Source organism: Phragmites australis, chromosome 11 (assembly GCF_958298935.1).
Source record: "Phragmites australis chromosome 11, lpPhrAust1.1, whole genome shotgun sequence".
NCBI lineage: Eukaryota > Viridiplantae > Streptophyta > Magnoliopsida > Poales > Poaceae > Phragmites > Phragmites australis.
Genome location: NC_084931.1, coordinates 32,220,629 through 32,281,591, shown reverse-complemented (window position 1 = coordinate 32,281,591; position 60,963 = coordinate 32,220,629). Strand labels below are relative to the sequence as shown.

The following is a 60,963-nucleotide window of genomic DNA, read 5'->3' as shown; positions in this document are numbered from 1 at the left end:
CAAGAAGTACGGGATAAAGCTACGAAGAAATCAGCAATTACCATCTCCGTCCAACGTGTGTGAAGAATGGTGAAGCCAGTCACAACGACTCGTAAAGAAGGGTTGTCTCCCTCTTACTAGGTACGGACTCGGCTATCGTCCCTTCGCCTCGTGTGAGTGCGATGAAGAGGATGAAGATGATTCCGAATTTGTTACATGTAATACTATTTGTGCAAATGAAGACTGAGGGCACGACAATGATGAGGAATGTCATCCGATGAAGAAGACTTAGTCGAGATATATGAAGTCCCTCATCAGCTCCAATCGTTATGCGCTGCTGTGAACGCGCGACACGACTTGAGACACGAGCAATACCTCTTGGCCAAAATACACGAAGCGACACCAGTTCATCATGGAGAAGTCTTCAATGCTGCTCCAACTCCCTACCAGTTGGAGGATGGCGGACAACTAACTGTAGACGAGCTTGTAGAGATTAATCTCGGGAGTGAAGATCATCCTCGCCCCACTTTTGTAAGTGCAACACTCTCTCCCGAAGAGCGTGAAGACTATAAACAATTTTTAATGAAATATCGAGATTGTTTCGCATGGTTGTATAAAGAAATGCCAGATCTTGATCCACGTGTCGCTACTCACAAGTTAGCGATATATCCACAATTTTGTCCCATTAATCAGCATATGCGTCGTTTCCGCCTAGAGTTACAAGATGACATTATTGTGGAAGTCGACAAGTTAATTAAAGCAGGGTTCATCAAAGAGGTGCAATATCCTTGATGGCTCGCTAACATTGTTCCGGTAATGAAAAAGAGCGGGCAAGTCCGAGTCTGTGTAGACTTTCGCGACCTGAATCGTACTTGCCTGAAAGACGACTTCCCTATTTCGATTATCAAGTTAGTGATCGATTCTACTACAGGTTTTGGAGCCCTCTCTTTCATGGACAAGTTCTCCGGCTATAATCAAATCAAGATGGATCCACACGACACCATTGACACAGCCTTCAGGACCTCGAAAGGTAATTTTTATTATATAGTAATGCCTTTTGGTCTGAAAAATGCATGTGCTACGTACCAGCGAGCCATGATAGTCATCTTTGATGACCTCATCCACCAATCCATAGAATGTTACATCGACGACTTTGTGGTCAAGACCTAGGAGCGTGAGCATCATCAGGAGGATTTGCGCGTCATATTCGAGAGACTGCACAAGTACCAACTCAAGATGAACCCGCTCAAGTGTGCCTTCGTCGTGCAATCCGGCGTTTTTCTAGGCTTCATCATGCACTACTGAGGCATTGAGATCGAGTCCAAGAAGATAAAGGCGATCCTCAAGATGTCTCCACCGGAGAATTTAAAAGAGCTCAAGTCTTTGTAAGGAAAGCTAGCGTACATCGGACGCTTTATTTCCAATTTGCCCGGGCGAAGTCATCCTTTCTCCAAGCTTATGAAGAAGGGTGCATCGTTCATTTGGGACGAGCAGTATCAAAACGCCTTCGACGACATCAAGCAATATTTGCTTCATCCACCTGTGCTGATTGCCCCTATCAAAGGGTGGCCTCTCATTTTTTACATTGCAGCACAACACGCTTCCGTCGGTGCCCTTCTTAGACAGATTAACGATGAAGGAAAAGAAAACGCATGCTACTACTTAAGCAGAACCATGGTGGGAGCTGAATGCAATTACTCCCCTATTGAGAAACTTTGCTTTGCGCTAATCTTTGTGCTCAAGAAGCTATGATACTATTTACTAGCTCATGAGGTCCACCTTATTGCAAGAGCTGACCCTGTAAAGTACGTCCTTAGTCAACCCACCCTTGTAGGTATGATTGGAAAATGGGCATTATTAATGATGGAGTATGACATCATGTATGTTCCCCAGAAAGTCTTCAAAGGGCAAGCTTTAGCTGACTTCCTAGCGGCACATCCCATTCCGGATGATTCGTCCTTAGTCATGGAACTGCCCGATGAAGAAGTATTCACAGTTAACATGGAGGCTCCATGGGAACTCTATTTCGATGGCGCTTCACGCACGGAGTCCGACCCCGACAGGACTCCTCGTAGGAGAGCCGATGCAGGAATAGTGTTCAAAAGCCCCAAAGGAGAAACTTTATACCATTCATTTTCCTTGCTTAAGGAGGAATGTTCTAATAATGAAGCCGAGTATGAGGCCCTCATCTTTGGGCTTCTTCTCGCACTTACCATGGAGATACGTATTCTTTACGCATATAGAGACTCTCAACTCATCGTGAGACAGGTTAATAGAGTCTACGAAGTGCGCAAGCCCAAGTTGGTCCCATATTGGAAAGCCACTCACAAGCTCATGGAGAAATTCGAACTCATACAAATCAGACACGTCCCTCGAAGCAATAACGTTTCAACAAACGCTCTTGCAAAGTTAGCTGCAACCCTCGTGTTACCCGATGGGCAAGCAGAAGTGAATATCGAAGAGAGATGGCTTCTACCAGCCGTATTCGAGCTCATCCCCGAAGACCATGAAGTGAACACCATGGTGACTACTGAAGTTGATGAACAAGATTGGCGCAAGCTATTATTAGATTATTTGAAGCACGACAGTCTGCCAAATGACCTCGTCGCAAGACACCAATTGCAAATGTGACTCCCCTCATACATATACAAAGCAGGAGTCTTATATCAACGATCTTAGGGGTATGAGATGTTGCTTCAATGTCTATCCCAAAACGAGGTCGACAAAGCCCTTAAAGAAGTACATGTAGGAGTTTGTGAAAAAGCTTGAGATGTCGCTTTGATGTCTATCCTGCTTCGACTCCCCGCATTTTTATAATTGCATATAAATGGAGCATTATAAAGAAACTTATTTTTTTTCATCGTATAACCTAGGGCTACAAATAATTTTAGAAATTAGCCTATCACATAAGAAGAATATTAGTGAATTTTCTCAGATTTTGTGATTTTATTTAAGGTCCTAACAATTATTAAAAGTTATAAAATAGCTTTTTGGAGAATTTCAATTTAAATTCTATATAGCCTTTTTGGATGAATCTAATTAAAATAGGTTGCATTTAAAATAGGTTGCATATAGATTATGGAACGCATACAAAAAATTTTAGAATTTTTTTAGAAACAGAAGACCACTGATTTTTCAGAGAAATAGAAATCCGCTGCGCACTAGGAACATTACCCGTGAACAGTAACCATGTACAAGACGGGAATTCTGCCCGCAGCCGAATGGAATGACATGGAAGGAAGAAAAGATAAAACGGATGGCAGACAAGGAAGATGAAATTTTTCAGTGGTATAGAAGGAACATGAACTTTTTTCAATGACATACAGGGAATTCTCTCTTATTTATTTCGTTTTCTGTTTACACTGACTTATCACCTGTCACGACGCATTGGAACTTCTCAATACCTCGTGCCCATTGTGATATACTTGTTGATTGGTGACTATGATACTGAAACAGGTGCTTCTGGAGAACACAAAACTGCTGAGTGTCAGCGTGGTTAGTTAAATTAGGAGGTGAATCCCGTTTATCCAGCCTGTCTAACGTTTGAAGCCTTGACTGGTCTGTGTAACACTAATGGTTTATCTGCTTACTCGGCAGAGTATCAAGATTAATGGTCTGAACCTGTTGAAGATCGCTGACCCATCAATGAACATCACACATCGTGTAAAAGGCTTGCTAGTTGAGGATGAATGGCCTCGGTGTGGTGCAGTGCACAGGAAATATCTGAGCCTGCCTGTACCAATCTTCCAGCAGAGTATGTGAAACTTCAAACGTTGCTCAAGGCAGCTTGCCAGCTTGCCAGCTATTTGCTTCCAGATTTAAAATCACGAGGAACTGGGAAATTGCATCCTTGGTTTGCAACTATTGGAATTATTCTCGTTGGCAATTTTCTGTAAACTGATACAAATTGAACGTGACATCCTATGCTGATTATTTGTAGTCGTATTGATTATCACAGTTCTTGTCGGTTTATGAAGCATCCGTTTGCTCCAAGATGATAGTGCTTCCAGAGCTACAGGTGTTTTGCTGAAAAAATTTATCGTTCCATAACATGCTTCAAAATACTGCCTGGTTCCTGGACGATTGAAGTCCGCGAACCAAAGTTGGCAACCTATCAGTTGGATCTTGGAATCTGGCGACCTGACTCCAGATGGAGGAAAACACAATCATATGGAATACATAGTTGGAACCGAATAAATTTTACTCGTTCCTTGAAAACTAAAAATTAAATAAACATTGAAATCAATTACGGAGTCCAAATAATATGCTGTATGTCCTGCTTTACCACCGATTGGCAAAGCTTCTCAATGCTCCAGATGGCTTGAAGGAAAGTATAGGAGCTCCGAACTAGTTAAATATTGCTTGAAGATTCAAACACAGCTAAAAATACACAATCTTTGTCCTCAAACAACACCCAAAATACACACTTCTAAACTTACATGACAATTATCAATATGAGATGAACAGAGAGTAATGCAAGGAATGGATGATATAGACTAAACTTGGGGCAACAATTATTAGTCAAGCATTCTCTCAGAATCCAGCGAACTAGTTTTCAGCAGACGCTGCTTGGTTACCAACAGGGAATGCCAGTAAAGTTGCACCATTTTCTTGGCCTGGAGCATCTGCACTTGCATGTCGTACGAACTCCTCCGGTGTCATGTGTATGCCATGGCAGGAACATACTATCTTCACCTCATTTCTGCCAAACTTGTACGTTACACCTGATATGGTTCTGCCATTTGCTCCAGTCCCAGTGGTAGAAACCCAGGGAAGGTCAGGATATGATCCAGACCCTTCGAATTTTACATTTGGTGCAATGCCTGGCCTTATGGCAGAACCCATGTGAGGGACTCCCCTATCAGCCTTATCCTCTTCTTCCGCTTGAGCACACGAGGAAGCACCAGCCTCTAAAGTTCATAAAACAAACAAACAAATCAGTACTCGAACAGCTGGTGAAATATTCAAACATGCGCATATAATTTCAGTAGCAAAAATAGCAATGCACACAACAAGCTTAGTATGGAATTAACTTCCACTAAGTTTTATTTTGCATCATCAGATTATTGGCAACCAATGCCTATCGCACAGGCAGCAATGCTTCCTCCCAAATAGAGTCATCGAAAATGAGCTTAATGGCATGCCACTAGTTTGCATCAATCATACTGAACACAACGAGCATCAACCAACAAGAACCCTAGGTACGGAACCATAGCCAAAATCCTCTCTAAATGTATTACTACTAAACAGACAGATTATATACAAATCAAGTGTTTTTAACTCTAGTTTTTGTTTCACAAATCTCTATTCTTTAGAGACAGAAATATCAATAGGAGTGTTTTTTTTAACCATAACAGCATCACAAATACAAGGATTTTGTTCTTTTTTCTGGGAAGGGTGCACATTGACTAAACTAACCTTGAGGTTTCTTGCCATCATCAGCTTGTTTGGTTCCTGTTTGTTCAGCTTTATCTTTTGCAGTAAAAGAAGACACGGCCTGAGGCGGAGCACCAAAAGCCCATGAAGAGCTTGTTTCAAGTGTTGGTAGCTGGACTGTCGGGTAACCAAAAGCAACCTGAGAGGCACCACTGGTTGTGTGAACAGCTAGTCCACCGTTTGTGGGTGGCCTCAACTGAACTGTAGATACTGGGTGAAAATTCTGTGCGTTAGTTATGGTAGGAGGACCAGAAACCTGAGCTGGAACTTGATATGGCCCAGCCACTACATTTGATGCTTGCATTGATAAGGGATTTCCATGTGGCAACTTCCCTGAGCTGGACTCACTTGCCAAGAAACTTGGTTGCCACTTTCCTTGAAAACCAACTGCAGCATCATCAGCGGATCTTTTTCTATCAGATCCTTTGTTAACTACAGAGCCCTTAGCACTGTCTTCACGCTGTGCAACCAACCAAGAATTTGAGCCTTCTGCTTCTGACTCTGCAACATCCTCATTTTCACCTGTTGAACCATCATCCGTGCTAATTGAGATAGGTGCATTTTTCGCACATCCATCAGAGCTCTTACTGAATGCATCAGGCTGGTCAGCAGCGATGTGATGTTTCTTCTGAAAATTTATCTCTTCAGAAAGCAACTTGCGGTTACTCGACACTGGCTTCTGTTCCTCAGAAATATTTCCACTGTTGTTCGATATCCTCCCATCTTGATACCTAGGAAGCTGAGACTGATGGCTCACTGGATCAATGGATCCATCTACAACTGGAGCAGAGGAACCCCCTGGTTGTACCCAGAAGTTCCCAAATGGTGGTGCAGCAGGACTGTGCCTCTGCTTACTACTGTGTTCTTGGTTCTCAGCATTTATTTGATAGTATTTCCCTAACTGAGCATCAGGTGTTTGTGATCCCCCTTTGCTACTACTTTCTTCCACTTGAGGCTCTGCTTTTGGTTCTAGAGGAGCATCTCTAGCCTTAGACTTGCCTGCTGAGCCGCCCAAAAAGAGGCCCAGACTAAGCTCAAGGCCATTATCATCCTCCATTTTTTTATTTTTGGTAACTCTGATTATATGTACGCACAGTCACAGACCATTTCTTCTGAATACCGATGACAAAATAGACCGCATCATGGTATTGGAATCACATTCAAACCGTCATCTCTGCAATATAACACCTTACGTAAGCAGACAGGAAACATGTTCATGGTAAGTAGGTAGCATGCCATACATCGGCACATAAGTTCACTAAAACCATCAAACAAAGCAACTCATCACATGCATAGACGCTAATAACTACATTTAGTAAGTGTTCTGACAGGTTGTGTGATTTTCACAGTAAATCATAGCAGGGAATCCTAATCCAAAAATATTTTTTCAGGAAACATTCCATCAGAACGCTCTTTGGAACCAGGGGCGGACTTAAACTGGGGCCGAACCCTCAAAATATTTGGAAAATAAACTGCATTGCATCCCATGGGTAGATTGATCTTGCACGCTCTACAAGAATAATCAGATCGGGCCATGGATGGCTTGGGTTGGATCGGACTTTTCATGGTACCACGCGGAAAACAAATCCGCAACTACCCGAATGCAAAAACTTGTATTTGATCGCTCACAACCACAGGTTCACAGCAAAGGAACCCCCGAACAAAACTAAATCCTAGAACAATCCGTTGAGCTAGGGTTACTCACCTACCGAAAAAAGGAGAAATTGATGCGAGCCCAGATGGATCTCCGCCCATGCCAGTCAAGTGCCAGCAGTACAGGAAGGGGAAACGGAGGAGGGCGACGCCTCTTGACGAGTCAGGGTTTTGGTGGGAGGAGGTTAGGGTTATTATACCCTGGGGTGCCGACGGTTAGGTCGTCGATGTCTAGGCTGCGACGCAGGTGGGGGCAGAGCAAGCATGAGGGGAATTGGGGAAACCCTCAGCCTCAGGTCCCCTAGATTTACAACTTTCCAGTTTGACTCCGTGTGGGTCCTAGGATTGGATCCGGAATTGTGAATTGAACTGGAATTCTAATTTTGTCTGCCATTTGGATGTTCTTCAGAATTGCAATTTATTGTCAAATTTGCTAGCTTCGCTCAGATCTGACGAAACTAATTTGTGAAGTAATAGAAATTTTCCAGCACAAGTATACTTTCTAATTTGTGCAGTACAAAATTCATCAAGACAAATCGATGTTCAATTAGTGCACTACTAGAATTTCCAGCACATACAACTGCATCCATCTTATCATCGGAAACAAAACGGAGATTGCATTTAGTTAACTGCATCCATCTTTCCGATGATAAGATGCATACAATTGTATGTGCTGGAAATTCTAGTAGTGCACAAATTGAACATCGATTTGTCTTGATGAATTTTTGTACTACACAAAATAGAAGGCTATGCTTTGTGCTGGAAAATTTCTAGTATTTCACAAACTAGTTTCGTCATATCTGAGCGGAACTAGCAAATTTGATAGTTAACTGCAATTCCGAAGAACATCCAGATGGTAGACAAAATTAGAATTCCAGTTCAATTCACAATTTCGGGCCCAATCCTAAGACTCACACGAAATCAACGGGTAAAACTGGAAAGCTGTAAAACTAGGCGACCTGAGGCTAAGGTTTCCCCAATCCCCCTCGTGCTCACTCTCCCCCCCCCCCCTCCCGCCGTAGCCCCGACATCGGCGACCTAAAGCACCCCAGGGCATAATAACCCAGACCTCCTCCCACTGAAGCCCTACCTCGTCGACATCGGCGCTCTTATTTAAAAATGCAGATTCAAATCTACATTTTTTAGGGCAAGTGCATCCTGCAAGTTTAGTGCACAGTGCCTGTTTAGATCATCTTATCATTTGTCTTTATGATACTTGTTAATATTTCTTTAGCGGACTGATAAGTTGTCATGCCGTCCCACAATCCTTGTTAATTTGGTCAACATGTTTTTTACCAATACCAAGACAAAGTTTCATTTGGTAAAATTGGCTACTGTATTTACCTTCATATACCATATGAACACTCTCCTACTGGACATGCTACTAGCATGCTTAATCTTCCTCTTTCTTTATTGCAGTGTCAAGCGTTTGTTGTGCTATTCCCGGAGATCTGACTTTATCCTAGGAAGCCATTGTTCTTATTACTGATCGAAATCCTAACATTCTTTGCAAATGAGTGCTGGTAAGGAGGTGCACTGGTCATTAATTGACCTCCTTGAATGGCTTCCTATTTAGTATTTTTTTTATTATTGGTGTTTGCATTAGACATCTGTTACAATTGTGAAGAGCCTAAAGTTGCATTCATATGCTACCGATTTTTTTAATCCCATGCCTAAGGGCTTGTTTGTTTTTTATTGTGATTCTGAAAATCCGATTCTGGATTGTGGATTTTAAAAAGCTGTATTGCGAAAAGCTGGATTATAAAAAGCTGAGTGCTGTTTGGCAACCCTGGATTCTGGATATCTTGAATGGTTGCTTTTTGTGTGTTATGTCTATAATACCCTTAGCTGTTGGATTAAGTTTTAGAACATAGTTGGGCCTCCAAACCTAGTATTAGCCCATATATGATGTATGACACAAAATGACGTGATTGTTGACTGTTGTAACTCAACCCCGGTATGGAACGTGTAGTACACGATGGACACGCGTGCCACGCCGATGGCGTGGTGCACTGCCTGGAAGAGTGGGAGCACCACGAGGTGGGCGCCATCGGCGTGGACCGGATCAACGTCGTGTCGAATGACTCCGGCAATGATGACTCTTCCACACGATTTTGCAACGACCTCGCATGGATGCACAATGGCCATTCATGAGTGTTGCGTCTGTAGTAGTAGCACCTGGGCGATTCCTCTGGGCGGCGCATTGTCCTACTGCCGCCCTCGCCTTGGCATGCCGCGCCACCTGCCCTCTGCTACTTTGCAAGCATCACTGAAATTTGTCCTTGGCCAGCTTGAATAACACTGCTTAGCTTTGTTCGCATATACTACTATTGTACGTACGGATACCGCAATATGGCACGAGGCATGGGTTTCCGAACAACCAAGCTAAGGCTTAGGCCTGTTTGTTTCGGATTCTGGATTCTGGATTGTGCTCCACAATCGGATTATGTAAACAAATGAACGGATTCTAAAAGCAGATTGCAGCAATCCAAACCTGGATTGTGGCACAATCCACAATCCACCTCAGAGTAGCTTCTACAATCCACAATCCAGATTCTCACAATCCGCAGGGGAAACAAACAGGCCCTTAAAAGGGAAGATACTCACACACCAAATGAAGATAACACCATTGATACGATTGTACTTTTGTCTCTAAAACATATCCTCTAATGGACATCAAGGATAGTAACAATCTACTCTCTCATAGAAAATAAAGCATTAGCAAGATTATCACGAAAGGTATTCATGCCTCTATTTTCGTCTCCTAATCCATTGCCACCACCTCGTTGAGATGAAGATGATTGACCCTCACTTGGGATATAGTTTACGTCTTGATCACACCTCTCAAAGTCTTCATCTATCAAAGCGCTTTCTCGAATGAAGTTGTGAAGAGCCATGCATGCAATAATTATTTTTGTTTGCTTAACCATAGGATAACTAGGCAAGTCCAATAATATTCTCCGCTTCAAAACTCCAAATGACCGTTAGATCACACATGTTAGTGGTAGTTGGGGGATTAGGCAGAAGCAATGCTCGTATACTACTGATGATATGGAGCAGTAGGAACAGCTCATAACAAAAGACATTTTTTTAAGATTAGTTCAGCATGTAATGACTTCCTTTATTTTGTGATGGTCTGAAATTCTGGATAACCCAGGAACCAAACTATAACATAATGCTCAAAGAGAAGAACGACAAATAGCAATGTCAAAGGAAGCACACCATGTTTTCAAGCAACTAGAATGCAAGTTATGCAACTGTACATCCTGAATGGAGCCTAATGGACATTCTTTACACATGCTCAGCTGAACAAAACATTGTGCTTATGCATGTGTCCACAGTCTGCACTTACATTACAATTTCAAGTCACCCTCCCAGGTTGACACTATCAAGTTCAAACATATCATGCAAGCTATTTACAGAAACTAATATGACCGCCGCCATTGTATCTTAGCATAATTAAATTCCAAAGAACAGATGTGTATGCATGTGTTACCTACTGGTCATCAGTCTACAACATGAGCTGATCCAGAAAGAAGTTTAAAAAGGAAAGAGAAACCCACAACATCAGTTACTGTTAGTATCCTATTTCATAATGTTAGTTCTTGGATTGGCCATAGTTATATAGCAATAATTTCAAGAGAGTTTCTGTTATCATCCTTTTTCATAACGTTAGCTCTTGAATTGGCCATAGTTATGTAGCGAAAATGTCAATGCATCTTTACAATTTTTCAGGAAAAAAAATCCTCATCTAGAAGACCATTGTATTTAGGTTTCAAAAACTAGCAAGCAGTACAGGTAAATTGACCAAAGCAATAATAATGAGAAATGGATAATAAATTAAAATAATGAGCAGGGTTGCAATGTTACACTATGATGTACAGAACCCAAACAATTGTGAAAGCCTTACAAGAAAAAGGTTATAAAAAAAAGGCTAGGTCGGCTGGACGGCGAGGACAGCGGCGCCAATGTGCAGGTCGTCGACCTCTGAACAAGCATGAACGCAGTGGTGACCAGATCGGCATCCGATGCGTGTCGTCTCCTCGTACAGCGCCCAATCGCCGTTGGTCTACTAGCTTGCGCGGTCAAGGAAACAAGGACTTCGGATGGGAGATGGATATTGTACCTCACACGACGGCTAGGAGGCTTGAAGGACGTCGGTGCAGAGCATGGACGGTGCGAGGACGCTTTGCCGGCGGCGGGGACAATCTTCTTCTTCGGGCCGTGCCGGCGGGGAGGCGGCGGGGACGAATTGGTAGCGGAGACGGCTAGCCGGCGGCGACGGCCTGCTGGCGGGGGAGGCTTAACGGCGGAGACGTCCTGCTGTGGGGGACGGATTGCCGGCGGCGACGGATCGCGCGGGGACGACCGGGGAAGACGAGCCGGCGGTGAGGCTTGGCGGGCCGTACGGATGGACCGCGGCGAGACGCCTGGCCGGCGGCGGCGAACCCTAGATCGCCCGGCCGCCTCCGACGGGAATCGCCCGAGAGCGAGGTGGGACCGTGGGGCGTGGGGGTTCGGGGGGTTAATTACTTTTTTTTTCCACTCTTCCGGACGGCACATTCCAAAGGCCCACCCTACCGAACTTTCTCTCCTAAATGCCATCCGGCCCCACGTTTCGGGCTATGAAAAGTACTTGAGAGAAAAAAAAAACCACCAAAATGTATTAGGTTTCGTACATGCTTATAATTTATAAACAACATATTTTAACTGAATTCATCTAAAAATATTTATAATTTATAAACAACCTATTTTAACTAGATTTATCTAAAAATATTGTGTAAAATTCAAAAAAATTCTGCAAAAGTGTTACTTTTGTAGCTCCTAGCCAATTTTAAGGCTTCAAAAAAAATTCCAAAAAAATTGGTAAAATTCACTGATATTCCTCTAATTTGATATACTAATTTCTAAAATTATCTCACATGCTAGGTTATAAGGTGAAAAAATGAGTTCCTTTGTAATACGTATTTGCGGTAATATTGCTACAATTGTATGCCCACTCTCGTATCTCTAGCCCCCACAACCAAAAAATATATATATTCTCTTGATTATGGATTTTAATCGCTGCTATGGCGGTGATCTCCCTAACGGGTTCGAGTTCGATCTACTTCGTGGACTTGTCGACTGCCACGCGTAAGAATTTAAAACCACTTGGAGCTTTAGTGAATGAAAGACCGAAAAAGTGGTGTAGTTTGCAGTGTTTGGGCTGGTAGTTTGGTATTTCGATCGTGGTACTGGTACGACTCGCATCGTTTCACTGCTCGCAAGCATCCTGGAGGGCAGTGTGAGGTTCAGCCTCCACGTATGCCTCCAAGGATGTTAGGGAACGCTGTGCTCTCTCCATCCTGAGTAATGTATTTCAGTAAAGAGTTGTTGTTCCCTTTATGGTAAAGACGTCCCTCTACCAAGGAGGATTCTCGCGGTCTACCTGCGTAACTCTTTCTGCTGACACATCATCATCAGGGACTGTATGATTCTGAAGGTAGTCTAAAATCTGATCCATCCAGACTGTACCAAAATCGAGCAGGGCGACCACATGATAGCCACCCGAGGGAGGCGTTGGCTCCAAAGGTGTTGCCTCTGGTGTTCCGTTTCCCAACGGAGCATCCTTTCCATGTTGATCCGAGACCACAGTAGGTGGTCGTGTGAATCTTTTTTCCCAAAGATTCTGACCGGGGCGGGTTCGTAAGAAGAGGCCAGACGAACCAGCCCATCAGCTAAGGAAATAGTCCTTACGAAGTATGTGCATGACTTCCTAGTCGATGTCACGTCACTCTAGCTTTCTTACTTTAGAGTGATATGTCGCCATAGTTTGGTCCGAGCACTGAAAAACCCTTTGACACTAGAGTCACACCCAATAGTGAGTCCCTCATCGCTAGTAGGTGTTACTCCCTCCGTGCGGGTGCTGCTCGCGTTCTAGAGAAGATGCCCTCGTACTCTGCAATGCTATTACTAATTGAAAAAACATAATTGAACCATGTATCTAAGGATGCAGGGTCTTGTGCTCCTTCATTCTTGGTCGGTGGAAGCGTGTCTCGCTTAGGGACCAGTACTGCGCTTGTGACGCCTTAAAATCCTTCAAGGTAGGACAAAGATTCTCCCTTTCTATCGATGGGTGGTTAGTGCTGGGGGAGAAAAGGGTTACCTTTCTGAGGTCATGATACCCAACGGGAAGTGATTGTTACTCATTTCGGAAGTGCAAAGTGTGGACCCCTCTGTTCGTCCTCGGGTTGAATCGGAACTCGAAAGCGCGCCTCCTACCTGGCGCGCCAAATGTCAAGGGTAAATCACTGACAATGATTTTGAGGCATACTGGACAGTGGATGCGTGATCGATGTTCCGGGTGTGCCTGTGGAATATGTGTGTGTTTGTTGCTCAAGAACACCAGAGTTATCCAGGTTCAGGTCCCATGTGGGGTAATAGCCCTACATTATGTGTATTCTTCTTTCTCCTCCAGAGCTCTCCCCCGTTTAAAGACATCCCTTTATATTCTAGAGGGGTAGGAGTTTTACATGTGAACCCAACAAACAGACTCATGTCTGCCTAGATGATCTGGATAGACTATCAGTACAAGATATGCTTGCGCTGTGCCTCCCCCTAGAGCACTGAGATGCGTGTCCCATCGATGGTTTCCCACACGCTCCTGCCATGCCCTTTGTCGCGTCTGCGAACCCGTCCTGTAACAATTAATGTTGCAGGACGGGACACGGTAACTTGCACCGGCCATGCCGCCTCTGCTGGAGTGAAACAACTAGGGAAGGAAAATGGTATGAGTAGAGATATTAAATGAGATTTGACAGGTTAGACGAGTACCTACCCTGCGACCAGCAATGGCTGGTCGCGGGAAGTTTCCAAAGGTCAGGGTCGCGGTCAGGCTGGCGCCGACTGGTTACGCGGTGGGCCTGGTCCAGAGAGAGAAAGCTGATACTGCCAAAACCGATCGTTGCGGGCCATCTCGATGGGGATCCTTATATTTTTTTACATTGACAATGAATAAGTGAAACATCACACGAGAACCACCGCAACATTCAAATCAAATAAGTGCAATATGACACAAGAATCCGCTGCAACTCTCAAACCGATTGATTCCAACATCGAAAAAGAATCGCTACAACAAAATAAATACATGAGTACAACATTAAAAAAAGAACCAGTACAACATGACCTTAAGACGTCGCCTCATCGAGCTCACCCATCCGCACTCGGCCCACGCTGCATCCACGACCAAGCTCGCTATTTGCATGCTGTCACCACTTCCCCATCACTCGGTGCTGAGCTCGCCCATCACCGTGTGCCCGTATGACTCCTCGCTCGTAAAAAAAGACATTACAACATTACACACAATAATTAAAATGAGTCAATCCGAAGAGGAAGAGGATGAGACGAAAGTAGGGAACTGGATTTGAGCCGTGGCGAGCTCGATCTGGGAGGGGAGCAGCAGCTATGGGGCGGCGTGGTAGGGGATCAAATTAAATGGGGAAGTGACAGAGAAGGCGAGGCGAGACGAGGTAACCAGAGCAAAGTGACGAGTGAAGGGCGACTCGACCGGTGTTGACGATCAAGGATGGACTGAGTTATTAATCGATGATGGGCTATAGGATAACCGAGCCGTCCGATACGTCTTACGTCCGAGTTGCTACTTGCTAGTACTATGTCGGAAAACGTCTTGGCAAATGCTGGCAGGTAGGTGAAGCCGTATAAAATGTACCCGGCCTGGCTCAACTCAATCCCACCCCCGCACATCAAACCCTAAACCCCTCTCTCCTCTCGGGCCGCCGCCATGTCGCCGCCGCCGCCGCAGCTGCCACACCCGGTGCCCCGAGCGACGGTTGCCGGCGCCGTGGCCTCCCTGACCAAGTGGATGAAGAAGCGCGCCGCAGCCGCGCCACCGAACCTCCTCGCCGACGAGCGCGACGACCTCGTCCTCCTCCAGCTCTCTCTCCGCCGCGTCCCCGCCTCGCCCGTCACCAGGCCGCGCCTGCTCCCACTCCCGCACCCCATCATCGCGCACGCCGGCGCATCCGTCTGCGTCATCGCCGACGACCGCCCCAAGTCGCGGTCCCCGCCCGCCTCCGACCTCCTCGAGGCGTCCAAGTCGCTCCACCTCCCCGTCTCCGAAGTCATCCCACTCTCCACGCTCCGCACCGACTACCGCCCGTACGAGTCGCGGCGCCGTCTCGCCGCATCCCACGACCTCTTCATCGCCGACCGCGCCATCCTCCCGCTGCTTCCGCGCGTCCTCGGGAAGGCATTCTACTCCACCAAGAAGGCTCCGATCGGAGTAGACTTCACCCGCGTCGGGTGGCCGGAGCAGGTCCGTAAGGTGCTGGGCTCGACTTTTCTGTACCTGCGGTCGGGGACCTGCTCTGGGATTAAGGTGGGGAGGCTGGACATGGAGGAAGAGGAGATCGTGGAGAATGTGATGGCGGCGGTGGAGACGGCTGTCGAAAAGGTGCCAAAGAAGTGGGCTAATGTAAGGGCGCTGCATTTGAAGGCGGTGGATTCGGTCGCGCTGCCAATTTACCAGGTTGTGCCAGAGTTGGGTATGAAGATTGAGGTGCCGGTTGTGAGATTGGAGGGAGAAGTTGGTGCCGGGGAGGCCATTGATGCTGCAGAAGTGGAGACTGCGGGGAAGGTGACGAACAAGAAGAAGAAGGCATTAAGATATGCAGATGCCAATGGTGGCGAGAGGGTTGCAAATGAGGAGAGTGGCAAGAGGAAGAGGAATAAAAAGGAGCAGAATGAGGATGTTGTGATGAAGGAACAAGTCCAGGCAGAGATGGAGAAGAAGAAGAGGAGGAAGAGTATCGTGGTTCCTGTTGATGAGGGGCAGAAGGTTGGCAAGAAGGGTAAGGAGAAGGTCAAGCGTGCATTGGAAAATGAGGTGGAGGCCAGTATGGACAATAAAAAAGGTAAGAAGGGGAAGATCGAGGAGGGGAAGATCGAGGAGGGGAAGAAGAAGAAGAAGAGCATGAAGGGTGGAGGAGATGATTGTGAAGTCTCGGCGGAGGTAAGCAAGAGTAAGGGGAAGAAACCGGATGGAGATAAGGTCAAGAGGACAAGGACCAGGGTAAAGGTATAAGGTTACAGTTGATACTCCTGCCGGAGATGCCTGTTAAAACCATCCTGCGGTATAATCAATTGTAATCAGCTGGAAGAACCATATTCACTTGATAAGATCACCTAACAATTATACCGTAGGATTCTATAACATTTGGTCCCTCAGAGGTTTTGTCTGAAGTTGTTTCTTCAGGTTTTGTTAGCTTAGAAGCTCAAGCCTTTGGGTTATAGAAATATGGTGAAACTGTTTCTTGCTAAGACTATGTAATCCATTTGGATCGGCTACAAATTTGTGTTCATCTAAGAATATGTTTGTGTTGTCCTGTCTTCTCTGAAGTACCTCTCGTTATCTATCTACTTAATGATTATATCTGGTATATTAGGTGGAATTATATGCATTGTCTGACTTTTATGTATTTTCTGCCACCATGTCACTGTCATCCAATTTTCACACAGGGAAACATGTTGTTTGCTGAACCAACATGAATTGAGCAAAAACATGTTGGCACCCATGTCTTCTAGTAAAGAAAGCATGTTGGCACCCATGTCTTCTAGTAAAGAAAGCATGTTGGCACCCATGTCTTCTAGTAAAGAAAGCATATTTAGGATGTCCTGTGGCAAAATTCACCATATGAATTGTTACTTCAATTGTCGGAGGTGTGACATACTGACATGTGGTGAGTATTCTCACTTCCATGAGGTTAGGGCGTTAGGTCCATTGGAATTTGGAATACATTGGAGTTAATTTCGAGGACCTTAGGCAAGTTTCATTTCTTTAATACATTGGAGTTAAGTGGTGGTGATCTTGAACTAGGAGACTACTTCATGTTGTAAATCCTCTCAAGAAAGAAGGAATAATAACTTTTGCTTCAATGTTTTCACAATTATCAGTTGCATGCTTGAATAACCATCTTTAAATAAATCTTTTTATCTGGCTTACATCGCTGTTCAGCAACTCCATTTTCTCTTGTCCCGGAACTGTACTTTTCCCCTGCTGAATTTTGTTAATGAACCATGTTGGTGCGAGCATCTTCAAAATTTCAGCATAGAGTTATTTGTTGCTTTTTGAATTGATGTAAATTTGCCCACCACTGTCTGCTTTGTGCCAATATTCTGGCACGTTCATGTTTCATTCTTTGTACTGTTCTTCTGTACTGTCCCTGGAGTGTGCATGACTGCTTATACAGTAAAGTGGCGCCCAGATCAGATGAGATGCCAAACGGAACTGCTTTTCATGCCCATATCAAGGCGCCATTGCCTCGTACTGATCTTCTGTACTGTAAAACCTTGGCTGGCAGTTCCGACAATACCTGACACAATTAATAGGTACCACCTTGAGCTTGTATGTCTTGGTTGATGAAATCATCAACACTTTGGACACGCTGATATCTCAGTGCACATTGTTTTTTTTTCCCCTTCTGATCCTGGATTAGCAGTTCCTAATTACAGAGTTCCCATTTTCCTTTCTTTACTTTTATGGAGTGTTTAGTTGGAAATCAGACTGCATTATTTTCAATAGGAGTACTAGATGGATTGCCATTTTGACAGGGGAGCACCTTTCTTTTTTGAGACAATAGTGGCACATACTTTCAGAGGTTTGGACTGGAAATGATGTGCTTGATGACCACTAAATGAAACAAATCAAAAGAGGGAGAAACATGAAATCCGGTGTTTCTGTTGTGTTTTTTCTTTCTTTTAATGTGTTTGTCTTTTTATCTTGCAGAAAATCTGCTCGGGTGCATTGATTGGATTCCTCAACGTCATATGTCCAATTCTCTGCTTGCTATGAAAGATCACTGCCTGGCACAACAGGATATATTCATGAAGTGACATACGTATTATCTGTTGGTAATACTATAGAAGAGTAACCTGCAAATCGAATATCTGAAGGCATGATTTTCAGTAAAGGCTTTTCCAATATTTATCAAAGGTTCAGTTTTCTTAATTCTTCATCAATCAGAGAGCTGATTCAGAGAAATTTTAACACTTGGAAAGAAATCTTGCATTGCTTATGCACGAGTTTTTGTGTTTTATCTCACATTCACTATGCAACTATTTGTGCTGTCAGATCATATGGCAGGTCTTCCTATCTTCTGCATGGCTTCAGGTTGGCACAAATATTGGCATTCTGCGTGCGAGATCTGTGGACTCTCTTTTCAAGTGAGGTTCATGCCAAACTAACCAGGTTAGTTAATACCTTCCATATTCCAAATTTTACGTCTTGCTCCGATACGTTATTGTCTACCTGTCGCATCTTGCAGTATAGAAATCAAGCCCATGTAGCGTTAGTCTCATTGTCCTTGTAAATGCTAAAATCTGCTGTATGCTCACAGGACTTTACATCGTTTCAGGACAACACTACAGGGATCTTGTGAAGATATAGGATGGTTTCAAAGAACTAAAGCATCTCTTTGTTCGGTTGATGGCACAAGTCGCTTCAAGGAGATTTTGCACGAGATCAGGTGTGTTTTTGTGCAGTTGTGGTTATCTCATTACAAAAAGCATTACCACATCTTTTGAAGAATGTATTTGTAGCATTGCTTTCAAGTACTGTATGGTGGAACTTATGATCATAAATTATTAGTTTAGTTGGACTTGGCTAATCAGTTCAGAGAAAGACCAACAATACTAAAAGCTGCTTATGCATAATGTTTCAGAAATGGTGTGCATTGTCTGTCTGATACACTGGTTTACTTATTTATCCCTGGTGAGACATCTTTCTCAATGTTGAGAGTTTTTGCAAATGACCTTTAAGTGTCATTGCTTAAAAATTGATTCATTTGCCCTCCTTTATGCAGGCCTTTTCAGCAACCACAATCCATTTTACTTCATCAATACTAAAAAATTCTTTTCGAAAATGGGATTGGCTTGCCATGTTGCAAAGATTCATAGCGTTGTAATTGAGCTCAAGAGGGATAGCATGCAAATTTTTCTAGTTTGTCTAAATACTAGATTCCATTCTTATTTTGTATTGTCTCGTGAAATAGCAGATGCTTGTGCTCCTTACAAGCTAGTGTTTCTTTCGGATTTGCCCTGTCCGTCCGGATCCTGTAGTTCTTACTGTACCTCTGTAATCATTTCCAGGAATTGACAAAACTGAGAATAACCAACATTGAAGGAATAGGTAAGTCAGAGACTGTTGCTGCTTCTGCCTAAATTCAGGCCGAACAAGGAAGGAACAGTGCCTTTTGTTTATGTCAGCAATACCCAGGCAATCCTCAAGGCTGGTCTTAGAAGTTCAGCCGCAGTTTGATAGTTGATGCCTGTGTAATCTCGCTTCTTTTCTTGTCAGTTCAAAGGTTAAATGAAATATGAAGCCTTGTCTCAGCTTTCGGACTGCAGGGCCAATGTCTTGAGCAGTTTGGGTGCTCTGATGTGAATCGGCTGTTGTAGTTTACAGTGACGCTGATTTTCCTTTTTTTTTGTGTTACTTATTGGACGCACATCCTTTATTAATGTGTTGTGATACATCAAGTGCGGAAGTGCCATTTCTACCGTCCCAACCATGTAATAATGAAACTGCAATGTTTCGTGTCTGTCTGATTCCGGATCTGAAGCTGAAACTGTAAGCGCTTGCTCACGCAATTGTAGCTGTAAACCATACGCCCACGCTCCTGATGTATTGGGAGAATTTGCAGCTTGTAAATAAAGGAGACGCAGGATGCAAGAAAAACGTTTGCACTATGTAATTCTTTGATACTCATCTGAACACGGTTGCTCTGTCGGAGTTATCCGTTTGCTGTAGATATCATCCAGCTCCTGGATCAGTTCTGCAGTAGGGCTAGATCCATTTTGATTGAAGTTGCAGTTGTGTTGTCGCATTAGCTTTGGTAACGAGAAAAAGAAAAAAGGTTAAAAGAATCCTTAGTGGGCACGAGCTATGATATTGATCATTTGCCTGATGTCACTTTCTACTTGGTATTATACTACTCAGATATGCCCCATGAAACCTACAGAAACAGTAAAAATGTATCCACCATCGACCTGTAAAAAATAAGATAAAATAAAATTATACTTGTCCTCTCACCTTCTCTCGAGTCAACGTAGTAGCCACTTGCCATCTTTTATTCGTTGTGCATTTTTTTCGTTCCTTCTTCTCCCTGAATCCACTTTGTAAAACTCAAGGCATTATTTACATGGTGATGCAATTAGCACTAGCACCCAAGAACACTTTTATTTATAGTTAAACTATCCGTGGTGTGTAATAAGTTTACTCATCTACAGTTTAATAGATTTAATTCTGATCGGTGGTGCTGCCAGTGTGTGCTTGGTGATCTCTACGGTGGATTGGACTTCCGGCGTGAACTGCTTTTGGGTCATTTTGTGTGATTCTGGTTGCAAACTTTCATTTTTGCTTTAGTTTACAACTTTACATACGTACATGTACATGCGTGCATATCTATATTTTTCTTTTCTTCTTTTGCTTTGGGAGGAGGAAGCGAAGAAATCTTGGCCTTACAGTGATGTCGACTCGTTCCCCTCTGCTTCTGCTGCTGCTGTCTTGATTTGCTGTCGAGCCTCGATGAGCTGACTATGCATGGTGCGTGCATATGATCTGCTCCTGAATTTGATTCACGTCATCTTATATTATCAGATTTAACATTACATGCTGCAAAGCTATGTGTACGTGACTAAATAAATCAAAGGATGCATCCACACTGGATAGTCATTTTCAGAACAAAAAATGCAGACGCAAGAATATGCATGCATGGAATTCCAAACCTTCAGTTTGGATGAAGCAAACAATTTGGCTACCATGATGCTACGGTTACAAGGAAATCAACAAACATTCATTAGAAACACATCCTGCCTGAGCACCAAAACGCAGAAACCAACATGCATATACTTGGAACTGACATGAAGTGTCATGATTCATGATCTTTGCACATCTTACACTGAAGTCTGTCTATGAGACTGCTGAGATGCGCCATCAGGGCTAATTGGGAGCCATGTTCATCCACATAGCCTCCACCAATCCAAAGTCGCCACACCAAAAGTCAGAGCTAATTGGAGGCAATGCAATGATGCACAAAGCCACTTTGCCAAAGACAGCGCGCCACCATTGGTGGGTGTCATTGCAGATCTCACATCCATCCTGGACCGTAATGGAGGAACTGTTCCCAGCATTCAGATTGGAGCATATCCTCTTCAAGTGCCTGTTTTTGGGTTAAAGAACTGATCTGGCATCCTGCTTTGCATCTGCCTTTTTAGGTGCCTCCCATCCCACTTTAATTCTGTCATAGTCTCATCTTGCATGGAAGTAGAGCTTATCCAATTCCTCCTCCTCACTTGTTGCAACTTGCAATCATCTTTTTGTGACAAGAAAAAAAGGCCATCATCTTCCTGTTGATCCACCTTCTATTGGCACTGAAGTATATATGCAGCTGAACATAAATTCTGTAGACACTTCTTAGCTGAAGCTCTCACTTTTGTTTTGTAGCAAATTCAGGGTAAAGGCTAAAGGGGATAAAGCATAAGAGCATATGCTGCAAGAGTGGTTTGGGCCTTTCTCTTGTAAGGCCCCATTCATAAAATCTCAACCTGCAGCCGTGTCTAGCTTGGAAGGTTAAGAGTGCAACAGAATATGCTGCAATAATGGCCCGTATTTTTTATTTGTAAAGTTGGACTCAGGAAGATTCTGAGACTATTCTAATCTGATTATTTTTCTAGTAAGCTTCCATTAACCAAACATTAATCTACTGAATTCTTTGGAAAGTTGATAGCACAATGGATGGCATATGCTGCAAGAGTTACCTGTACTTTTGCTATAAACCTTGTGTCACAAAGACTCCATGTAACTATTTTCTAATACTCCATGATCAGTTGTAATGCAAATAAATTGTACTGCCTCCCTGAAACCAAAAAAATAAAATAACTATATTGCCTTCCTGAAACATACATTAACAAACACTGTCTAACATCATCTACTGATGACAACAATGTTTCTCAACTCCTTTTCTCTGTTTTCACCAATCCATTTCCATTAAAATCTACAAAATATTGCAAAAAAACCTTCATTCCGTTGTTCATATCAATACCACAATGGAACAGCCCACAATAGGAAGATAATGTTAGAATTATTGGGGTCAGCCCATATAATAATTTCTAATAAATATTAAAGGCTTATATTGTAGAGAGGTAACCTATGTTGAGACCTATCCTTTATTAGTACTATATTACTAATAGAGGTTGAGGTGAGGGGTTTTCCCCTATATATATGCGGCTCCCACCTCTTTGGGAACACGTACAATTTAAACTGCTAATTGAGAGTAGCATTAAAATTGAAAATGCTCTCATTTAGTGAGTCTATATAAGAGTTAATGTTTTACCTCTTTCTCTTTTTATTATACTGCCGCTGTAGTTTACTCCATTCTGGCGTCGGCGTGCACTGGCAACCGGGAGAGTATGTCTCAGAAATCCTCGCTCTTGAGATCTTGCACCGGGAGAGGGTGAATAAAATTTTTAGGAAGCACTCCGCACGACTGCTCAAGTTCTTCACCACGGCTCGTCTTCCTAGTCGCTTGGGCGCTGCCCGCTGTCATTGTCAACAATTTTGGCGCGTCATCGGCAGGATCGATCGTGCCATCAACACGGTGTAACCAGTATCTTTAGCAACCTTCACCACGCAGGACCAGTACGTAAAAATCATGTTTGTCGTACTTTATTTCCTGCAGTTCCTAATTTTGAGTATAGTAGATCTAATCATATGTAGTGTTTTCGTACACATATCTAGATTATATTCTGATGATATAATCATATCAGTTTATCAATTTCTACTTATAAATTATTTATAGATTAAATTAAACTAAAAATGCCTTATATTCCATCAGATAATAGGAACAGACATTCGCTGACCTAAACGCTTTAGTAGGTCCTTCGGACTTAGTGGCTTCAAGATCTAGTGGGAATTGCACGAGTTCATCACTGATTGCATAGTTGAACATGGTTCTTGTGCCATGACGAATTAATTTGGTGGAGCGAAAAGGAGCTTGAAATGGAAGCAGCAGTTCAGCACTATTAACAGCAGCATTGCATTGTAGGAAACAGTCCTCCAATTGCTACAGTATAATGATTGGGTGGTTGGATGTTCGAGATTATTTGTTAACATTCTATATGATCTTAATAAATAAAAACCTCCCTTTTTCTGCCTTTATTTAGCTCTCAAGCATTGGGCCTGGAAGATTTTCCCTTTCAGAAAAGGACTTTGTTGTATGCATGTGTAAATCGTGCCTCTACAGTCCAGACGCCTGCTTTAGCCTGCTGTGTGCTGATCACAGTACACAACAAGGTGACTTCTGACTTGGATTTGTTGCAGTTTTTTTATGGTGCAGATTGCACCTGCATATATGGTGCAAATTGTTCACAGTGGGAAGTGCCTTTTAGATCTTGCATGATGTAAAAAAGGAAAATCTCTGTACAGGCATTTGATCCGAGCCGTTGATTGGATGATCAGGTAGTGCATTTGATTTACTATAAGCATGTGTACAAATTATCTAGGATGTGAGCCATCAATTAACCGGAGTGGGTTTTAGATCGACCAACTAATTGTAGTTCCTGACCCTGCAGATTTGACATACCATAGCTCGACCAACTAATTATAGTTCCACTAAGACCCGATATGTTTTCACAAACAAAAGCAGTAACATCTGCTAAAACAGCTCAACCAACACAACACAACTCGAAGCTGATGTGTCGATAGCTCAATGTACTACATTACTTCATTTCTGGTGCCACATCATAGCTAGTTACCATGCTCACGATGCAAGAGAAATATGCATTTCATATCTTCCAGACGGGGCACTAAAAAATCGCCTTCCCCACTGCGCTAGTGGAGCAGTGACGCAGCTGCAAATTAACTTTAAAAGAAAAGGTTAATGGAGTACTGCTCGGATTAACAATGTTTGCTCAGAATAATTTTAGCTACCTGACCTTTTGCCCGTTTCAAGATTATGGCCGTTTTCTCTCTTTTGCTAGGAGGTTATCGAGTTGTGAGCAGATGCTCTTTTATGTGGAGCTTGTTCATGTAAACTCAGGTTTCTTTCTCATGAGCTGGACAGAAAACTAGGAAGATTATTTGTTTGTTTTTTGTTTTTCTCCTTCTAATATATCTCTCGACAACTTTCTTACCGACCTTTAAAAAAAATGATATATAAATAATGCGTGCTGCATGGAAAGATGAACCAAAAAGCATGCTTTGCACGGTCGATGCATATTAAACTGATCCACTAAGGCTGCGATGTCAAATATAATCTGTCTTCTTTTTCTTTCTTGGAGATGGCCGCGGGGTAGGAAATTATTGGTAAAAGTGAAGTGAGAAATTATACATTGAGAAATGTACGGTGACAAATATTTGCAAGCAAATAAAGTGATCTAGTGGCAAGATTCGCGGACGAAGGGAGTATAAATGATGTCAATGTGTGGAAGCATTTTTTGTTGTGATGATAGAGACGTGAGGGTATAATTCTACACATCAAAATTCAAATTATGGTGCTTATGATTTATGCATACACGAGTATTTTCAATGATATTATATGTAGACTTGTGATATAGGCTTATACAGTGCAGTGTGCATACGTAGTGATGTGTGCGCGTAGACGTCATCTTGTAATCAAAAAATAAAATGATGTCACTATACGTTGTTGTGGAATGCCAACTCGAACACCACCATGTCCGGTTCAAACGGACCGTGTTCAAAAAGTCAAGACAGACCACCTCAACGCTCGACCTAATATCTCAGACCGAGTCATCATGCAAACATGAAAAATACAGTTGCTATTGAACCCACACTCTTTAGTAACAATCTAGATCAGATGGAAGCATATGCTGCAGATCATCCATCTCGTTTCATTGTCAACATTTACTCCGTTCCTTGTTCTCTAGAATATCCAACCGAGATACCTTAAAAAGTGGAGGCATCACATGATCCCTCGAGCTGAGGCTGAGCATGCCACTTGGCCCTTCTCACTGCCATCACCACCACTGCTTCAATCACAAGATCCCTTAACATTCAGACAATGAGAGAGCTGAGCAAGCAATGCAATCACATTGTCATAAATGGACATTCGAAAAGGAGGGTCCCAACAGATAAATTCGAAATCACCACTGAAATTGGTGCTTCTTCCGATAAATTTGGTGACTATTTTTATCTGTTAAAACTAAAAACTTAACTAATATTTGACATTCTTCGGTGAGAACCGGTACTCTGACTTTGCAAGAGCAAAGTCAGAGAAGAACGGTAATATATGTCAGCATTAACGTGATTTTGAAGCGGAAAATACGGTAGGAAAATACTATACCGAAAATCACTGTACAACAAAACTGTAGCGATTGGTCCGGACTTTTCATTTTAGATCGTGAGAATGGATCAAAATCAAAGTATTGTTGTTCTCAAGCGAAGTCAGAGAATGTGACCGGGAAAAAAAAGGCTAAAGGAGTGGCTGTCACCAAGCAAAAGGCTAAAGGAGAGGCCTGTGTTGTTGCGCCGCCTGCACGGTGCGTGCAACGGCTATGTGGATGGGATATTCTGCATGCGATTCCGGGATCCTGCAAAGGATGGGTGCACTTTCAGGGGTAGGGAGTGCAGGGAGCTTTACATGTGGGCACGGGTTAGTTGGGACTTGGAATATCACCTCCAAATAAGAGTTGGAATTTACCATTTTTAGGTTGAACAGTTCTTTTTGGTTTCGTTAATGTCCTTAGAACCTCCAAATAAGGTCCCATTTAGAGCTCGAGAATTTTACAGAAAACAATTCAGTCTATGTAGTAATTGAGAAAGATCTCTCGTGTTTCATACGGAGCCCAAGAATCCAAAATTACCAACTTTCAGAAAAAAGAAGTCATTTTTCTTGTTTCCGCGCACTGTGCCAGTTTTAAGCTTGTTTGGGACGAAAAACTTTTAAAAAATGGTATACATATTTAGAACTTGACCAACAGTTAAATATGGATAGACGGTAGAATGGTCAATTTTTTCCATACAATATTTCCACAGTGTTTTGAGACGCAGAGCCGAGAAGTGAGCAAGAAGTCCGTGTGGGATAAAAAGATCAAAGAGGGACATTTTCACCAGGAACAACTGTGAATTCCAGGGCAATAATGCCGTCAAAAGAGAAACAGATTTGACGGGGCACGGCGAAGAAGAACCCAATCGGCAATCGCTTCCTTGCAGTTCCATTAACCGGCCAAGTTACTGGCTAAGTATCGGCTTACCGCCATTGTTCACTTCACGCGAGGAGACGGCGAGCACGCACGGCAGGAGGAGGAAAGAAAATTCCAGAGCCCAAGCTCCTGTTCGCAGCACTCGGGGAAAAGAGAAGGCGAGATCCCAAGTGGCAGGATGGAATCCCATTAGCGCAGCGCAATTAGGCGCGCCCCCAATTAAAGAAACCAAAAAAATTGGACGCAGCAGCAGAAAGGCGACGCCTTTGCGCACCGTAGAAATTACCGGCACCACCACCACCCGAGCAGCCGCCGAACTCCCAGCAAGAAGCTCTCTTTCTCTATCTAGGCTCTGTCTGTGCCCTCTCTCCTCACGTTCTCACTGCCACTTGAAATATCAGGGCACACGCGGGCTCCGGGTTCCACTGCTCTGGGCTGTGATTTGTTGCGACTTGGTGGTGGTGGTGTGCGGCTTGGTTGTTGATTCCTTCCTAGGTTGGAGGATTTGGAGCCGTTGGAATTCAGGAGCTTGCTGGCCATGGTCGAAGATTTCGGGGATGGATTGAGGCGTGAGGGAAGAGGAGGGTAGCTTCCTCTTCTTCGGTGATCAGGTTTGGGTTCTTGGGATCGTGGGAGCAAGCATGGTGGCGGGTTGGAATTGCCACAGGTATGAATGCCATTTTAGCCAGCCTCAAATTTGGTTGCTTTCGCATTCTGCTGATTGCGCCGCCGGCCTGCCCTCCGTGCCGCCGCCAGCCGCTGCGCGTCCCACGCTCCTGCCTCGGCGACCACCAGACGCCGAACCGTTTGATCGTTTCTAAGAGCGGGCGACTGCTCAGTGGCGATGACGCTATTTTTCAGTGCCTGAAATTAGCGTTTGCTTCCGTCGACAACTCTCAGCCGTCTGATATAAAATCGACGGTCCATCTAGCTTCTCTGTTCATCTTCAACCTTGCACTGCAGCTATTTCTCCCGACCAAGTTCAGCGACTTCTTCCTTCTCGCGATGCCGTGACACCCTCCCCCACCTCCCGCCCTCCTACGACTGTCCGGCCGCCGCCCCCAGCCTCCCTCTAAATCCGGCACCCAATCCAGCGGGCGCGCCTGAAATGCAGGAAGCGTGTATAATGAATTCTAAGTTGTTCTGTCATGTCTTGAAATTTGGGTGTCCCAGGTGTTATGTGATTATGTCGTTAGCTCTTTGTAGTTCATGGAAAGAAAAACATCTGAATTCAAGTTGTGGGATTGGAGGAATTTTGCCATATTAGATTATGGTATAGGATACTAGGATTTAGTTTGGCTCCATTGTTTGTTTTTAAGAGGACGTAGCTAGCATGGAGGAGTGATAATTGGTTGAATTTTATTTTTTTGGCAGGCTTGTTTATTGGATGGGTTGTCATTTAGCTGCTTATGAGTGATTACGATGCCTAAGTCCATGCAATTTGTCGTTATCACCATTTTCTTACTAGGAAAAATCCAGTCTTACAAGCCAAGTTCTCAAATGACCTTTTTTATATTAGAGCATGGACTTTCAGATGTTTCTTTGTCCCAGTTTTGATTTGAGGTTGCCAATTTAGGCATTTTAATTTTGTTTTGTCTCAAAGGGCATTCTACTGTTCTACTGTACATCTGTTGGAGAATGAACATTTTACATGCTTATTTGTATATGTGTTTGTACCAATCGAAGCTCTAATCTTACTCTTTCTTATGGCATTTCAACTAATGATCTTTCTATATCCTATTTCCTTACATGCTGTGCAATCCACTTGTTTTTTCCTATTTATCTGTTCAATCCACTTGTTTTTTTTTCCTATTTATCTCAATAGGTTTTGTGTCAGGTTAAACTGGCTTATTGATTTTTTTGGGTGTTTTGGACTATAGTCATTTTGGTATTTTCTTACAACTATTGTCAGTGCTGCTGATTTAGCAGCATTGACTTTTGATACCTTGACTGTTAGGTAGTTGAATCATGTCATATTGTTTTTTTTCTTTGGGTGCGCAGAATGCTTATGTATAGATCTATATCTGGGCTGCTTACTCTCTTTTGTATCATGGACCTGCACTGTCTGCTGTGCTTTATTGTGAATTTGGTAGTCGCTTTGTTTCCTTTAACAAAGGAAAAGATGGTGTCTGTCATTCTTGAAAAGAGAATGGGAATTCATAAAGGCTGGCATAAAAGGCAAAAAATCCATTTCAAGCAAGCGTCCAGTCTTGTTTATTATGTGTTTATAGGTGTTATTTTGCTCATAAGCTGTGAAATGATTCTTATTTTAGATATGGTTGGTATATGTTTTCTGTTGTGCTTTATTTTTTTCTATCTTCTTTTCCCCTAAAATAACTTATTTGGCAATTTTTTTCTTGTCATTAGTTAGCAGTTTCTTGCAACTGAATAAGATTTCCTTAATCACTAGGACTGGTGATGTGATGTGTCGAAACTTAGAAAAGTATTTTCTCGAATTTTGTATATTATGAGAAAAAAGATAGCTGATTGTGATCTGCAATTTTTTTCAACATTAACATTCGATTAAGAAACTGTTTTAGCTTTTAACCATGCTTATTCACAACAAAGTCCATTCCATTTCCCTAAAAATCAAACTCCATTCCAGGAAATAGCCTAGCAAAGTAAAGCACATCAGCTATTTTCTGCTTGAATGGTGTTATTTTTGTAGTAAGATGAGCTTTTGGACTAATCTTTTTGCTGCTATGGTTGCAGGGTCTGCTGATCTTTTGCAATTGGGCTGAAAGGACCGCTCTATTCCGTGATCTCAGCTTATGCAAAGCCCTCTTTGATGAAAAGTTGTTATCTTGGTTGCTTCTTGATGAGTACTAGTCATCGGGTGGTGGCATATTCTCTTCTGTGCGATTCGGCCTAATTATGGATTTTTACCACTGACCACTTATGTCCTCTGATCATCCAAAGCATATCCACCTGTCAGTTGGTTTTCCTCTACTGGAATTACCTCCATTCTCCTTGTTTTAGGGCAAATCTCCTTTGGCAAACATAGTTCGGGGCGCGTCATCCTGTGGATCGACTATCCTGAGAATATTCCCTCATTGGATGAACTATCTGCAGCGACGATACTTCCAAATAATCTTCTCTTAGGAAATTCTCATTTAGTTTGATGGAAACTTCAGAAGGTTTCATTCCTGGTCAATTTTCGTCTGTCATGTACATCAGCTGATTTGCTGGGCAAATCTCCTTTGGCAATAACCTACCAAAAGTTCTTCTGGGCAGATCTCCTTTGTCACTAGCTTTTGCTTCAGATCTCTCTCTCTCTCTCTCTCTCTCTCTCTCTCTCTCCGGGCAAATCTCCTTTGGCACTAGCTCTAGTTTCAGATTGCTCTCTGGGCAAATCTCCTCTGGAACTAGCTTTAGCTTCAGATTACATCTGGGCAAATCTCCTTTGGCACTAGGTACTACTGTTTCTTATTTACTATTTGGGTAAATATCCTTCGGCAGTGAGTAGTAGCAGCTACGTCAAGGTTATTCTCCTTTAGCATTAACACTCAAGTGTGCTGGCTCCATGCACATAAGTTCTACCAAAATATCACTCTTGTGGTGAATTTTCAGTGGAAGACTGAATATCAAGAAGTACTCTGGAAGGTAATATGTCCATTTCTTTCAATGGGACTTTTTACGGTGCCTGCGAGCTAATGACCATGAGTTGTAGTCTAATGATCCATAATTAAAGGTACTGAAGTCATGGGACAGGTAACAAATTGAGAATAGAAGGCTAGAGAGAAATGCTTATCCAATTGTTACGTGGTTAATTTAATCATGGTCCCAAAATTGAAGGAAGATAAAGATGAATTGTTACATCAACATCAACAGAAAAGATAATCTATTAACATATAACATATTATGTAAGGTCGTAAAGGAAGCATCTCCACAAGGTTTCTCGTCATGGTTGTCATGGCCAAAGGGAAGCACAGAAGAATTAAGCATATGGAGCAACAAAAATGTCAATGATCAATAGCAGGACTAAAGTGTAAAGAGAGCAATCGTCAGTGCACCAAGGGTTTTGACAATTTGGAATAGTTAATAGTTACCTTGTTTTGAAAAAATATAGACCTAATTACACTTAAGTTAATTGAGGGTTGGTATTTGCTGGTACCTCTCAATACCTTGCAAGCACTGTAAAAAGTCTGTCTTCCAATACGTTTTTTACTCATTATGATCCTGAAGCCTCCCATTTTCTAAGAAGGTGGGTCTGCATTTAATATAATATTTCTTAACAAGGTTGTCTTATACCATACTAAAATGACCAAACGTGGTGTTGCAGGATTGGAATCATGGATTTGTTTGCAATTGACTCGGATAGTGAGTCGAACACTGGGACCAGTGACAGCGAGGACCAAGAAGAATGTGAATTCACATACATCGACCATGCTCAGAACATCCTGTCAAGTCTGGACGAGAGCATTGGCAAGATTGACAATTTTCTGACCTTTGAAAGGGGGTTTCTGCATGGGGACATCGTCTGCCCTCTTTCTGATCCCTCAGGTCAGCTGGGACGTGTGGTCGGTGTCACAATGTTTGTTGACCTGGAGACAAGCTCTAGTGACATAATAAAAGATGTCAACAGCAAGAAGCTTTCAAGAGTGAGATCCTTTGTTTCTGGTGACTACGTGGTTTTGGGACCATGGATTGGACGGGTGATCAGGGCATTTGACCTGGTTACTGTTATGTTCAGTGATGGGGCAAAATGTGAAATGCTGTTAAGGGATTCTGATGTACTGAAGCCCATTCCTCCTATCCTTTTTGAAGATGCACCTTATTTTTACTATCCAGGTCAACATGTGAGGATTATCCATCCTTCGGTTTCCAAGCCGGCAACATGGTTGTGTGGATCATGGCGGCCCAGTAGAGATGAAGGTGTTGTCTCTCACGTAGATGTTGGGTTGGTGCATGTAAACTGGATCACCTCTGTAACAAATGTTTGGGGAGATCGATCATCCAGTCCTCCAAACTTTCAGGACCCAAAGAACCTCACTTTGCTGTCATGCTTCCCTTATGCTAATTGGCAATTGGGTGACTGGTGTGCTCTTATGGCTGATGCTGATGGATGCCTCTGGATGAATCCTGGCAAGTCTTGTTTTCCTACCAAGGCCCGGATGTGCGACTCTCGCATGCACATGGATTTTGAGACTTGCGGTTCAGGATGTTCTCAAACATATGTTGTTGCCAAAACAAAGAGCATTGTTGATGTTCTGTGGCAAAATGGAAGTATATCTCTTGGTTTGGAACCCCAAACACTGGTTCCTGTGAGCACCCTTGGTGATCATGATTTTTGGCCTGGTCAATTTGTCCTAGAGAAACTGACAGTAGAGGATGCTGTTAGATGTCAGCGAACTGGGATAGTGAGAGATGTGGATGCACTTGAGCGAACTGTAAATGTAAAATGGATTGTTCCAGCAGATAGTGACACTGTCACATATGGAAGGGCCCCCACTGTGGAGACTGTGAGTGTTTATGAGCTGGTAGAGCACCCGGATTTCTCCTTCTGCACTGGTGAGGTCGTTATCAGGTCAGCTGTGAACATAGACAAGTCTGAAGCAGATCTCACAAATGGGTCATTAGCAAGCAGGGAATCATTGGTTACCTACTCTGGCTTCTTATCATGCATTGGAAATGTTCTTGGGTACAAGGGTGACGGAATTGAAGTCCAATGGGCTAATGGTGTGATATCCAAGGTAAGCTTAGCTTTAACCCTGCCACTAACTTCGTAACTGCCGATCCCAGTCATCTTTGGTTAGGCGTCTACCTTCTTAAGCTGCATTTCTTTCTTAATTCTTATCAGTTATGTTTTCCAATCTTTTTATTTTTTATTTTTGAGAGATATGGGTCTGGAAAAACTTTTGGTAACATATCTTTCTCTCTTGTCCATGTCAGGTGCAACATTTTGAAATAATTGGATTAGATAGGCTTCTGGATTGTTCACTAGAATCGATGAATGAGTATACAACTGGTGATTCAGTAAACGTGGCTGAGCAGGAAGAAATGCACCATGAGAATGCAAATGTCAGTTTCCCTTTATATCCTCCATTGTACTGATTTCAGCTTCACCTTTTTAAAATGTACCAAGTGATGACTGAACATATTTTATTCAGAATGCTCAGGAGGAGTCTACTGAAAACTGCACCGGATCCTCGTGCAAAGCCACTGCTTTTGTCTTTCCCAAGGCAGCTTTTGACTTTCTAACAAATGTGGCTGCTACTTGGTTTGGTACTCATGGTTCTCCGTCTTCAGGCTCAGTAAGTTCCATTAGTCGTTAAATAAGCCAAGTTAATTTTGCATAATTTTAAGGTGAAGTTGTTCTTTCAGGTTATGGTAGATCCTCGATATGAAATTGTGAAGACGGCAGAACTGCAGCCGTCTGCAGAAGAATTGTCAGAAGAAAATCCAATATTGGAGTTGGTGGCACAGGTTGAGAAGCCAAATCTATCTTCAGAAGATGACATTCCAAAAAGATTTGATGTAGTGACTGACTGTTCCGACCATCACTTTGTGAAGGAAAATGGCCACGAAAATGTAACGCTTTAGCTTCTGAAACTGTTACTGTCTTTTTGTTTCTTTCAAGCGGTAGCTATTGTTGCGTATACACTATTATGTGTAATGATGATTATTTATATTCTGCTAGGTTACAAGAGGTTGGGTGAAGATGGTCCAACAAGAATGGACAATCCTGCAAAATGATTTATCAGGTGTGATTTCCTGTTGTTTTGTATTCAGTCAAAATATTTTACAAGAGCGCATTTCTCATATAATGTTGGGATATTTTCTAATATGCTGATTATATGGTATGCTTTGTTTCTACAATGCAGATGGTATTCATGTAAGAGTTTATGAGGAAAGGATGGATCTTCTGAGGGCTTGCATAGTTGGGGCAGATGGAACACCTTATCATGACAATTTATTTTTCTTTGATATTTTCTTTCCTCCTGATTATCCTCATGAACCACCTGTAAGTTCTTCCGTTCTAGTTTCTATTGTTCTTGCATTTATCTTCCAGTCCACAGTGTCTCCCAGCTGAATAGTAAAGAACTCGGTGAAATTTCTTTTTCAGTCTGTTCACTATCACTCTGGTGGCCTCCGCCTGAACCCAAATTTGTATGAGTCGGGAAAAGTATGTCTCAGCCTTCTGAAGACATGGACAGGAACTGGTAATGAAGTGTGGAATCCAGAAAACTCGACTGTTCTTCAACTGTTGTTATCCCTCCAGGCCCTTGTTCTCAATGAAAAACCTTATTTCAACGAGGCGGGCTATGACAAATTTGTGGGGAAAGCTGATGGAGAGAAGAACTCCATCACTTACAATGAGAATGCTTTCCTGCTGTCATGCAAGTCCATGATGTATGTTTTACACAAGCCACCAAGGGTATGCATCAGCTCTGAAACTTTTGTACGGACCAATACTTGAACTTCTTAGTTCTTGTGCATTTATTTCCAAACAGCTTTATATGCTTCAACTGAATTGGTAGGTCTAATTAAACTAGAAATCTAAAGGACGCTTCTGAAAAAGTTAGAATGCTATGAGTCGAATATAGTGTGTAATGCGGAAATCTGTACTGATTTAGCTGAGTTCAGTTGAATCACTCAAACTTAAGAAGATATGTATTGATGGATCTGTTTCTGTCTGAATTCAGCATTTTGAGAAGTTCGTCAAGGAGCACTTCACTTGTCGCATCGCACGCATTCTGGATGCCTGCGAGGCTTATCTTGGTGGCGATCTCGTCGGACACGCACGTGACAATGCATACATATCAGAGGATGGAAGCAAGAATTGTTCAACCGGTTTCAAGATAATGCTTGCCAAGCTTCTGCCGAAGCTTGCCGTCGCCTTCTCTGAGGCTGGGATCACCGGGGGGACAGTGAACCAGTGCAAGCCTGCTCCCTACATCAGTACTGATAGTTTGTGACACTGGTATTATAGATTCGCCACGAAATTGGGACCCTTTAATGGCAATGATCGTGCGTGTATGTAGATGCTTGTGCGTTCCAAATAAAATGCTGCCTGGTGTATGTGCTACTTATGTATCTCTTGTAAATGCGAAGAATATAAGCATGATTGCTGAACTGAAATGTTGCTAGCTAAAGGCAGCTGGGGTGGCTGGGTTTGGATTGTGTTGTGAATTGAGTGTGAAAACTATGTAATGTGTGATTTGAAATGGTTTCTGTTTCTGTCTGTATAGTTGACAGAGAAGCTATATGTATATATCGACCTACTACAGTGTGAAATAAGAAGGCTTACAGTGTGAAATACAAAGGCAACGTATCAAGTACAATAAAAGGGTCCTCGCGTAATATTTTGTTCCGGAGCTCCTCTCAAACTTTCTACGTCAATCTCAAATGTGTTAGGAAGGGAAAAAACTGTTGTGACTTTTTGTCTTCTTGTCCTTTTTCATATCGATATCATCTGTTAGAATGTTCTCATTTTTGCTGCTCAATGAATTTATACGCAGGCTAAAATACCATGTACCACTAGAGTTTCTTGGTTTTGGAATCTTTCATGTTAATTAGGCGCCTAAGCCAAAAGTGATTGCACAGTTGCACATATCTCCCGGAAATACACACATATTTGGAAATTGGAATAAGAAAGAGCAACACGGAATGAACTTGGTGTTTTGTTATTTATTCCCAAACATCATCGCCTCTTCTCTCGAACAAGTGTGGGAGAGATATTAGAAAAGGCTTCTTCTTGAAATAAGTGTCAAATAAGATATAGGAAAGCAAAGTCGTTTATATTTAAGAGAGTAGGGAAAAATATATAGTTGAACATATCATACTACACCTCAATTCTTATTGTTTAATAATGAAATAAGATTATCTCAGCCTCTGCATCATACATGCACGAAGATGAGACTATACCTCAATACAACCCCTGAAAAGCTTATAGGGCCCAAACAAATTACATTTGCAGCTGGAGAAATATTGTCGCTTCATGTTCTTTTATAGAACTTTTTTTAGCTAAGTTGTCTTTAGTCAATCAATGTTGCAAGTAGCTTCTTTGGCACACTTAGCTTGCATGATAAATACCAAAGGGCAAGAATTGAAAGCTAGAACCGTGAGTGAAAACCCAAACATATTGTAATACCAAAATGTTTATAAATAAAAAGAATGTGTTGACTATGGAAACAAAATATTCGACTTTTAAATCCATAGCTCAAATAAACGATCGGAGATCATACAGGTAGATTTCATTGAGACGAATATATTTTACTATATAAACATCTATTTTAGACACTTATAATTCGTAACAAGTATAATAAATCTAAACAGTTGATTTTTTTTTATATAAAAAGGATAAAGATGCGGATGGATAGGTCACCACCCCGACCCATCCACACTCCTCCCGAGCCAACTCGGCTCACGCCGCTCTAGCAGCTCACCGCCCCGCAGCCGTACGCCGCCGACCACCACGCCACCGCATCGCCCTTCCCTGCTGCCCCTCCCCGTCGGGCCGCCACTGCCTGCCACACCGCCGCGCCGTCGCCCTCGCTGCGCGCTGTGCCGCGCCGCTGTCCCTGCAGCAGCACCGCACTGCCGCCCCTGCTGCGCTGCTGTTCCAGCCGCAGTGCGCGCCACCGTCGCCGGCCCCGTGCCGCCTCCCCACGCCAGCTGTCACGTTCCACTGCCCGCACAGCTGTGTCGTCGACCCTCGCCGCCTCGCGGTGCCATCCGCCGGGTCGATACTGCTCTACTCCCGGACCAAGAGGGTGATCATGGAGGCGGCGAAGCAGTCTCGGGAGAGCTCCTCCATCCCACTCACCTAAAGTGAAGCTTCTCTGGAGGGGTGCTGAGTTCTGGAAAGAGTGCATGGATTTCCTGCTTAGCTCGGAGTTAGCAAATGGATCCACTGGGTCAGATACAGCCAGTCAAGATGAGATCCATATCTGGAGAAGGGAGATTTTTGCGGCCACCGACAACTGAGAAGGCTACTGACATATTGTTGGAGGTGAAGCCTCCATATCACCAAGTGCAGAGAGAATTCAATCTGTACAGGAACGTATTGATAATTACTGCAATTAGCAGGAAATTATGATTCTGCGATCATCTTTCTTGGGTCCAATGCTAGCTCACTCCCGGAACTCGCAAATAAGCTGCCTCTTATAATCTGTAGAGGAGTTATTTGCTGAATTCGAGTTGCCATCAGATACAGTTAATGAAGACGAACATGGCAATCAAAGCCCTTCAATTTCGTCCGATGCATGGCTGGCATTACAAGGTCCCGTAGTGTTTCTATTGGATCAACTTGTCAATGGAAAGATGAGAACTGTGCTTAACTGTGTCTGATGAAGAAGCTATTACTGCAATGGAAGAGTTACTCCCAAAATCATTTTCCTTTTATTCAGGAATTAGTAAATGGGGTTTTGTACGCGCAAGGGCTGGGATACATACCATGCGTCCACTGACAACAAATGGATCGTTGCTACTTTTGCGTTGTTTGAATAATATAACAGAGGAGAGGAGCAACTATTCTTTTTGGTTAGTTGGTGGGCATGGTGCCAGGGGTATTTTTTTATTATGGTTTGATTGGAAAGCTGACTGCCAAAGGACTGCTACAGGAAGAGCAAAGCTCTAATGTTACTGAAGAACTGCAAGGGTGCGTGCGACGCATTTTTGCATGCATTGAGGTTAGACCTAGGGAATGCTGAAATCAAGGATGGGTTATGTTGAATCATCTCCGGCTTATGCAGTTAATTAATGATGCACATACAAATACTGTGAAGTATCCTTTGAACCATGGTGCCGATCCTGATAAAGTTGACGACAAAGGATTTATCTCTCTCTCTCTCCATATTGCAGCTGAAGAAGGTTTTAGTACTTATTGGTTTACACAATCAAGGTCATCCAATGCACCACCATCGGTAAAAGGCAATGTAGGGGTGTAGCTAATGTTATGTTTAAATTTATGTCTCATATCATTTTAGCTAATTAAAATGGAGTACACCTCATTAAGAGAAATAGCCTGCTTATTTAGATTCACACTTGGTACTTTTCGGTGGTCGATGATTACACTCATGTTGATGCGATTATGCTTGTGCTAATCCTTATCGATTCTAATACGGAGATTGTCGCTGTGAGGTTTAGTATGTCGACTGGTTGTATTTATGATTTATTCCGTAATACTTGGTGCACTTGCTTATAGATATATGATGTTGTATGCATATATATGCATCATGTTGCAATCATGCCATTTCATGAGCATTATTTATGCTTTTTGTATAAACCTGAAATCGTGATGATTACGGCGTTATGGGAATGTCTTTTAAATTTTGTTGTCATATGCGTGCATATGCATATCATACGGAGATAAAGGCCAGTCACCGTTATCATGCCGTGACTCGTACCGGTACACAGAGTTGCATGAGATGTTGGCATTGTCCAATATTAAATTCTCAAATGGAGTTGCATCATGGCATTTATGCATTCCCATACCGTTTGAAGAATGTGAAACCCTGTAGAATTGATACTATGATATATGGTCATCGTGGGTGTTCGTTTTGCAATTGCCATGTTGAGAGGTTGTACACCCTTGTTTGATTTTTTTTTTTATATAATTGTGACTTGTCTTTGCTTTAAGATATTTTGGGAGATTATATTAGCATATATTGTACTATGTGGAAGAGTAAGCTTTTGCTTTCAAAAAAGTTCTTATTTGAACTATAGGTGAGATATGTATATATTTATAGTCGTTACTTGCTGAGTTGTTGATTTCTTTTACAGGTATGCCTGGGCCTTTGATGAGCATAATGGGCTGGGGATTAGAAGCTTGCACGCACCATAATGTTAATAATCCAGTTTATGTTCACAAACTTAGTCCAGTAGTGCTGCGTTCTTACTTGTTACAAGCTTGTTTAAAAGAGATATTTATTCTCATTTGCGGTGTACAGAGTTGTATGGCGGGAGGGTGTTGTGAAGGGTTTCAGTTGCTGTTCATATCATATTTAGATGTTATATTGTCATGGTTATATTGGTTGACAGTTAAACCTCATAATACAAAGGAAGTGTTGCTGAAATTTTGAATTTAGGCTAAAATAAGCTTTAGTTGCAGTAGCAGGGCGTGACACAAATCCAGTTATATTGATTGATTTTCCTTCTTGAGTGGTGCAATGTGGTTTGAATTTTTTATCTTGCTTTTAAAAGTTTTAGAAATCTAAATCTAAATCTAAAGAAAAATGTGGCCACGAAAGAGAAGAACCCCCTTGATTTTTTCTAAGTTTGGGGTGAGGAATCAAACCAGCCGATCTACCCAGGAGAGTCCTCTAAATCAAGGTTTCAAAACTTGATTAGAAAACTTAATTTATTACATCTGAAAAGTTGATGGCCGAAGTTTTTTTAGTTGGTAGTGAAAGTTGGCAGATGGAGAGAACATGGCAAAAGAATAGGGTGACCACCGGTTGTGTATCCTGGTTACTACTTCCTATTACTCTCTATGGTTATAAATACATAATATTTTAGATAAGATTTAAAAACTTCAACCGTTAATGATTTAGATTTGAAAAAACTTAAACCGTTAATGATTTTTGAAGCATTTAGCTTCCTAACATGAAATACTTTCATTATATTATAAATTTATCAATTTACAAATATATTTTAATTAAATATAATAGTCAAAATTACACATCAAACTAGTGAGATACGTCTACTCACCTGAGATTTTTATTTTTAACTGAAAGAAGTACTTTATAATCCTAACACATGAGTAGCCTTAGATTACTGAGAAGTGGAACATGCGTGGATTTACTTTAGTGACCAGACACGCACGTGAGAAGTCGAGGGCCTGCACCTAGTGCTATTTACTGTGCTACACTGGCCCCACGTGCGAGCAGAAAGCCCCAGCCTAGGGAAAGGGCCCACTGCCCACTGAGCCTTTCTAAATTCCAAAATCCAAACTGCCTTTTCGTATTTTCTTCCCCTTCGAAAACTTATTTTCCTATAAATATTTCTCTCTCCGGTCTCCATCGCACCATCGATCCAGCTTTCCAAACCCCTCCCCACCCACCTCGCCGGAACCCTAGCGGCCTCCGGCGATCGGCGGTGATCGCATTGTCCGCCTTCGATGGCGACCCACGCCTCCAAGTGAGCCTCTCTTCCCACGCCGCCGATCTATTCGGCCGCACTCTTGGTTCCGTTTCGCTTCGGTTAATTTTGATGCGGTTTCGGTTGCTCCGGTTCCCCGTTGCAGGAGTTATCTCTGCGCGGGCAGCTCGTCGTTCGATGACCCCGATGTGGTTGAGGTGTCGCCGGCGACTGCCGCAGCCGGGGGGTGGACCTCCGGCCACCAGAAGAGGAAACGGAGCCAGGTGATTTCGAAATCGCCTTCCCCTTTGTTCACTGCACATGATTTTGCTGTTATTGTTGTTTTCGGAATTGGGAGCTATGGTGCATTTGGGTGGTCGATGCGGTTTGGTGATCGCCACCAGACTGTAGTGCGAGAAATGGTTGTGTTACCCGATCCTTATGTGACCTTCGCGTCCTGAGTAAAAGATGATGATCCCAGTCTGTGCAGAATTGAGATTATTTGTCTGTAGTCCTAGATACCTTGGCACTGGTATGGTTGATGACCTGCGATTGTTCTAGAGAACTAGTTGGTTTTGATAAGGCTTTATGGTTATCTGATTGTGGAATTGTAGTTAATAAGTTAATTGCGTGAGTCATGTTTGAATGGAACATAGCATGTGCGGGTAAACTGTTCATTTGATGATTATCTTGTTGGTGGAGTGGTAGTCAACCATGGAACCGGTTGAGTAATGAAAAATTGTGGTCTTTCTGTAGCAAAAAACTTACCAGCTCCCTGAACTAATCCCTGGGAATCCTTAACTCTTAGAAAACAATTAGGATGAAAGAGCAGAATTACATCATGGCTTAACAAACACATAGGTTTTCTAAATTCTAAACTTCCTCTTACAATATAGAAAACTATTAGGATGAAAGAGCAGAATTACATCATGACTTAACAAACGCATAAGTTTTCTAAATTCTAAACTTCCTCTTACAATATTAGCTTCTTGCTCCCCCTTGCATCTTCATCCTGTTTTGACCAGCCACCTGGTCGCCCATCCATTCACATGCATACTTTACCACTGGGCACTCGAGTTAAGGGATGCTAGATATATATCACTGCAGAAGAGTTCATTTGGAGAAATGCCGCTCCAAAATAAGCTTATAGGCTCTAGCTTTATGACACAATACGTCTCCTTAGTAAAGTGCCAGAAACACTTCAGAATGTTATGATGCCCAAGTCATGCTTGCCATTTCTCTAAATAAATTTATTGTGTATTGTTGTATGAAAGATGCTATTTTGAACTGGCATATACTTTTTTCCCTTAAAGAAATAATATATGCATTGTGCACACATCACACAACTAAGTTCCTAGGTTCCTCCTGTCAGGTCCCTTTTTTCTTTTCTGTTTCTCTGCATTGGATTCTGTTCTATAACACTTGTCAGAGGGAAAACGATGTTATCTTGAGGGCAACTTTAGTTTTCCATAGGCTCTGCGTTCTACTAGTTAGCCTCCAATATCCAATTCCCTACACAGGGATAGCAGAACTCTTCTTTAGGTTTCTGTTATTTTGTACCTTTTTGTTTTATATGCAAACGAATAGGCATTCTGTCATAGACATAGACATATAAATGGTGAGGTCGACATAGTAACAAATTGATGAGTGATTACAATGGAATTGTCAAGTGCATATCTTAGGTGCAGTTCAGAGCTGTTGGATTGTTCCCTTTTATGTTCTCATCTCTGTGTTTAGATGGTTAGAACTATTTCCATTATGTTTGGCATTGAAGTTCTGCCCTTTATGTACACAGTGAATATCAAAATTATTATAAATGCTACTACTTTGACATATCATTCTTTAGCATTTTGATACGGTAAATAAACAATTTCGGAGCTCCTTGCATGTTATAATTATATTGTATCAAAAGAGTGTTCATTGCAGAACCAAAATTGCAGTTCATCTTCTTCTGAATTTTTTACATATTGAAACAATAGGTTGTTCCTCATGAAGTAATTGAAATTGATGATGATGATCCTGATGGAGTTTTAATTATTGGTGATAAAGAACCAATTGACAAGAATAAGCAAACTGCTGTATACCCTATAGATTGGCCAAAGCATGCCAAGGTAAATTCCCTCATAATCTTTCCCTTCTTCATATTATTTGCTCGTGTACCATGTCAACCTCTTGACATTTTTTTTTGGCGGAAACAAATACAGAGTAGTTTGATTCATGACATTCCTGGCCCAAGCACATATGCTCCAAAATATACAGATCCATGGGTTGACCTGAAAATATTTCAAGATGACACAGTTTACAACTATTCTGATGACTACCCTCATGAGGGATTTGAAGAAGACTATGCTTATGATGAAGATGAGTATGGCGACAATGGTTATGATGCTTCACTTGTCGAAAGTGAGTATAACTATAGTTTGTCTGTGAAGTTCGATAACTTGGATATTCCACCTGGTGTGGAGGCTTCTTTACCGTGGCTGCAGAAGAATGCTATTGAGATTGCAAATAAGAGAAAACCCACTAAGATCATGGATGATAAAATTGATGAAAAATACAAGGCATTTAAGCAATTTGATACTGTTTATGATCATAGTGATCATTATTATTCAAAGCCAGAGTTAAGAAAGGTTCAGGTGCTGAAAAAGGTAATGGTTTTTACCATGCCCTCTCTATCCTTTGTTGTCTTAGTTGAGTTCAGAATGTAACTTTTCGTTTCAACAGCCATCAAAAGATTGGGCAAAACGTATTCAACATGAGTGGAAAGTCCTAGAGAAAGATTTGCCAGGTGGGTAGCTAGTGCTTCTTATACTCTAATTTTATAGATATTGGTCTGGTATAGTTTTTTATATTATTATCATTGTTGATGCCATCATGCCTCTGTTAGTCGGAATGCCTTTTTTCTTGAAGACATTTCCTTACTGTTTTTAGAACTTAGACGGCACTATATTCATAAGAGCCTTTAATGATTATAATTTGGCCTTTTCTTCAAATTGACTAGATACTATATTTGTGAGGGCATATGAGGATAGAATGGACCTGCTTAGAGCTGTCATTATGGGACCATCTGGCACTCCGTACCATGACGGGCTCTTCTTCTTTGACATTTACTTCCCTCCTCAGTATCCAAATGTACCACCAGTAAGATTTCCTTGACTTAAGCAGTTTATCTCCATCAATTATTTTCCTTCTTTCTTCAATCTGCTTTAAGGATCATGTGATGATTAGTTGATTATATGCAGATGGTGAATTACCATGCTGGTGGGTTGCGGCTTAATCCAAACTTGTATGCTTGTGGGAAGGTGTGCCTTAGCCTCTTAAACACCTGGTCTGGCAGTGGATGTGAGATGTGGAATCCATCCAATTCAACCATGCTGCAGGTCCTGGTCTCCATTCAGGCTTTGGTTTTGAATGCCAAACCTTATTTCAATGAGCCTGGTTATGCTATGCATGCTAATACACCTCATGGGGAGAAGAAATCCCTGGCATATAATGAAAATACATTCCTGCTATCCTGCAGGACGATGCTGTATTCTCTTCGAAATCCACCGAAGGTATGCCTCTATTCTTATCCTAGTTATTGGAAGAGTACTTGTTTCTGTAATAGTACGGAGCTTTTGGGAAACCATTCTAACCATGGCAAATTGGTAACTGCCATTTGAGTATGGGACTCCAACATGATGATTGAATTCGTAGTACCTTTCTGTGATGAAACTATTTTTGTTTAGCCATCTATCCTTTCATATATAAAGTTCCTGCAAACTTTATGTGGATGTACTTTCTGCAGCATTTTGAGGACTTCGTTGCTGGCCATTTCCGAAAGTATGGGTGCAACATCCTTGTTGCTTGCAGAGCCTACCTGGACGGTGCCCAGGTTGGATGTCTTGTTGGGGATGGAGTGCAGGATGTCGACGAGGGTGACAAGAGCTGCTCAGTGAGGTTTAAGCAATCACTGAAGATATTGTTTGAGAAACTTCTGATGGAATTCACTGTGAAGGGTGCAGACTGACAAATTCCTTACTGAAAAAGCGAGACCTGGATCGTCTGCAGCGACAGCGGACACCACATTGAGGCTATGAGGCAGATTCAGCATGTGCTGACTAATAATATTGCCATTCAAGGGTTTCAAGATGGTCGAGCTACTGCTCCTATCTTTAGTTGGATAAGGGCCGCAACAATTTATGCTGGAGCATCTAACCGTTTTCTGTAGGTAGTCTATGTAAATATATCCCTGTCTAGCTCTTCCTGTAAAACATAACATATTCATGCATTTAGGGACAATATTTTACCATAGCTATGGCCCATAAGGGTGGGTATTTATCTGCGGAGCCCTCGTCCACAGCTTGTGTGCATATATGGTTGGTGTCTCCATTTGAATATCTAAACGAGGTTTTGTCAGGTGATCCCTGCCTTGTTCTTGGGATCTCAGGCCCAGAGTATCTGCTGGTATTTGTCTGTCCATTATTATAGTCATGATTGTGATCCATTAGTTTCTCCAGTAGACTATGATGCTTTGGTATACTCGCCTGCGGCCTGTCTACGATCCCTTGGAGTTTGCAGCTTTGGATGCTTCCATCCATTCTGAAGTACCTCCATCTGTGCTGTCTGGTACGAGTGAACCCTGGAGGTACTGGCTGACAAGGTATTCTGGCCAATCTTCAGAACAGAAAACATTTTGAAGTGTTTTTCCAAATCCCAACATTCTAAACTTGGCACAAGATTACTCGTAAAACATAAAGCAGTCTCAACTTGGAGAGCGTGGCTTGGTTTCTTGTCGCCCTGCCGTCCAGGTCCAGTGTGTGGGCAGCGGCACGCACGCTACCGATTCTTCTCTCGGTTTGACGCCGGAGCAGTGCCCGGCAGCTCATCGTCTACGCAATCTTTGCCTCCTGCTCCGACCTTGCCTTTCGCAAATGTTCATCATATTGGCTAATAATCTTAGTCTCGTTTGGAACTGAGAATTGTCAATTGTCCTATGGCATTGTGAATTTTCGTGGGAACTGAACCATTTCCTGTAATAAAACTACAACGCTCCGTCTCAATTGTATATCACGGAAAATGCACACACGCACCATGCCTTTTTTTTCCTCAAATGCGCGAGCGGTGTCGACGGATCAGAACTACTACCGCCGTCAACTTATTGTCACCGAGTACAGACACACACCAACAAACATGATCACTCGCTCGCATCCAATGGGAAGAAGAGAGAGAGGAATTCCCATCCAACCTATAGCTCAGGTCTGTTTATCAGAATTCTAGCTTAATTTTTTTTAAAGTAGAATATTCTTACACCCTATTTGACAAGCTTCAGCTCCCAACGGATCTTGTGTTTATAAGCTAAGATAAAATAATTTAGAATTTTTTTAAAATAATATTATTTTATCGAAAAATCATAAAAAATAATAAGCAAGATTCGATATTTGTATAAATAGGTATATGTCAGCACGCAGAGTGCTGACAGGTCTCTAGCCAGCACTCCGTATGCCGATATACTACGTGGCGTGCGCCTTAGGTCCTATCAACACTCCGCGTGTCGACATGTCCTTTGTCCCGTAAATGATATTTAAAAAAAATCATAAATTTTTCATATTATTTTGGATGGAGATAATCTTTATATGAAAATTGTATATATCGACGATGTCTATAACTTCGTAATTGAATACTTTTCCATTTGAATCTGTTTAGATAAAAAAAAATTGGCTAGAAATTCCAGATATAGTTTTTTCATATGAAATTTATAACTATTTTTGGGCATAAAAAGATGTAAATGGAAAAGTATTCAATTACAAAGTTGTAGATATCATCAATATGCACATTTTCATATAAAAATAATTTTCATCTGATATTATATAAAAAGTTATGATTTTTTTTCAAATATCATATGCAAGACAGAATTTATTGCACATGGAATACTGATAGACTCTAGGACCCACTGTCACGTAGCATGTTGGTTGGCACTCCACATACCAACATTTATCTATTTATACAAATATTAGATTTTATATATTGTTTTTATAATTTTCTACTAAAATATTATTATTTCAAAAAATTCTCAAGTCTCTATTTTGTACTAAAATGAAAATAAAATGATACCTACGACTCTATTTTGTACTAAAATGAAAATAAATTTTTAAATCTAAAAATATTTAGCTCTAATTTTTTAAAATATATTTAAATGAGTCATCTTAATTATACTCAGACTACACATAAATACTAAACCAACTTTATATTGAATTATAAATACTAGATCATAGATGAAATTGGGAGCCGAAGCTCCAGCGTCTTAAACCCCAAAGTCAAGGTAGCCCATCGTCCCCTTCCCCAAAACCAGACGGGAGAGGGGAGGAGAGATCTCATCTCACTCCCAACTACCTCTCCGCCTCCCAGATGGCGCCACCGCCCGCTAACCCTAGCCACCATCCACTCCTCGTCCTCCCCGTTCTCCTCCTGCTTCTGATCCCCGCCGCCGCCGCCGCCGCGGCGACCCCTTTGTCCACCTTCTCCTACTCCCGCCACTGCCCCGCCCTTCCCGCCTCGCCAGACCTCCCCGCCGGCGACGGCTCCGCCCGCGACGCCCAGCTCCCCTACCTCCAGCTCTCCACCGGCTACTTCACCGGCGGCGGGGCCCGCCTCTTCGGCTCCGAGCCCTCGTCCCTGCCGCGCTCCTTCTCCTTCCTCCCATCCTCCGTCCTCCGCACCACCAACGCATCGCTCCTCCACGTCTCCGCCACGCTCACCGTCTCCGGCGGCCGCCGCAGCCTGTTCCGTGACCGCGGAGGCCGCAACCTCTTCGAGTACGACGGTCAGGCGGACCGCTTCCGCCCGCGCCTCCCGCACTTCGTCAGTAGCCGCGGCTCCGTCACCTTCGGCCTGGAGGGTTTCTACTCGACCGCCTCCGGCGAGCTCTGCATGGTCGGCACCGGCACCGGCCGCGCGGCCGACGGCTCGCCCGTGCACTTCCTCCCCGTCGTGCTCCGCGCCGGCTTCCCTGGCCCCGCCAACCTCACGCGGCCCTTCGTCACCGGCCGCCTCGAGAGCGTTGACACCCTCAGCCCCATCGAGCCGGTCTCGCTCGTCGCCTACGCCGAGGAGGGCTATGCGTACGCGGAGAGCGCTTCCTGCCCCCCGCCGCCCGCCGGTAGGCTCGATGCGCTCCAGGTGTTCGAGGGTAGGAACTTCTCGTGCGCCCATCTCAATTCGATGCTGAAAACGCCGTTCAGGTTGACCTACGGGAGCAGCAGCCATTCGACCGCCTCCTCGATGGGGCTTCACCAAAGGTACATGTATGTCAACCGGATGCACTGCACGGACGATGGTGCTGTCCGTGCGTATGTGGTGTTCACGAACCAGACGGAGGCTTCAAATTATTACTTCATACTTGGCAAGAAGGCGGTTGTAGCGGAGGGATTCTGGGATGAGAAGAGGAGCCGCCTTTGCCTCAAAGGGTGTCATGTGATGAACCCAGGACCATCCCGTGCGGATTTGGCGGTGGGCGATTGTGGGATTGGGATGAGCTTCTGGTTCCCGTCAGTGTGGTCGATACAGCAACGCAGCTTTGCTGCAGGGTTGATCTGGAATGCGAGCCTGAAGAGTGGTGAGGCCATTGCTGCAGGTTCTAGTGCAGTTACTCCGAACTTTAGGGGCAATCTTGCTGGTTTGAAGTATAATTACACTAAGGTTGATGAGGCAAAGAAGTATTATGAAGAGCATGGATTGAACAAGAAGAAGAAAGGAAAGTTTCCAGATAGCAATTCATACCGGGACTTAGTGTTCCGGTTCTACGTGCAGAAAGGAGGGGGTTCTGGATATGCATCTCCGGTCACAATTGGGTCAATGTTGTTTGATGGTAACTCTTTGGTGGCTCCAGATCCATTCTCTCATCATGCAACAGCCGAGATGCAGCAGAGGCTGATTAATGTCAGCTACGACATTTACTATGTTGGGAACTGGTCACTAGAATCATTCCATCGTCGACATATCTCTGCGGAGGGTGTTTATGATACTAAGACAGGCTCCCTTTGCATGATCGCTTGTCGAGAGGTTAATGTGTCATCAGACTGCGAAATTCTGGTAACTGCTCAGTTTTCTTCTTTGGATGCAAAAGTAACACAGCATGTTAAGGGGACAATCAAAAGCTTGAGGAAGAAGACTCACCCTCTTTTCTTTGAAACTCTGGACATTGCTTCATATGGGTTGTACATAGACCAAGTGGATGAATCAATATGGAGAATGGACTTGGAAAGCACCATGGCCTTGATCTCTATGACACTAGCATGTGTCTTCATTGCTGTGCAGCTGTTTCATGTCAAGAAGGTCCCTGAAGCGCTTCCTGCCATGTCGATCACCATGCTTGTTGTTCTGGCTTTGGGCTACATGATCCCTCTTGTGCTGAACTTTGAAGCTCTCTTCAAGAACAGCAACAAACAGACTGTTCCGCTTTCAGGTGGCGGATGGCTTGAGGTGAATGAAGTTATGGTGCGAATCATTACCATGATAACCTTTCTGCTGCAGCTGCGGCTTCTTCAGTTAGCATGGTCTGCGCGCTCTGGGGATGGAAGCAAAGCTGAGTCATGGGCTGCTGAGAGGAAAGTGCTCTGGATATGCTTGTCATTGTACCTCATTGGGGGAGTTATAGTATGGGTTGTTCACATGAGATTTAACCATGGCCGAAGGATGCTAAGACAGGTTGTCCACATCACTCCAGTTGGACATGCATTCTGGGAGGACCTTGTGTCTTATGGTGGATTAATACTCGACGGTTTCTTGCTCCCTCAGGTTATCCTAAATGTATTCTCAGGTTCCAAAGTTAGAGCCCTTTCCCCTGGGTTTTACATTGGAAGCACCATAATCCGTGCACTGCCTCATGTGTATGATGTGTTCAGGGCTCAGAATTTTGTGCCCAGCTTGAGACCATCTTACATGTATGCAAGCCCTCGTGATGATCTCTTCAGCCTCGCATGGGACATCGTTATTCCTTGTGGAGCAGTACTACTGTCGGTGCTTCTGTTCTTCCAGCAGCGGCTTGGAGGTGCCTTCTTCCTTTGTTCAAAGAACAGGAAGCCGAGTGAATATGAAATGGTTTCCACCGTCAGCTCTTAACAAAAACTGAGTGAATATGAAATGGTTCCCACAGTCAAGCTCTTAGCAAAGCCTTGCATCAATGTTGCGAGAGAAAGGTAGAGGAGATTTTACTTGTAGACTAAGAAATACTTGTTTCTTTCCCTGATCAATGTTTGTTTCGCAAACGTGCTTGTTTTAAGCAGAAGTCACATGCATGTATACGAAAGAAGATATTCATATTGGCAAGGTGCGGATCTTGGTTTACGATGCTCAGTTAGTTAATTCCCTTTCGTGTGTTGCTAATTACTTTGCAGTATTTTCATGTGTTGACTTGACATCTCTGTGTCACGGGTGGTAACCTTATTCTTGTGCATCGGCCCAAGTGGGTTTTTATTGCTATTTTCTCGAAATCCACTTCGGTTTTTGGTCCAAGCTTGCATTTTGCATTCCATCACTGTTTTCCTGTGTATAATAAGGTCGATGAGTTGAGCTGATCACAAAGAGTGAATGCACCTCGTGTGGAAAAACCACCTATATCATAAGAACATGTGATTGTGAAGGAGTTCAATTCCCGTGAAGTTATGATGGAAATGTCGTTCTTTTTCTTTTAACCCCGCTTGCGTATGGTGATTCAATGGTCCTTGTTACAAGCCACTTGATGCATACTCGGTTCATAGCTGTATATTGCTTTGCTATCGTTGTTGCACTGGTGTGACTGGAATTCCCAAACAATTTCGTGCGCATGAGAACGCTCGGGTCAAATATAAATGTTGCCAAACGCTGGAGGATTTTGATGAGAATTTCAATGTTGGCACGGTCGAAGACCATGGGAAAGGGAAGGCGTAGGTTCGACCGGCGAGCAAGATAATGCAACTGTCATGTTCTGTTGGGCTCATAGGCAGTAGGTTGATCAATTACGAGGAACCCGATTGGCAGTTCACTGACACGGAGACGGCTGAGAAAGTTGAGTTTAGGCACACGGGTAGGCACCAATGCCGGTAGCGGTAGTGCAAGTTTCCCCGATGGTGGATGGACCAGCCCTGCCTTATATATTCAACACCTGAGCTATCAAGCAGAATTCCAAACCATTCTCTGCAGAAGTAACCACTAAATAATTGGTCTAATGTATTTTAGAGCCTATCTAATTTATAATATAACACGTGATAAAAATTACCATAAAATTTATAGTAAAAATAAAAAATCAATCATGTGTGAGTAAATAAGAAAAAAATTATTATGTCACATCACAAATTAGATCTAAACCTCAAATATATGAAATTATATCATAGCTAAAATTGTTTACATAGGTTGTGCCTATTAGATCGACTCAAGACATAGTTCAAACTTAATCAGACCGGACTAGCACGACCTGAGACATCAGATCATACCTAAGCTAAGTGTGTGGCACACCGTACTAGCATGATCTAACCTAGCTTAAACGGATCGGCACGAGCATAGCACGGCACGACCGCCCAACCCCCTGTCTACCCTTGCCCGACTCTGACCGCACCACCGCCCAATACGACCCACCGTGTTTCACGGACCGTATCGTGTACGTCCAACCGGATTGTGCCTAAACGGACACGGACGGCCATTTGGCCAGGTCTGGTCATAGCATTATTTTCCGGCGCTGCCCCACCCGCACGTCAGTCCACTGACGCGGCCGCTCGGCCCACCCAGACGGTGCGCCACCACCCGCGACCTTGACCCCGCCGCGCCCCCCGTCGCCATCGCCCCATCAGCGCCTGCAGCTTTCGCAGGCCACCGTCACACCACCACGGACACAGCGACCGTCGCGGCCGCACCGCATCGCACGGCAGGACTGGTGGGATGGAATAATGGTACCATACCGGTGGCGGCACAGGGTGTCCCATCGCGGGTTTAGAACGGCGCGCACGGGCGCGGGCAGGAGGGACCGCCGGTACGCGTCTCGCGCGGGGCAAAGGAAGATGAGGGGCTCGGGCGCGCGCAGGCCGCGGTCGGATGCGGGCACGACCTCACGGGTGGCCTCCGCCTGGGCCGCGCCATGCCGGCGGGGCGGCTGGTGGAGATCGACGGGGCGCCGGCGCGGGAGCTGTTTCTGCCGGGCGGGGGCCGTCGTGGTGGACGTGCCGGTGGGGATCGTCGCCGACGAGGGCGAGCGCACGCGGTTCCGCTCTGACGTCCTCTCCTTCGTCCAGGTGCAGAGAAGTTCACGCTGTCAGCCGAGCTTCTGCAATACGATCAAAACTCCGGGATAGAGGCGACAATGCTGTAGCCCGATCGGCAAGGTATTTGATGAACCACGAGAGAGTAGAGATGACAGGAGACAGAGAGTTTGCGCTGCAAATGTCACCTCAGCTTTTCAGTGTTTTTCCCAACTACTTATTGAGTTCATAAGCAAACAACTAATCCACCGAATAGTCAGGACACGATCCGATCTGGGCGTGCCATCCCACGTCCACGGAGCTCGTGTGTTCATGCAAGAGGTGGTGCCATAACAGGCATGCCGAGCAGAACCGAAAATGCAGGAAAACTAAACAGACTCACGCAGCGAAACTACGAATGAAACATGCATGACACGACTAGACAACATGCACCAGGTTTATTCTAACAAATCACTCCCTAAACCTTGTGCATTTTACTTAAGTCTACCATACCAATTTATGAGCGCAGCTCCTGGAATCTGACTCGCCCCAAAGCTTTGGTGAGAATGTCTGCAAGCTGCCCTTTTGTGTTGACGAACTCCACTTCAACCTTTCCATTCTCCACACACTCCCTAATGAAATGGTACCTTGTATCAATATGTTTGCTCCGGTCGTGGAAAATTGGATTCTTGCTGAGTGAGATTGCAGATTTGTTATCAATCTTGATGACAACAGTGCCTGCCTCCTTGTTCTTCAGCTCAGCAAGCAATCTCGCCAACCAAATTCCTTGGCAGGTCGTCGTGGTTGCCACGATATACTCCGCCTCACAAGAGGAAAGCGCTACCACTTTCTGCTTCTGCGACTGCCAGCTAATTGGCGATGTGCCAAGGAAAAATACGCCGCCCGTTGTGCTCTTGCGGGTGTCCACGTCTCCCGCCATATCACTGTCGCTATAGCCGATGAGTCTCGGCTCACCAGTCGCCTTGACATATCGGCATCCAAACTGTTGTGTTCCGGCCACATACCGGAGTACCCTCTTCACCGCCACCATGTGTTCCATAGTTGGAGATTCCATGAATCTGCTTACATAGCCAACTGAATAGGAAATGTCGGGCCGTGTGTGACAGAGATACCTCAGACTTCCGACGATGCTCCGGTAAGCAGTGGTGTCGTTCGGGGGTGAGGTGCTTGTTTTACTCAACTTGAACCTCGACTCCATGGGAATGTGACTTGGATTGCAACCTTCCATGCCGCTCTTCTCCAGGATTTTGGCCGCGTATGCCGCCTGGCTCAAAGTGATGTAACCGTCCCCCTGATTCACCTCGATTCCAAGGTAGAAACATAGCAACCCAAGGTCGCTCATCTTGAAAAGCTTCTTCATCTCTTCCTTGAACTTGTCGATTTCCAGCGTGCTCCCCCCGGTGATAATCAAATCATCCACGTACACACCAATGAGCAGTCGGTGCTCGTCGCCGCCGCGAGTGTACACAGCATGCTCCGTAGCACTCCGGCTGAAGCCGAGCGCGAGCAGGCTACGATCAAGTTTAGCGTTCCACGCTCTCAGCGCTTGGCGGAGACCGTACAGAGCCTTGTCAAGGCGCAACACCTTCCCTTCGCGGCCTTTCACCACAAAACCTAGTGGCTGCGCAACGTACACCTCCTCTTCAAGCTCGCCATTGAGAAAAGCCGATTTGACGTCCATATGGTGTATCGACCAGCCATGGTGCGCGGCAAGGGCAATGAGCAGCTGTACTGACTCCAAGCGAGCCACCGGCGCGAAAACCTCTTCAAAATCAACTCCTTGACGCTACACATAGCCCCTTGCGACGAGTCGAGCCTTGTGCTTGACAATGGCCCCACTCATGCTTGACCTTGTACACCCACTTTAAACCAATCGGTCGGTGTCCCGCCGGCAAATCGACAAGACACCAAGTGTTGTTGTCCACGATCGAGTTCATCTCCTCTAGCATGGCACGACGCCAGCACTCGTGCTATTCGGCTTCGGTGAAGTTGCCTGGCTCCTCAGCTGAAAGGAAAAGAAGCTCGTCGGAGTCTCCAACGGCTTGCTGCTGCACCGGCTGTGTAGTCGCTAGTACATTGGAGATGGTGCGGTAGCGGCGAGGACCATGGCCTGTATCATCAGCATCTGCCGCGGCCATGGCGTTGGCTGGCGGAGACACAAATTTCACGCCTTCGCGCGCCACTGGCGTGACAGCATCTTCAGTGCTCACGGCCAGCTGACGTGGGGACGGTGTGCGCAGCATGGCTGCCTGGTGAGGTTCGGCACTCCCCGCGCCAGCAGATGTGGCCAGCGGCACTGTGTACTCCATAGTGAACGAATCACCGGAGTTAGCCGCCGCAGCGCCGGTCATCTCGTCCCAGTTCCAACTTGACATTTCGTCGAACACAACGACGCGAGTTACATGGGCACGCCGCGCCGCCGGATCATAGACCCGGTATGCATCTTGATGCTATGGTCGTCGAGCTTCTTGAGGAAGGGCCTCGAGTTCTTCACATGCACCACACACTCGAAGGTGCACAGGTGCTGGACATTCGGCGTTCGCCCGTACCACGCCTCGAATGGTGTCTTGCCGGCGACGCTGCGCGTGGGGGAACGGTTCAGCAGGTACACCGCCGTCGTGACCGCCTCTCCCCAGAACGCAGCAGGCATCCCCTTCGCTTTCAGCAAGCTTCGAGCCATGGCGACAACTGTTTGGTTCCTGCGCTCGACGACACCGTTTGTTGCGGCGAGTACGGTGCCGTGAGGTGCCGCTGTATGTCGAGCTCGATGCAGTACGCGTTGAAAGTTGTTGAGTTGAACTCACCACCCCGGTCTGTGCGGAGCACCTTGAATTTGTGCCCGCTCTCCAGCTCAGCGCGCGCCACGATATGCTTGATAGCATCTGGTGCCTCGTCCTTAGATGAGAGCAGAGACACCCACATAAAACGACTAATGTCGTCGACGAGAAGCAGGAAGTAGCGACGCCCCCCGTGCGTTGGCGGCGAGATCGGGCCGCACAGATCACCGTGGACCAGGCCGAGCCGCTCCTCAGCTCGGTGGTTAGAGGCCTGCGGGAACGGCGCCCGCCGCTACTTTGCGGCGAGGTAGCTGTCACACACCTGCGCGACGTCGGCCACTTGAGCGAGGTGTGCCTGATCAACATGCTTCAGCTTGCGGCAATCCTTGGCCCAATGGCCGGACTTTCCACAATTATGACACTTGTCACGTCCAGCCTCCTTGCCGTCGCGAGTGCCAGCGTCCCGCGGCGCCGCGTCGCCCTTCCTGCGTGAACGCCCACCACGCCGGCGACGGTTGCCAACCGACTTGGACCCAACAGAGAATCCTTGGCCCTCCTGCCGCTCCCTCATCCGGGCCGACCACTGTTCTTCGGTCAGGTACAACTTTCCACCGGAATCACCAGTGGAAAGGGCTTGATCTTCGGCAGTTTTGAGCCGGCCGGTGATGTCCTCCACAGTTAATGTAGACAAGTCTAACAGAGTTTCAATCGATAGGACGATTTGAGAAAACCTGGGAGAGGGCGTCGCCACACGGAGGAAGCGCTCGACCACCTTGTCTGGCGGCTCAGGATTGCCGAGAGTTGCCAGCTGGTTCACCAAGCTATTCAGCCTCATCGCAAAGTCGTCGACGGATTCACCATCTGCGAACGCGATCATCTCGTATTGACTTCGCACTCGCTGCGCACTCGCCTTGCGCACACGGTCCATCCCGACGAGCATCGTGGCGATGGCGTCCCACGCCTCCTTCGCGGTCTCCTTGACAGCAAGGGTGGAGATCATCTCCGCCGGGACTGCACGGAGGATGGCCTCCAATGCCATTCTATCTTGCTGGAACTCGGCGCCGCCATACTCGATGGCGTCCCAAAGTCCCCTTGCATGAAGCATCACTCGCATCATCACATGGCTCTGGTACCAAAATGTCAGCCGAGCTTCTGCAATACGATCAAAACTCCGGGATAGAGGCGACAATGCTGTAGCCCGATCGGCAAGGTATTTGATGAACCACGAGAGAGTAGAGATGACAGGAGACAAAGAGTTTGCGCTGCAAATGTCACCTCAGCTTTTCAGTGTTTTTCCCAACTACTTATTGAGTTCATAAGCAAACAACTAATCCACCGATTAGTCAGGACACGATCCGATCTGGGCGTGCCATCCCACGTCCACGGAGCTCGTGCGTTCATGCAAGAGGTGGTGCCATAACAGGCATGCCGAGCAGAACCGAAAATGCAGGAAAACTAAACAGACTCACGCAGCGAGACTACGAATGAAACATGCATGACACAACTAGACAACATGCACCAGGTTTATTCTAACACACGCTGCTGAGAACTTGAGATTTTTTACTTGAGCTGAGCTCTGAGTGATGTGTGCTTGTGTGCTGTGTACGGAGGCAGATGGCGGAGCAGGTGAACCAGTCGCTGTCGTTGGCGGGTAAGATCCCGTCGGGCGCGTTCAACGCCATGTTCGACTACCGCGGGTGCTGGCACAGGGACGCCGCGGCCACACGGAGCCTCTGCTTCGACGGCCGCTTCGTCGAGCTCTACAGCGTCGAGGCCGTGCGCGCGCAGCTCGCCCTGCAGGACCGCGTCAAGCAGGACGTGCCGCCCATTGGAGGGAACGACGTGGTGTGCGTCAAGCAGCTCAAGGGCTCCAATCTGACGCAGAGCGACGTGCAGGCCCGGCTGAAGAAGCTGGCTGATGACAAGTTCTCTCAAGATTGCACCGGAAACTCCACCGCGGGGGATGACGAGTTCTCGCAGGGGATAAATGTGAGTTCTCTGCTCTGCATGTAGTTCAGATCGTGTACGGTATTCGATTTGAAACTTAAGACCTTATGCAAAGGACCATAAGCTCACTACCGTAGTCTTTTTGTCCTACAGGGAAACTTTGGTCCCGGTTCAGCTGCTTGGCACTCTTTCAGATCGCCAGTTGTTTCTTACAAGGATGTAAGCACTTCATTCAACGATTTATTGATCGCAATGTGACCGCACCAACACCGAGAAATAACCCGGTTGCATCTCCTTAAATTTCTTAGCACATCGTCAGTATTCACATCAGAAGAGGGGGTGCCGACAATGGTCAAGGCCACAGCAAATGGCTCTCGACGATCACTAGTTTCCCGGATGTCATCTCCATGGCGTTCGTGCCTATAACTGCTACTAACTGAAGGGGTTAATTTTGGACTGTTTGCTGCAGTGGTATAGACCAAGCGCTTCAAGTACTCTTCAGCATGACCATCCAGTTTCATTTGGTCTTCTTGCCGATCAACACCTCATATGCTCCCAAAGGCATGTAAAGCAGCCTGAAGATACATCATGTCTCATGAGACGAACAGTTTATGACTGCCTTACCAACAGCAACAAGAGAAGTAATACAAGAAGAAATTAAGCAGACAAACTTACCCTGTCGATCAAAAGATGATTCTACCACATATCTGGCAACATTTGATGATGTGAGCAACAAATGTGCGCCTTGAGTTGCTATTTCACCAATTAAGTCAAACAAACAGTAACATTATGCCTAAATAATGAGATAAAGTGTTCCATATTATCAAGTAATACCAAGTGGAAGCATAACTTACTTGTACCAATTAGACCCAAGGTCTCCAATGCGCTCACGATTTCTTCAGGATTATGGCTTTCTTCCATCTTCAATATTTTATCAATGGCCAGAACCAGATTCGTTACACCTGACATGAGGAAATCTTGATTAACACATCTATCTAATTCTTTTGTAAGAAAACTACAGAAGATGCCCTGATAACATTTAGATGAATAAAATGTTTGTAGACCCATAGCTTTCCTAGCAAAGGTGCCATCAACTACAAAAGAAAAGGGTTATCAACGCTCCTCAAGGCTTCATGTGGTCATGGATGTAAGAATACACAGCACCCCTACAATGCAGTGAAACTAAAAATAGGAAAAGAAGTAAAAAGCAGCATGATGAAAAATCCTCAAAATCCAAAAATTTCAATGCTCAAGGATCACCTACTACCTCATACGGCACCACACCAAACTAACCCGATCCATTCTACGACCAGAGGCAAGCGGAACCCCTCCCAAAAGAAGCAACTCGGAACGGGCCGCGAACCAAGTCATTGCCTGGGTACCAAGTCACTAGTGAGTCTTCGACTACAAGCTAGGCTCTTGCTTGCCGCGTGGTCGGCGCCAGCGGAAAATTTTTATTTTTATATTTCAAAAATAAAAAATTACAAAACTAGACCTTCATTTAAAAAATTACAAAATTAGGTTACCATCGCCTGTTGAAAAGGTGATAGTAAGAAACCATCCTTTCAACAAGCGACATATTTAAAAAAATTAAAGATGTCATCTTTCCAACATGCGACATATTAAAAAAACATTACGTTCTATCGTTCTCAAAATTCAAAACGATATCGAAATGTCATGAATTTTTTTTAAAAAAATGCATGTTGTAGAAGATACTATGATGTAGCTCTCAAGAAAAATTCAAACAAAAATATAATTTATACAAAGAGAAAAAAAGATAAATTTTATTATACACAGTCTATCATTGTTTGAGTTAAATTTTTTTAAGAGAGAGATTATAGAAGGGTGAATTTCCTCTAGGCCATTAAAAAAAAGTAACTCTTCCCTCTGTGCCAATAAAAATTTTGCACCTCCTTATCTACCATGTTTTTATCTTTCTTTCCCTTCTTGCCACTCCCTCAGCCCTCTGCAGAACACCACTCGAAAGTCACTATTCATGTATAGTGTTCATAAGTCGCATCGATCCCATCTTCCTTCAAAAATCAGTGATATTCTGTTTCTCTAAAAAATCTGGAAATTTTTTATACGTGTATCATAATCCACATATAACCTATTTTAATTAGATTCACTAAAAAGCATGTGTAGAATTTATACTAAACTAAAATTTTATAAAAAAAACTACTTTTATAATTTCTAACAGTTGTTACAGCCTCAAATAAAATCTCAAAAATTCACTAATATTTTTCTTATATGATAAACCAATATTATAAAATTATTTCCATCCATAAGTTATATGGTGAAAAAATTCATTTGTAATACTCCATTTATATGCATTTTTATCATTGCATATAAATAGAGTATTACAAACAAACTCACTTTTTCACCATATAAACTGGGATTGAAAATAATTTTATAAATTATTCCATCATATAAGAAGAATATTAGTGAATTTTATCATATTTTTGAGATTTTATTTGAGGCTGAAACAATTGTTAGAAGTTATAAAAATAACTTTTTTAGATAATTTTAGTTTAAATAGGTTGCACATATTTTTTTGGTGAATCCAATTAAAATAGGTTACATATAGATTATGAAACACGTACAACAAATTTAGGATTTTTAGAGAAACATAAGAACATTGATTTTTATGGGAACGAAAAATCGATGTGTCTTGTGAACAATACCTGTGAACAGTATTTGACAGTATAGAGGTAAAAGCTATTTATTTTTATGGTATAGATGGAATTCGTGCATTATAAAGTCCTCTACAACATACATTTTTTAAGTATTTTGATAATATTTTGAATTTTGAGAGCTATAAAACTCAATGCTTTTCTAATTTTTTTTACCTATCGCTCGTTAGAAGGGTGAAACCTGTTTGTCCCTTCCAACGGGTGATGGTAATCTATTTTTTAATTTTTTCAAACAGGTATCTAGTTTTACAATTTTCTATTTTTGAAATATATATATAAAAAAACTCTCGCCTACGCGGCGTGGTGCTCGCAGCCGGAAGACATGGTGGGTGGGGTCCACCACACAGTTAGCGGCCGCGCATCTTGGGACTTCTAACCGGAACTGCTCGATGTGGTTGGGCCGTATGATTGTTCTTAAGCGGTCCCTGGGGAAGTGAAAGGGAGAAATGATTGGGCCGTACCCACTTCATGAACACCTATAAGCCGATTAGCCCATTTGACCTATATAATATTTTTCTCCGTTTTTTTCGTTTCATGTTTTTTCCTATTTCACATATAATATGATCCATGTGATTTGTATTTACAATTATTTTTCATTTTTATTTGAAATCAATAATTTAAAAAAGACTTGATTAAACAATTCGTGAACTTTCTAAAAGCAGTGGCAACATTTCTAAAAGCAATGCTCAACAATTTGTGAAACTTATATTCAACAATTTGCAATAACATGTTCAATATTTCTAGAATCATGTTCAATAATTTATGACACTTAATAATTTATATATATTATAATTAAATTGGGTAACTCAACTTTCTAGTTGGAAGGGAGTGAGTCTAAGGTCAATATATTAGAACTTGCAAATTAGTGTCCATATCGTGATTGGTACAAAAATCTAGGCTAAGCAAGGTGACAAGATTAACCTATAGATTCACATATATGAACGCAATGGATACCCCTTCTAGATGATGGGGGCACATGCCCTGCTCAAGATACAGTGATTCAAAAAGTTTCGACTGTACCATGAAGCAGGTCCCAAGTATCTACCCTGAGAAGAGATATTGGCCATAATATGCCAGATCGTCGCCGGCAGCCGAGCTCGAGGCCACCGTCTTCCTCCTCGAGGACAAATATGTCTTCTCAACATGTCAAATGGAGCGAGGAAGAAATGAAAAATTAGAAGTAGTGATAAATAAAGAAGTTCATTTTATGAAATGACATAAAGTGAATTACCTTATCTTCCGATGAAAAATAAGAAATTTTCTCTATGTCTTCCTCCGCCAATCTTCTTCGATGCCTTTTGGACCAACATCGACGCATGTCCAACCGTCACCCCCTCGCCCTCAGGCGGCCCCTACCGCCGACCTTGCCCGCCGCTAGGGGCACCACCATCGCCTCTCCGCGGTACCACCCACCCTCTAAGCATGAGTACATGGTGAACCCCGAGCCCAAATCCTGATCCCAAGCCCTAACCCCTCGCCCTCGTCAAAGCTCATCGAAGATGTATCAAACAAACCGAGTCAGATTTGATGACCGGAGATGCTAGAATCGAAGAAGGGAGGGGAGGGAGGGATGGGAGGAAAAATCAGATGTTTTAGGGTAGGTGGGGGAGAGAGAAACACAAACCCTGCTAATACACGCACGCACGCGCGCTAGCAAGTAACTCGTGCCCCTCCTTTCCTTTTTAAAAAAAACTTTTTTCCCTCTGCGTCTTTCTATTTTAAAAAACTTTTCTAAAAAAATCTGTCAATTTCTTTTAAAACTTTTTGTGAGAAACTTTTTCCAGAAAAAGTTTTGGCACAAAATTTTACACAAAAAAGTTTTGAACAAAAATATTTATCAAATATTTTGAACAAAACTTTTGACCAAAAATTTACTAAAACATTTTACCGAAAAGTTTTGAACAAAAGGAGATAGGGTCAACCGGCAGCAAGTGGTGCGTGAGGGAGCCCTGCAAGGTGCGCCCGCGTAACAGAAATTTCGGAGAAACACCCGATTAGAGTACAGCAATTCCCAAATAAATAAGAATAAGATAAACTTCCAACACTAGAAGACTAGGTAGTGGCTCAGACAGCCCTAATGGTGGATCCGCCTGCTTGTGATATCAACAATTGAGTTGATAGTACTTGATATACATACAGAGTAGCTGGCATCTCTACTCTGCTTGTTGCATTGCGTACGGAGTTCACACTCCGACCAGACAGGATGCTGACAGTTACCACTAGTTGCAACTGGCGTTTGTGCGCCACTTCCAGCACAAATAAGAGTTCATCACCTGAACATTATAAATTTTCTGTAAGTGCATCAGTGCATGACTCTCTGCGCTCTTGTGCTACGTAGCAATCAACTGCAGCTAGCAGACGCTGGAAAGCAACCTACTGTAAGAGACTGTAATGAAGTTCACTTGCGCTACGAGTGCATTGATTTCAGTGGACACTGCACAGGCCAGGCACCGCGACTCCGCGAAGACGACCTTGCGAGCCTACGTCTTGTTCTTTGGATACTGAAACTGGGCACTTTGCAACGTTTGATTTGGGATTGCAGTGCATTGTAACCAATTCATTTCCCATGTGGTCCGGGGGAAACACATTACCTACCTCCGAGACACTGAAAACACGCACGTCGTTAGTTTTAGTAATAGCTAAGTGAATAATCACAGGTTGTACTTGTGCCTACCACTTCATGATAATGTATATTAGTTTCTACCAGATGAGATACTTTGTGTCCTTTGGCATTTCAGAGTTCAGCATTTTCAGTTTGTGCATCTAATTACACTTGTTGTGTCTGCTTTCTCTTGGGTCTTAGGTGACAATATTTCACAAGATAAGCTTGTCTCTTATGTACTAATCACCTACCAAGTCCAACCAAGATCCACGGAATATATCGACAATCTGCCAAATAAATCATCATTGTATAATTATTGGTATGCAACTCCAAGTGCTGACTAGGAAACTTCAGGTCACAGAGACTCTTTCCACTCTGTAACCTATAAAACTTCTTTTTTTCTGAAACACCTGTAACTCCATCGGTCATTC

The 60,963-nt window shown here is 43.7% G+C and overlaps 5 protein-coding genes and 2 pseudogenes across 7 annotated transcripts; 6 read left to right on the top strand and 1 right to left on the bottom strand.

The window, feature by feature from the left end:
• Positions 1-4,315: 4,315 nt before the first annotated feature.
• On the bottom strand, positions 4,316-11,573 carry LOC133884825 (protein NINJA homolog 1-like). 2 transcript variants are annotated; one of them, XM_062324392.1, is made up of 3 exons: positions 11,195-11,573; positions 5,398-6,589; positions 4,316-4,889 (listed from the first exon to the last, which is right to left on the bottom strand). In XM_062324392.1, exons 2-3 carry the CDS (start codon positions 6,470-6,472, stop codon positions 4,528-4,530), a joined length of 1,437 nt encoding a protein of 478 aa, XP_062180376.1. In that variant the 5' UTR covers positions 6,473-6,589; positions 11,195-11,573; the 3' UTR covers positions 4,316-4,527. The 2 variants fall into 2 exon arrangements, with proteins under 2 accessions (XP_062180376.1, XP_062180377.1); XM_062324393.1 differs by lacking the exon at positions 11,195-11,573 and adding an exon at positions 7,121-7,141.
• Positions 11,574-14,751: 3,178 nt separating this feature from the next.
• Positions 14,752-16,449, top strand: LOC133884826 (uncharacterized). Its single transcript, XM_062324394.1, has one exon. It carries the CDS (start codon positions 14,849-14,851, stop codon positions 16,148-16,150), a length of 1,302 nt encoding a protein of 433 aa, XP_062180378.1. The 5' UTR covers positions 14,752-14,848; the 3' UTR covers positions 16,151-16,449.
• A 113-nt stretch (positions 16,450-16,562) lies between these two features.
• LOC133884829 (uncharacterized) lies at positions 16,563-19,664 on the top strand. Of its 2 annotated transcripts, none has more exons than XM_062324397.1 (5): positions 16,563-18,058; positions 18,197-18,313; positions 18,480-18,590; positions 18,786-18,835; positions 18,927-19,664. In XM_062324397.1, the coding sequence occupies exons 1-5, from the start codon at positions 18,021-18,023 to the stop codon at positions 19,217-19,219; spliced, it is 609 nt and encodes a 202-aa protein (XP_062180381.1). In that variant the 5' UTR covers positions 16,563-18,020; the 3' UTR covers positions 19,220-19,664. The 2 variants fall into 2 exon arrangements, with proteins under 2 accessions (XP_062180381.1, XP_062180380.1); XM_062324396.1 differs by having other exon boundaries at positions 18,462-18,590.
• A 10,879-nt stretch (positions 19,665-30,543) lies between these two features.
• On the top strand, positions 30,544-34,498 carry LOC133884823 (probable ubiquitin-conjugating enzyme E2 24). Its single transcript, XM_062324390.1, is given in 9 exon segments — positions 30,544-30,565; positions 30,568-31,976; positions 32,176-32,304; positions 32,394-32,537; positions 32,608-32,814; positions 32,924-32,987; positions 33,108-33,247; positions 33,350-33,661; positions 33,930-34,498. Coding segments are annotated over 9 exon segments (2,700 nt in total). The 3' UTR covers positions 34,203-34,498.
• Positions 34,499-36,130: 1,632 nt separating this feature from the next.
• LOC133884175 (uncharacterized) lies at positions 36,131-38,303 on the top strand (annotated as a pseudogene).
• Positions 38,304-39,179: 876 nt separating this feature from the next.
• On the top strand, positions 39,180-48,652 carry LOC133884174 (uncharacterized; annotated as a pseudogene).
• A 1,391-nt stretch (positions 48,653-50,043) lies between these two features.
• On the top strand, positions 50,044-56,183 carry LOC133885350 (MACPF domain-containing protein NSL1-like). The gene is made up of 4 exons (XM_062325050.1): positions 50,044-50,546; positions 54,905-55,279; positions 55,391-55,456; positions 55,546-56,183. Exons 1-4 carry the CDS (start codon positions 50,205-50,207, stop codon positions 55,675-55,677), a joined length of 915 nt encoding a protein of 304 aa, XP_062181034.1. The 5' UTR covers positions 50,044-50,204; the 3' UTR covers positions 55,678-56,183.
• Positions 56,184-60,963: the final 4,780 nt, after the last annotated feature.

Bases quoted from the DNA above. Each gene is read 5' to 3' on its own strand.
- LOC133884825 (XM_062324392.1), bottom strand. From the start codon at position 6,472: ATGGAGGATGATAATGGCCTTGAGCTTAGTCTGGGCCTCTTTTTGGGC. The intron at 4,890-5,397 runs GTTAGTTTAGTC...TATGAACTTTAG, and splicing joins TGATGGCAAGAAACCTCAAG to AGGCTGGTGCTTCCTCGTGT.
- LOC133884826 (XM_062324394.1), top strand. From the start codon at position 14,849: ATGTCGCCGCCGCCGCCGCAGCTGCCACACCCGGTGCCCCGAGCGACG.
- LOC133884829 (XM_062324396.1), top strand. From the start codon at position 18,021: ATGATTTTCAGTAAAGGCTTTTCCAATATTTATCAAAG. The intron at 18,059-18,196 runs GTTCAGTTTTCT...TTGTGCTGTCAG, and splicing joins TTTTCCAATATTTATCAAAG to ATCATATGGCAGGTCTTCCT. The intron at 18,314-18,461 runs GTTAGTTAATAC...GTATGCTCACAG, and splicing joins GTTCATGCCAAACTAACCAG to GACTTTACATCGTTTCAGGA.
- LOC133885350 (XM_062325050.1), top strand. From the start codon at position 50,205: ATGGTACCATACCGGTGGCGGCACAGGGTGTCCCATCGCGGGTTTAGA. The intron at 50,547-54,904 runs GTGCAGAGAAGT...GTACGGAGGCAG, and splicing joins ACGTCCTCTCCTTCGTCCAG to ATGGCGGAGCAGGTGAACCA. The intron at 55,280-55,390 runs GTGAGTTCTCTG...TTTGTCCTACAG, and splicing joins AGTTCTCGCAGGGGATAAAT to GGAAACTTTGGTCCCGGTTC.